This window comes from Perca fluviatilis, chromosome 19 (genome assembly GCF_010015445.1).
Source record: "Perca fluviatilis chromosome 19, GENO_Pfluv_1.0, whole genome shotgun sequence".
Classification (NCBI taxonomy): Eukaryota; Metazoa; Chordata; class Actinopteri; order Perciformes; family Percidae; genus Perca; species Perca fluviatilis.
Window position 1 is genome coordinate 33,094,074 of NC_053130.1, and position 55,706 is coordinate 33,149,779.

Consider the following 55,706-nt stretch of genomic DNA (forward strand, 5'->3'; position numbering starts at 1 on the left):
TTGATTTCCCTACAGTTCCTCAACCAAGAATGCATTTTCTAACAAACCACTTAGGCCTATATAAATGTGCTTGAAGGGTTTTGTAATGGGTTATTATTTATTCATATTATTTATATTTTCATGTTTAGATTTTGTTCATGGAAAATTGTGTTTTCCTTTGTTTACAAGGAAATGCTCCTTCTGACTGAGCAATAAAACCTTATGGAATGGATTGAACAATGACATCAAACCATAATATCATTCAGTTCATATCATATCATTCAGTTCAAAAATAGATTTAAGAAATCAATACCTGACCAATACAGAAAAGAACAGACTGAAACACAGGAATGGAATTGTAATGTAGCCTAAAGGTACTGTTGTATATTGTTGTAAGTTATTGTAAGACCTGAAAGATTGCATGCTGTATTTGCATATCTATTTGTTTTGTAATATGATATTGTGAAGTAGGGGCAGGACCTAATAAGCTGTATGCTTCCGCCAACTCCTTCTCGACCTAATCCTTTTTTATTATTATTATTATTATTATTATTATTTGTTTGGTCAATTCTGATTCTTTGTGTTTTATTTTTGTGGTTTTTATTTTCTTTTCTTTTGCAACATTGTTGATTGTTCGAGATGAATTAAAAAAATGAAATGAATAATAAAGACTGTACAGTGCAGTTAAAAAGTGGACCTTGAGGTTTTATTTGAACCATTTCTTGCAAATATATTTTTTAAGGGAATTCCGAAAATAATAAGGAAATTCTACGAAAATAAGTTAATTGCATCGCTTCATGTAGTCACTGATACAATTTTTTCTTCCAAAGTGTATTTGTAGTTTGTTCTATTGTTTTATTTTTAAAGGCTATTTCTTACAAACAGGGGTCTAAATTACAAGCAAAACACGGCAGACAGCTGATGAAGAGCAGATGAAGTGCGTGACTGAGAGCTCTGACATCTTCAAGTCAATTATTTTCAAGCCCTCCCGCACCTCCAAATGCCCCGACCAGGCCACTGAGCCGCATTCACATTCATAGCCGTGTTTTAACGCAGCGGGCCCAGGGAGGGCGAGTGTGTCTGCTATATGCGCGACAAAAAAAGGGGGCCACGTTGTTGAATAGACGGGTTAAGTCAATCCATCAAAGTGACTCGTAATTGAGAGGAGAATCTTTAAACCATATGGCCTTTGAAACGCGCTCCTCTGGCCGCCTTTGTGTCCTGAGAGCCGCCGGGCGGTGCGGCGGGGAGGAACGCTTGTCTCCATATTGTGCGCTGCCGGAGAGTGGCCTCCTGGGGAACACACACACACGCACACTCACACACACACACACACACACACACCTCCAGATTGTGTTTCTCATAGAAAATACACGCTGGAGGTCAGGAGCCAAGTTGCTGTTGTTGTTGCGAAGGGATTTGACGAACGACGCTTTTTTTTCTGCGCCACAATCCTCCCAGAAAGCTCTAATAAGCTACTCACCGTATCAGAGCTGACCTTTAAAAAGAAAATATGATGAGACTAAAATTCCTTTCTTATATAAATATATCCCATAGAAATAATTTATAGAAATCTGCGACATGCTGGTTATTTGAAAATGTGTTTTTTGTTTTATTTATTTTTTTATTTTACATTGCCAGTACATAGTTTACATTAGCCTACAATTTGTACAGCTTCCGATTCTGAAGGCACTTCTAGGTTTCACAGAGCATTATAAATATATTAAATCGGGATTTATCACAAGTTATTGGCTAAACATTTTCTGTGTGTGATTATCATTTTCAGAACAATTAATAGGATATCAAAAAGCTGAAAACAGTCCGCCCAGGAGCTTATAAAAAAGGATTTGTAGAAGACTGCGTTCAACCATTTCAGAATCCAATCCAATAAAACGCGCGGTGAAATGTGTCGGTGTTTGTAACCAGAATAAGCACCCGCACGTCTGCGTCCTTGTCTTTTTCCTTCTCAATGTCTGAATGTAATGTTCTTCAGCAGGAAGCAGCGGGCCTATAGGCAGCGGTGTAGTCTACGTGATACGCAGGTATACGCAGTGTACCCACTAAGAAAGCTCCAGGATCTCCATCTACCCACTTTTAAATGCCCAATGACACGCAACAACATACTTTCCATAATATTTTTGATATATTTTGAATTGTCATCTGTGTTCTTTTTCTTCGCATAGGCTAAATAAAGGGATTTCCACCGTAAATTGGTGAATTAAAGCGTATCCAAATGCAACCAAAATGAAGTTGCTGACGCTCAAAACTTCCCTGGGGGAGGACACCCAGACCCCCCCACACTATGATAGGCCTCCCCTTCCCCAAAGGCAGATTCTGGTCCATATATATAGGCCAATATACAGTACAGTATACCCACTACGATACATTAGACTACACCACTGGGACTTGTTTCTGGATATTTTGCTGCATGTCTGTTCGTAAACGGATGAAATCCTCGTAAAGCCAGATGCCTGCAAACATCGCGTTATTTGGCACTTTACACGGTGTGACCCCCCCTCCCCCCCACCCTCCCCTAGTCATCCACGTCAATCTCCTCATCTTCATCCCCTGAGCAACACTTGCTGCTCAGCCGTTCTGTGTGCGGCGACGGTGCGGGTGTAGAAGGAGACATGTGCGCTCTGCTGGAGCCGAGGCTGTCGGCGGTGTCTCGGCGGGACCTGGAGGAGACTGGCTCGGCCTCGGTGCGGCCTGGTGCGGAAACAGCCCCCGCGCCTATACCGCCAGCCGCGCACTTCTCCAGCTCGGCCAGTTTGGAGAGCTTCTCGAGGGCCACAGCGCCTGCGACCTGGGCGGACTCCACGTCCGCTTTCATCTCCTCCAGGTCCCTCTTTAGCTTGGCCCGCCGGTTCTGAAACCAGGTGATGACCTGCGCGTTGGTCAGACCGAGGTGTTGGGCGATCTGGTCCCGGTCCGCCGGGCTCAGGTATTTCTGGTACAGGAAGCGCTTCTCCAGCTCGTAGATCTGGTGGTTGGTAAACGCCGTGCGGGACTTCCGCCGCTTCTTTGGGGTGTTCCTCTGGCCGAAGAGCGCCAGGCCGTCTCGGCCTGTAAGAGAAGGGTGGGGTCATAGCCTATTTCAGCCTGTGTGAAAAAATGCACTTGCGTCCATAAATATTATGAGTCACCAAAAACTTAACCACAACTCAAATTCTGCTAAGGTAGAATGACTGATGATCCATTTCCCTGCATGATAATAAGTATTCATTAAAACTAATTTTAGATTATTTAGTTTTAGATTTCTTTATTTAAAAGGGACATAAATCAACATGAGTACAGAGTCCAACATGTAAATGTGCCAGATTTAGCCATGCAGGCTCATTTTCATCTGCAGTCCCTATAGCAGGTTGATGGTTTAAAACAACAGATCAGCTACAACAATACAACAAATACACATAAAAACAAAAAATACATAAGCATAGACAAGTCAAATGACACAACCGCTGTTCCAGATCAGGACAGCTGGCAGGTTGATGGCATGAGAAAAACATAACGCAAGTAGCATACACAGTAGACATATGTAAAAGTGCATACACACACAGACACACATTAGAACGCATCAACAACACAAAGACACTACTGTAGCGATACAGACAAACACATTATTCTGGATTATGGCAGCATATTTGTTTATTCGCAATCAAATATTGATACTAAATACAATTTAAAACGCAATTTTAAATAGTGAAGGGTTTAAGATATAGCATGCTGCTCCACCAGATAATATTTCATATGTGTAAAACAAGACCCCCCCCCGTGATTTAAATTATACAGTTATTTTCGTTAGTAGGCCCTATGACTTTTTTTTTTTTTTATAAAGTCTGCTCTGCGTTTGTGAATTACCGAGGAGTTTACCTCATAGTCCTACATTCTGAGATACGTGTTCATGAAAAGAATCTTCTGTTTTTCTGAATTCATATATCGATTCAACCAGGCGTGCAATAGCCTCAGCAAGGCTAAATATACACAACACAAATCAAAGAATACACACAAACAGCTGTTATAGGCCTACACATACGGCCTGACAGAACACGTCACTTAGTTCCTTGCTGAGGCTTTTATTTTATAATGCAAATATTTTATAATTTCATATTTCATTAATTCTATCTATCTATCTATCTATCTATCTATCTATCTATCTATCTATCTATCTATCTATCTATCTATCTATCTATCTACCTCGTTGATGCAGAAAAACAGAACAGTGTTCATGAAAATGTATCTCAGAATTTCTGAGATAATTATCTCATTAATTCTGTTTTTTTTCTCTCTCTCAAGGGAATGCATTACGCTTTAAATAGGATTTAAATTGAACACTTTTATTTCAGTAATGCATTAAAGCCATAATGTTATCGGCCTATGTGTCTTTAGTGTTTAACTCAAAATGGCCTAATGAAGCGAATGTTACGCTATTAGATCAAGTGGTTAGGCTGCGGTTACTGTGCGTTTATTTAACACAAAACAAGCTGCAAAATTATTCTGGAATCACTAATAAAAAAGAAAAAGAAACAGGCTACAAAATGTATCTCCTTTAAGCACGCGGCCTCCAACTTGAGTTGGAGGTTGTTTTATTTATAGCAGTTTTCAGAAATGGAAATACTGCTATATGTAATACTAGTAAAAATGAGTGGGCGTGCCTATAATTCCCATTAAAAATCAAGTCTCTTACCCTCGGCAGCCTGCAGGACGCTGACCTCCAGGCCCTTGAAGGTTTTGCTGGCCAGCTCCTCCAGCGCACAGAGCGGGGACGTTTGACTGAGCAGCGGCCGGCCGGGCAGGCTGTGACCCGCCGGGGGCAGCTTCTCTCCGGGAGAGATGGTGTGCGCCACTACGCTCAGGGAGCAGCACTTTCTCCCAGACGGCTTGTTGAGGATGTCCTCGATGCTGAAAGGCGTCAGCGGCTTGTTGGAGTTGGCCGGCGGCGGGAGCTGATCCAGCGGACTGCGCCTCCTCTCCCCCAGCACCGCCGGGCATTTGGAGTCGCCCTTAGAGTTCATCGCGGCTCGTGCTCAGCGGGTCACACCTGACTGTGGTAATTTAGAGACGAGCGACTTAGAGCGAGGGGGCAGACAAGCAGCCAGGCTGTGGTAAAGTGGAACAGAAAGATAACAGGAAAAGGGAAGGATAATCCGCTCGGGTCACAGGTGTTTCTGCAGCCGCATGTCGGCCGCCGAGCTGCAGGCTGCAGGGACACTTTGGACCTCCAGTCCCTGAACGTCTCCCAGCCACTTTTCCGGGGTGACGCACAGCGAGGCACGAGGCGAACCCATCCGGTGGATAATGGTGCACCATACACAGCAGCGATTGACCACCACAACTTATTGCTGAATGTAAGGTCTCTCTCTCTCTCTCTCTCTCTCTCTCTCTCTCTCTCTCTCTCTCTCTCTCTCTCTCTCTCTTGTAATTAGAGGGCACTACGGATGGGGAGGAGTCCAATTAGAAAGTGGAGCAGGCCCACTTAACACGTTCTCTCTAAAATTAGATAATTTGTCACAAAACAAGCAAATGTTGTCTCCGCGTGATATTATCCTCATTTGCATACACGGCGTAATTGGCACCGCGTGTTTGATCGCTGGGCGAGCTCGTGCCAATTTGGATAAAGCCGCTCTGCGTCAATCTTCAGGCCAATTACACTCAAATGATAAACTCCCATCACGCCATTCATCGAAAAAAAAAAAAAATGACTGCAAGTGGAAAATCGGAGGGCGCACTGTGTTGCGCAGAGAGACATATATCAGCACATCACTTGAGAGAGACAGGCAGAGTGACAGAGGAGGGCATCTGAGCACACCTCCCCCCCCCCACCCCCTCCAAACCACACCGAGCTATAACTCAGTAGCAAAGAGAGCAGCTCCCCACAGACACAGCACGGAGGGCCGGAGAAAAACTCAGCATGCTGATTATATTCAATTCAATTTTATTTATAGTATCAAATCATAACACGAGTTATCTCGAGGCACTTTACAGATAGAGTAGGTCTAGACCACACTCTATAATTTACAAAGCCTCACCAATTCCAGTAATTCCCCCAAGAGCAAGCATTAGCAGTGGCTGTTGCGACAGTGGCGAGAAAAACTCCCTATGATATTATATCAGGACACAAATATAATTGTGCTTTCATGAAGACATATTTAACGGTTTCACATTCTTCCTTTATAACTTTAACCCGTCAAAATATAGAGACAGGAAGCAAACACTACACACAGGAATCTTTATAGAAATGCCATATCTTAAAACAATCTTTCTCCTTAACACATTCTGAAGCAATATAAAACAACCCGTTTCTTTATACCTTGTCAGATATTGTCTTTCTCTTACATATTATTTATTACAATGTAAACAAAAGTATAAACTTTAAGGACGCAAACACAAAACCTCGAGGTTCCAGTTCTGGCTTTTTCTGGGTTGTTTTCAATAATAAACGGTTGATATAAATACACTCAATATAATAGGGTTATTCATATCTTTGCCCTAGCCTTTATGGTAGCTTATATTATTATTAATATTATCGCATTTTTTTTGGGACATGGAAAAGTGATCCTCAGTAAATTGGGTGAACAATGAAAAGGAAATTATAATAACAATCATGGTAACAATCCCCATAGAGGTTCATGCATTTGTAGCAGTAATCCAAAAGATATTATGTAGATAGATAGATAGATAGATAGATAGATAGATAGATAGATAGATAGATAGATAGATAGATAGATAGAATTTGTCTATTAGTCGCCCCACAGCTAAACCTTTAGTAGCAGGCCATAAAAAAGATGGATGATTGATCAGAGGAGTTTATGGAGGCCATCTGCAGTCACAGGCTTTTGGAGCTCTGACAAAGTCCTCGGACAGTTTTATTTCCTAATTTACTCATGCTTTGGTCATGCTGTGACATTTGATTATACGCCTTGTCTTGGATCTTTTCAGAGCGGGCCTCCCGCCTGCACTCGAGCCCGTTTTATTCTCCATCAGTGAACTCCACATCCGTGCTGATGGATGTGATGTCTTCATCTGATACCCGCTCCCAAATGGAGAAACATTCACTTTTCCACGTAGGTTTTAATTTCGTTTTTGGGATGTGTAAAGTGCCGACCCGGGACTGTGAGCTGCTCTGCTGTAAATAGGAACCCCTGTAGCTACACAGGCCCCCACTGACACTGCTAACATTAAAGAGCTGCTTAATCTATAAAAATAAATCGGCTTAGTTTTCCCATGTTTGTGACTGCAACTGTTAACTATAATAATCACAAGCGCTTAAATGATATTCAAACAGGAAGACATTTAGCTGAACTTCACACTTCATGCAATTCAAGCATACTTGTTGAAATCTCCAAGACCAAAGCAAACAACCGAAATTCAAAATCTTTAACGTTTAACCCTCCTGTTGTCCTTTAGTCAAATTTGACCCGTTTTCAAAGTTTCTGTATCAGAAATATGGGTTTCTTTTAACCAAATTGCCCCAAAAATAACATGGATGTTTCCATCCAACGCTCTTTGCGAGTAAAATGAAGGATCGGATCATTATTTTCAATGAATTAGTTTTTTTTTTTAATTAAAATTTATAGCATTTGAAAAAGAATTGAAATGGCTTCAAAACAATTTCCTGACTAAACGTTGACATATACCAGTCTGTGATTATCCACTCAACATCCTCTCATCTTAACTGTTAGTCAAACTAATTTATAATTTGTGCTTTTTTTAAACCTTTCATTTCATATTCACAGAATTGGGTGATAATTTAGACTTACATACATACAGACAAACAGACGGAGGACGAAAGAAGGGTTAACAATACGGTACACAAAAAATATGAGTAGTTACCAAGGAACAAGTAAGAATGACTCAGGAATGACCTAATAATGAGTCATTCCTGACAATAGGAGGATCTAGTAGGCTATATAATTATGAGTTTCTAGAAAACCGACCAGGAGATAATATATTAATAAATAATGAGGTAATGATTAGTTCATAAATATCTGGTAATCAGTCATACTGACCACTTTCTTCATGAGGCGTTCCTGATTAACTCTGAACCAGCCTGCTCAGGCTTGATTACTGAAACATTAGGCCTACACTGTAAAACTTTTCACCATAAATTTACAGTAATATAGTGGCAGCAGCTTTGCCAGTTATCTGCTGTTTATTTACAGTATGCATACTGTTTTAAAATTTGATGTCATTTTACTGTAAATAGACATAGTTTCTTACTGTATTATTTGAATTTACAGTAATATACTGGCTGCAGTGTAATACCTGCCTTTTGTTTTATTTTCCCAAGATGCATTGGTATTAAAGGTGCTGTAGGTAGGATTGTGAAGATCGAGGACTTAGCCAAAAAATGTGAACATCGACAACTTCTCAGTCCCTCCCCCCTTAAGGGAGAATGAATGCATGAGCAGTGATTGACATGCAGTTAGACACCCCCCCCCCTGGCCCTGATTGGTGCATCTGAACAGGGCGCTGTGGATTTTTGCAAATGGCACTACAGGCTGTAGGTGGTGCCAGAGGAGCCAGATTTTTTTTTTAAATGACCTGCTTCATGTAGTTCTACTGGAACATAGGGTCAGTTTCAGCAAATATGACAGAAAGTTAGTTTTATAAGTCTTACCTACTGCACTTTTAACAGTAAATACCTGTAATCTGTAACATTCGCAGATAGTGATGTAATATTATTTCCTCCCAGAATGCATTGCCATTTACAGTATGATCCTGTATAATGTTAAAACAGTAAGATACTGTGAGATCTTAGCTGTAAATTTACATCAAAGGTTGACAGTGTAGTTACTGTTTTTGTAGCCTGGTTGACACCAGAGCCTTCTCAGTTGTAACTGAGAGTGGGGGGTCTGGGGAAGGTTCATTGACAGTTCATTTCCAAAGGGGCATCACCAACGGACGCCGCTCAAATGCTTCTTGGCGCAATAGATAGTCCTTCAACCAATCAGACCAACGATTCGGGTGACGCTGCGCTTCGGTAGCCGTCATGTTGAATGTAAACAAAAAGCTGCTCGCCGTCGCTGGGTCGCTGCGCTATCATTGTCGCGTAAAGCCCGCCTCAGCGGTTGTGATTGGTGCCTTGATTTTGGGGACATTGGAAATGGGCTTGAATGGGCTCTTGGCCAGACTGACTTGCAGAGCAAATCTCAAATTTGCCGGAAGTCCGTCAGGTTTTACCCAGGCTACTCTTTTTGTATACCATATTGCAAAGTGATACATAATACTGAGTATTAACTAAGTAGTTCCTTATTTCTTCATCTTTATCTTATTACCTTTTGTTTACACTACTATTGCATTAGTTTTGATTTACTTTCACCAAAATAACAGCGGAAGTTTGACTTGGCAGGTAGCTTGTGAATTTCACCACCGGATCAATAAAGTCTCCTCTTTATCCACGTTAATACATCATAGATTATTCATAATATTTTGTATAATGAATATGAATATGCAAATTAACTAAAGCTATAAAAATAGAGAAGTAAAACGTACAATAGGCAAGTAGGAGAAAATTAAAATACTCAATTAAAAGTACCTTACAGTTGTATTAAAGTACGGCAGTTACTTTCCACTGTTGATAAAATGCAATGGTATTTACGTGTAGCAAGCCTAAACATTAATTCCCGACATGTTTCTATCTGTCAACAGCTCAGACACACCGCTGTCCGCGGTGAAGTACCGTCACCTGTTGGGACACAGGTGTTGTCCTGTACCGTCTCTGGTTCTGGCTCTGACCACGGGGAACAGCGGGACAGCTCGCTTCAACGCAGCATAATAACTTCTGAAAATAATGTCCATCTTGCAAATGTATCTGTCTCAGCAGTCATCTCAACCATCGAATACAGCAACAGGAAATAACCACAGCCACAGTATATGTCCCTGCCGGCTTTCCATATTGTGGATACCAGAATGGGCCGGGGACTGGCAAACACTTCCTTGTTTATACTAGCCTGGGAAGGCTAACAGCTGTGTGCTAAACCAACTAACAGCCACTTCTGCCTTTCTGTCCACGTAATTTTCCCCAAAGCTCTTAATGGAAGAGGGAAACACTGTACGCTGTCAACCAACTAACCCAGTGCCAACATGGACTTTGTTGTTGTTTTTGTTACCGGTCACTCACAGCTCGAATGTAAGCAGAGTGATGGATAGCTTCATGCTAACAAAACTAGTGGAACCTCATACCTGTCATGTTGAACAGCGATGGGAGCTATTCTGCAACATCTCAACTTCACCTTGTTGCACTTCGCTTTCATGTCGGGGAAATGTAATGTACAGTTTTGCCAATGGCCAGCTTCACCAGACTTATTTTTTCCTGGGCGCGCAAACTGACAAGCTAGCCGAAGGACTCGGGGTGGACAGCATCTGACCACCCCGGGCTTTATCCTGAGGCAGAGAGACACCGGCTCAGCAAGAAAGTGTCTTTTTCCATCTGATAGCCAACTTTATGCCCTTTTCTTTGTATGGAGACACGTACTTTCCCTGGGCGCGTAAACCAAGCCAGCAATACGCCCGAGGGGCATAGGGACATTCTAAAACGCTTAACGTGAAAAAGCTTAACGTGGTTTAATGTATCTAAACAATGATCAATCATCACCAGATTTATCATGGTTATATCTTGTCATGAACACTTAAGACTGTCAAAAAAACTAAATCGAAATCCAACGATTATAGAAGTTATCTCACGTTAATGTTTTCTTCTTCACTGGCCCTATGGCGAGGAAAAAGCTTAACGTGGTTTAATGTACCTAAACAATGATCAATGATTACCAAATTTCTCTCTCATATTACCGCTCATAACCACGGAAAACTGTCAAATAATCTAACCCAAAGTCCAATTATTATGGACGTTATCTGACATAAAGCGTTTCTGCTTCAGGGCAGCGGAGCGGCTGGGGGTTGACTTTCCACGGTTCGCATTGGCTTTATAAGTCCTAATGTGAAAAAGCTTAATGTGGTTTAATGTACCTAAACAATGATCAATCATCACCAAACTCCTCTCCTATATTGCTTATCATAACCACTTAAAACTGTCAAAATATCTAACCCAAAGTCCAAATATTATGGACTTTATCTGACACTAAGCGTTGCTGCTCCATTAAGGGTATTGTAAGGAAAAAGCTTAATGTGAAAAAAGCTTAACGTGGTTTAATGTACCTAAACAATGATCAATCATCACCAAAATCCTCTCCCTTACTGCTCATCATAACCACCATAAGTTATCTGAGATTAAGCGTTTCTGCTCCATTAAGGGTATTGTAAGGAAAAAGCAGAGTCGCCCAGAGTCGTAGGAAGTGCTGGCTCCACTTATCTAGAATGCCACTAGTGAATAGTTACTCCTCTAGTCAAAGCATACTGATGGGCCAATGAAAATGTGTATTGTTATTTAAAACTCGAATAACGGACTCTATGAACATCTTAACACACTGTCAGCAGCACAGACCTTCACTTGTACAATTCACAGCAGTGTCGAGCTTCAGTTTATTCCTATTGCATTGAGCTATTTAATCAACATTTTATAGCAGCTTATTTGATAGAATAGCCTACTATAGTATACACTTATGTAATTACAGTTAAGGCTATAGGTTACTGTATCTAATACACAGTCTATATTGAAAAAAGAAACATAAAAAACATAACGAACCTTTTACTTTTATACTCCACAAAATTCCACAATAAACCCCTGTACTGAACGTGTTGTACGGGGGTTTAATTTATAAAAAGTCATTAAAGTCATTGTCAAATTTGCAAACAAGTTCTTTTTTTTTATTTCTTTTTTTTTAAATCATATTACAATTCAGTAAAGTATTTCTGTAAAATCTTTAGAACGGTCATGGCTTTCATGCAGAAAGAGTCCGAATTTACTTTGGGTGAAATAGAGGCCATTCTGTGTAATGCTGAGAAGCACAAAGACAGTATTTTGCACGAACCGCCCATGGATCCCAAGGGGGGTGATGTGTACCTATATCGGAGTTTGAAGGGAGGTAGATCAGACATGGACTTTCGTTTTGACCAAATGTCATGGAAGCAGAAAGGGTCAAATTACCATAACATAAAAAAATATGGTGGTAGAGTGCTGAAGTGGTACTTTCACATTAGGACAGCGCAGTTTAACAAGGGTTCGTCTGAATTCCAAAAAAATGTGTACTGCCTGCTGCAGCAAGGTGAAGATATTAATTTGGCAAATTTGTATCTGATCCATTATTTTGGAGATGTGTCCATCTATGTACCAAAGAAGCATGGTAATGCAAAGTCCAATTGGGTGTTCATTCCGTCTAAAAAAAGAGGTATTTTCAGAAATCCTTCAAAATGACCATGGGCAGGCACCGTCAAGCATCTACCGATCCGCCTTGTCTTGAGCCTCCAGTGGTAATGTGGAGCAGATGCCTGTGAATAACCCACATAACCTCAAACAGGTCCAAAACACTGTTTAGCTCTTACATGTAGAATGATCTTTAAACGCAACTTTCAGCAACAAGAAATAATGACTCGCAAATTTGTGGATGAATTAAAAGTGCACCCATCAAATGTTCAACAGGCACATGGAATGTCTGGGATTGAATATGTTGTTGCATGATATTGAGTACTGGGTAAAAAAGCACGGGGGAGGAAGAGATGATGTAAAGGTACTCAAAGACCAAAGTGAGCGAATAATTGATTCGGCTGACAAAGACGAATTTGAGGCACAATGTTGCAGATTGGCGAAGGGGTGGTCCGAGGAATTTGTCAAATACTTCAACCAGCAATTGAAGGAAGATCTATTAAGCAACATGGCTTCCTTCTATACGAAACAATTTGAAGCATTCAAATCCAAAATCCCAACAAACAACATCAGTGAGAGCATAAATAAAATGATCAAATCTCAAAATCTCAAAATGAGTGGAAGGAACTTCCTGTTGATGCAATGGTTTTGTCTTTGTACTACATGCAGTCATACTTCCTCTATGAATTTCAAAGAGCCAGATGTGGGTTGGGGAACTACACTCTAACACAGGGGGCCCCTGTTGCTCTGAGGGATGTTAAGATGTCCTCATTCTTTCCTTTAGAGAGAATAGTGGAACGAGTCAAGTCCAGTGTCAAAGATGAGCAATGTAATGTTGAGAAACCTGCATCAAAACCTGCATCAAAACCTGCATCAAAACCTACCTCCTTAGCAAGAACTGTGGTCGAGATGGGCCTGGTGAGTCTGAATTCATCTTCAGGGGTGTTCATAGTTAAAAGTCCAACAAATGAGTCTGTCCATGTTGTTCAAAACACCTCCAGCGGCACAACATGCTCCTGTCCAAGTTCAGGGAAATGTTTCCACATACTTGCTGTGGAAATGGCTACTGGGCTGCATTTACCCACAAAACGTACATACAGCCTTTGATGCGGAAAAGGGGTAGAGGGAGTGAGAGCAAATCGGGCAGGAAAAAACCTAGAACGAAGGACTATGATTACTCAGTCAATCCGGCCCCAGATTCACTCCTTTCACAAATGCATGAGTCACCTGGCAAGTCCCAAAAAGGGAATGACATTGATCATTGCAATACAGACTCATCAAATCAACAGCTAGCCAGCAGCACCTATGATACTGAGCATACTGATGTAGCAAGTTTCCCTCAGACAGACACTGTACCAGCAAATACCGAGAACAATACATTTGCTCCCTGGCTACATATAAAAAAACCTGAGCCTAACTGGTCATCAGTATCTTGCAGAAGCCAGTGTCTTGCTCCAAAGATCTGGCTTGAAGGGGAGACCCAAATTGAGCAGGCCATTGCAGGCTACATTGGTCAAGTGACAAAGGTGGACTCTGTTTTATGTGTGCAAACCTACATTTACCAGATGGCGGCAGTTTCGAATTTTGGCCCAAATTTTGCAGTTCCGTGCAGCACAAAAGGCTCTGAATTTTGACACGATATTGATGCCCTTCAACACCGATGTGAAAGGTTCAGGCTTACACTGGGTTCTAGTTTCAGCAGATTTTAGGGATCGGGACATTTCCATCTACAATTCCATCCACAGCTCTGCAACTGCAAACACTGCCTGTTCAACACTTCTCAAAGTTGTGGCCTGTATTTTCACAGCTGCTGGAGAACATTTTCAGGTATCTGATTGGACTGTTACAGATGTCATAAATGTCCCACAACAAGGCAATGGATATGACTGTGGTGTTTTTACTATTCTCTATGCCTGTGCAGTCATCAGGAACGATCAATTAGGGCCAGTGGACAGCCACAAAGCCAGACTGTGGATCCAGTCTCTCGTTGAAGAGTACAAGCCAGGGAAAGACAGACGGTCAGGCCTCTCCCAAAAAAAACTCCTATGTCACAGGAGAAAGGTGCAGTCATATGATGCGGAGACGAAGGCTGTACTAGTGAGGAAGAGAGACTACAAGTCTACTTGGAAAAGGCTACAGATGGATCATGCCAACACCAAGAACTGGACCCTGTGCTACTCATCCAGATGTCCTTTTGACCTGTCTCTCTTAGTTACGCTGTTATAGTTCTAGACTGCCGGGGGACTTCCTTCCTTTGACACACTGAGCTGCTCTCTCCTCTCCCTTTCTATTACCATTTGTGTGCATCCCATCCCAGAAATGCTTGTTACTAATCCTAGCTTCTGGGGAGTTTAGTCCGTATGTTTTTTCACCCAGCGTATTTCCTTGGAGAACGTTGGCACCAAGATCCTGGTTGCAGCTGTCGCCGTGGTCCTGCTGCACTCCCTGCTAAGCTCTGCGGTGTCCTGCAATGTCATGCTGCGTCCTGCTAAACCCTGCTGCTTCCTGCTACATCCATCCATGCTCTGCTGTGCCACGCTACATCCTATAACGCCCTGCAGCGCACTGATATGACATGAACTACTACAACTACCATTTGAAGTCACTGTTCCATTATTAATGTGATTATTATTGCCACTGCTCATCACATCCCCAACCGGCACCGTCAGACACCGCCTACCAAGAGCCTGGGTCTGTCCGAGGTTTCTTCCCAAGAGGGAGTTTTTCCTCGCCACTGTCGCACTGCTTGCTCTTGAGGGAATTACTGTAATTGTTGGGGCTTTGTAAATGATAGTGTGGTCTAGACCTACTCTATCTGTAAAGTGTCTCGAGATAACTCGTGTTATGATTTGATACTATAAATAAAATTGAATTGAATTGAATGTAAGGGTGATCCAGAATACAGGGATGAGTACATTTTGTGTGTAATTTGTAGGCGGTGGTTTCATGTGAAGTGCATGACAGAAGATCGTATAGTCATTGCTTGCACTGATTACCACAAATGTGTTATGTGCTCGAAGCTGAGCTGAACCTGTGCATTTCACCTAACAAGCACACTGTGAGGGTCTTCCAGGCATTCATCACCTTTTCTTGTTTGTTGACTGAAGTCTGAGGGATAAAGCAAGAGACCGCTACAATAATAAAAAAAAAGAATAGCACTTCATATTATAGTTTACTTTTTATCTGGGTGCAACTAGACCTCAACGCCCATGCTCTTTTAGTTGTTTTCCCTTAATCCCTAAAGCCAGAGGGGCCAGAATAATTTTTTTTGGTTACAACGCAACAAGTTTTGCGTCTGGCGGCTGACATTTGAGTGACTTCCATCCTTCCACTACAACTTTGCGTCTTGCAGGATTGGTAAGCCCAGTGTAGCGTCTAGCGACTGGGTAGGGCACTTGCATCAGTGCTAGCAAGCCAATGGTTGTGTAAATGGTGTAAATAGTTTATCTATCTATCAATCTATCTAGGTTTGTCTAACAGAGGTTCGCCGTAGATATGGAATATGTCACGGAGTGTAAAGACAGTATCTTCACTCAGAGAACAAAGCTTACAATGTAACTGAACAATCTGAACACAAACATTGTGTCTTGCTCACCCAAACAAAGCCTAAGTTTAGAAATAACATACAAGCATACAATGACATACAATTTCAATAGCCTACAAGTTCGATCAAATTGTTGGTAATTGTCAATCATAAAAATCCTTCAATATGGTGAAGCATCTGATTGAACTCTCTTTCTAACATCATTCAATTAAGTTACAACTGCTATTAATGTCGTCTGTAATAATGAATGATAGCATGTTTTAGTCTTAAAAGCAGGCCCTACTGAAAGCCTATAGGTCTAAGTCTTGGAATAGTTGGTCGTTTATTAATAATGTCCACAGCACAACTGTAATAACAGTGCCTTGGGGTGATTTGAAGAAAGAGGACAGAAAATGTTTCTAAGACCATGATTAGTAATTAAATAACACTGGTTAGTGTTCCGTCATCTTGACTGTTGTCAACTTGAATGAAAATTCAAAGAAAGTGCCTACAGGAAAACGAAGGTGATAATTTACCTTTAGCCCACTATATCCTTCACAAACAAGCTATGTAGCCAGAAACAAGCTATCTAGCCAATTCTTCAATAGTAGCCTACCTGAGGTAAAACAATTCAGGGTCAGTCAGCAACACAAACTTCACTTGTCCAGTTCATTCATTTGGTGTAGCTGCATAGAATAAAGCATTGAAGTCATTGTCAATTGTTTTGTTTTTATTGATCGTTGTTTAGGTACATTAAACCACGTTAAGCTTTTTTCACGTTAAGCTTTTTCCTTACAATATCCTTAATGAAGCAGAAACGCTTAGGGCCCTATTTTAACGAAACGCAAGTATGAAGCGCAAAACGCAAGTAGCTTTGTGGGCGGATCTTGGGCGCTGTTGCTATTATACCGGCGGGATAAATGACTCTTGCGCCCGACACAAATCTAAAATGGGTTGGTCTGAAGTAGCTAGGTGTGGTTTGGGCGTAACGTGAAAATAACCAATCAGAGCGTCATCTCACATTCCCTTTAAGAGCAGGCAAGCTTGTTCCATGGCGGATTGCTATGACGGCGGATTTGCCTGGCGCACGCCAGCGGGAGCTGTCCGGGATGCGGCAAAGTAATAAATGCCCGTCTTGTTCGGGTGGCGATGTTGCTGCGGCCTCTCGGGCGCATCTCCTCAAGTCTGGAGAGGACTTGAGGAGCGTGGGCCTCCAAACACACCACCTGCTCCTGTTGTGCCCCCTCCTCCTCCCCCCACTCCATCTCTGTCAACCCGCTCCATCAGGAGCGCATCGCGCATTGCCACTTCCGGACCCTCAAGTGTCCAATCCCACCGTAGTGCAACATCATGTCTCCTTAAGTCCTCTAATATTTCCTCATTTATGTCATCAACACATCCGTGATTCATGGAAATGTTGTGTAAAACACAAGCCACAAAGAATGCTGCGTCTCTTTGAGGACTGTACTGTAAAGTGCCTCCTGATCGATCCAAACACCTGAAGCGCATTTTCAGTAATATGTTTCCTTGTATTTATGTATGGTTTGCAAAAATGGGAACTGCTGCGTCCGTGTAGATGAGAGCAGCAAAGTGTATGCGCGTTGTGCGCACGCTACATTATGGCCAAGCATGTGCCACTAAAATAGCATCTGAATAACGCGCCACTGACTTTAGACCAGGTTTTTCCTGGTCAGTGGAGGAATTGTTTTCTGAAACTGCAAAATAGCATCAGGGAACATTTTCGCTGAACCGCCCCCGGGTACATTCCCTAATTTACCGACGTGCATCTGTGGAGGGAAAAGTCCGCTGTGCGTCGGGTGCAAAAAAGGAATGATACATGCGTCGATGTACAAAGGCAATTGCACTGGGTGCAAGATAGGGCCCATCGTGTCAGATAACGTCCATAATATTTGGACTTTGGGTTAGATTTTTTGACAGTTTTAAGTGGTTATGATGAGCAATATAGGAGAGGATTTTGGTGATGATTGATCGTTGTTTAGGTACATTAAACCACGTTAAGCTTTTTCCTTACATTACCCTTAATGGAGCAGCAACGCTTAGTGTCAGATAACGTCCATGATAATTGGACTTTGGGTTAGATTATTTGACAGTTTTCCGTGGTTATGAGGGGTAATATGAAAGAGAAATATGGTGATGATTGATCATTTTTTAGGTACATTAAACCACGTTAAGCTTTTTTCCTTACAATAGGCTCTAATGAAGCAGAAACGCTTAATGTCAGATAACGTCCATAATAATTGGACTTTGGGTTAGATTATTTGACAGTTTTCTGTGGTTATGAGGAGCAATATGAGAGAGAAATTTGGTAATCATTGTTTAGGTACATTAAACCACGTTAAGCTTTTTCCTCGCCATAGGGCCAATGAAGAAGAAAACATTAACGTGAGATAACTTCTAAAATAATCGTTGGATTTCGATTTAGTTTTTTTGACAGTCTTAAGTGTTCATGACAAGATATAACCATGATAAATCTGGTGATGATTGATCGTTGTTTAGATACATTAAACCACGTTAAGCTTTTTCACGTTAAGCGTTTTAGAATGTCCCTTCAGCATACAACCACCCTGGGCTTCACCCCGAGGCAGAGAGACGCCGGTTAGGCATCGAACATGTCTGCTTATTTCCCAGAGCGCGTGAACTGACTAGGACAGCAATACGGTCCAGGAAGGAAAACAGGAAAGTGTCTTTTTCGTCGTAGACTTTACGCCTGCTCAGCACGAGACCCCACACGGCGCGTCAGCTCACAAGGATGCAAGCAATACGCCGGTAAAGGGAGACACACGGGAGGACAAGCAGCCGCTGCAACCGGACCCCCGGACACAGTCCAAACTGTTGTCACGTAGGCTACTTTGTTTGCAACACGTGAATAACAATCCATGGAGGCTCCTAACTTAACAGGTAAGCAGACTCACTGTTGCAACCCACACGTTCTGTTTTTCTCTATGAGATTGTCTGCACACAGGTAACCATACTCCTCAGGTGGAGATCAAACAATCAGTGATTCCACGCCAGCACAGGTGCTTTATAGGAAATAGCATAGGGCGTGGCCGGGCAAGCCGGTGTGTCTTAAAGAAGTATCCACATACCTGACCTCAGGGGGATCATCCCCGTACATATGGAATATGTAACGGTGGAGAGATACGATAGAGAACACCATATAAAAGCCCAGTATGACGTCATACCAAGCTGAGAGGGGGATTTTACAGGGATTTCTTTTACATCGATTTAACTTATTATTTGAAGCTTTGGCCATTTTTAATACGAACATCCGGCATTGTAACATAACATATGACGAAAATAAGGGAAATAGGGAAAAGCATAATAGATCTCCTTTAAAACAAGTAAGGACATTAGTTTGTTAGTGGTTAGAAAAAATAAACCTGTGTTATCACATTCTTAAGTAAATTTGATTGTCCTGCCCTTACACATACTGTACAAGTACAGTAAAACTCATTTTCTACTCTCTTACTCTATTGTGTTTTATATTATAAGTTTTGGGATTTTATTATTTTTATTGAGCCCAAAGCATTTCACTGCACATTCTGTATGATTGTGTATGTGACAAATACATTTGAATTCAATAGTCTCCTGTGCTGACGGGTGAGCCACTGACAGGTGTTCAGTTCCTCTGTCGTAGGTAGTGTTGGGACATAACAGGCAAAAATGTGGCCTCCTCTAACAAAGGAAGGCCTGCAGCCAGGCCAAAACCTTAACAATAGTTGCCTGGATGTAAGGACATAAGCCTTTAAACAAAGAAACAGATACCAAAACTGTGTAGGTCTCACCTGAGTGTTACTTTAGGTTTGAGTTCAGATCTGGACTTCCCATTGGACGAGACTCATGGGACCCAGACATCACCCAGGTAGTCTATATCCTTCGCGTTCCACTTCCAGGATTGCTCCGGTGCTGCAGGAAATTCCGGCGGATGCATGCATTTTCCGTTTCCTTCTGCTTTCTTTGTGTTGGAATTTAACCTCCGGTGGATTTCTGAGGATTATGGTTGACTGCTCCTCAGATCTCTGCAGGGTAAATCCAGACAGCTAGCTAGACTATCCGTCCAATCTGAGTTTTCTCTTGCACGACTATTTTGCAGCGGCTCTATGCAGAGGTAAGCACCGCCCATGATGATTCTGATTGGTTTAAAGAAATGCCATTAAACCAGAGCACGCTTTCCTCCCGTCCCCGAATGCTATGTGGAGTAGCCAGACCCTCCTTCAGAGCTTTTTGGAGGAGGGTCTGGCAATGCGAGACTATCACCCAGAATAAAAGACTGACATGCTACTTCACCTTTAGCTACAGAAGCTGCTCCAGAAGATGCACACCAGTCCTACTTTTGTACTTTTAGACAAGGTTAGCCCGATCTTCACCTCACTGGACAGTAACTGACTGTCTTTGTGTTCATTGCAACTCATTTTTGGATCGTAAGAAATCGCTGTGCAATCAGCCATTTCACTGAACCTGCAGAAGGGAGAGACGGGCCGCCACTTTCTTCACGAAAGAAGAGGATAACTTTATGCATTTCTTTCACATCTACTGCAGCCATATTCACTGTGTTCACTTGGAAGGAGTCAGTTCACATGGCAAGGCACTTTAAAAGGCTAAAAGAATGTTGAAAACCTGCCCCGTTTCAGCCGCCTGGGTGCGAAATCTAGCAGTAGCATAACTCGGTGTAGGCAACACCGATTTTTTTGTCACTACTGACAGCACTACGTGCCAACAAACAACATGGCTACAGCAGGGAGAACAAGTATTTCATACACTGCCGATTTTGCAGGTTTTCCTACTTACAAAGCATGTAGAGGTCTGTAATTCTTATCATTGGTACACTTCAACTGTCAGAGACGGAATCTAAAACAAAAATCCAGAAAATCACATTGATCAGGTATGATTTTTAAATAATTAATTAGCATTTTATTGCATTACATAAGTATTTGATCACCTACCAACCAGTAAGAATTCCGGCTCTCAAAGACCTGTTAGTTTTTCTTTCAGAAGCCCTCCTGTTCTCCACTCATTACCTGTATTAACTGCACCTGTTTGAACTCGTTACCTGTATAAAAGACACCTGTCCACACACTCAATCAAACAGACTCCAACCTCTCCACAATGGCCAAGACCAGAGAGTTGTGTAAGGACATCAGGGATACAACTGTAGACCTGCACAAGGCTGGGATGGGCTACAGGACAATAGGCAAGCAGCTTGGTGAGAAGGCAACAACTGTTGGCGCAATTATTAGACAATGGAAGAAGTTCAAGATGACGGTCACGCAAGGTCCCCCTGCTCAAGCCAGAGCATGTCCAGGCCCGTCTGAAGTTTGCCAATGACCATCTGGATGATCCAGAGGAGGAATGGGAGAAGGTCATGTGGTCTGATGTGACAAAAATAGAGCTTTTTGGTCTAAACTCCACTCGCCGTGTTTGGAGGAAGAAGAAGGATGAGTACAACCCCAAGAACACCATCCCAACCGTGAAGCATGGAGGTAGAAACATCATTCTTTGGGGATGCTTTTCTACAAAGGGGACAGGACGACTGCACCGTATTGAGGGGAGGATGGATGGGGCCATGTATTGCGAGATCTTGGCCAACAACCTCCTTCCCTCAGTAAGAGCATTGAAGATGGGTCGTGGCTGGGTCTTCCAGCATGACAACGACCCGAAACACACAGCCAGGGCAACTAAGGAGTGGCTCCGTTAGAAGCATCTCAAGGTCCTGGAGTGGCCTAGCCAGTCTCCAGACGTGAACCCAACAGAAAATCTTTGGAGGGAGCTGAAAGTCCGTATTGCCCAGCGACAGCCCCGAAACCTGAAGGTTCTGGAGAAGGTCTGTATGGAGGAGTGGGCCAAAATCCCTGCTGCAGTGTGTAAAACGGAAACGTATGATCTCTGTAATTGCAAACAAAGGTTTCTGTACCAAATATTAAGTTCTGCTTTTCTGATGTATCAAATACTAATGTCATGCAATAAAATGCAAATGAATTACTAAAAAATCATACAATGTGATTTTCTGGATTTTTGTTTTAGATTCCGTCTCTCACAGTTGAAGAGTGCCTATGATACAAATTACAGACTTCTACATGCTTTGTAAGTGGGAAAACCTGCAAAATCGGCCGCGTATTAAATACTTTTTCTCCCCACTGTACGTGTTGAAATCGACCGGAATTCACCTTTAAGTGCATGGGGTGCCCCGGTAGCTCACCATGTAGAGCATGCACTATGTATTAGTCGTGTATTAGTCAAAATGTATGGTCTCATTAACACAATAATAACCATCTTATAAGGACTTAAAAGGCCCATATTATTTATGAACTAATGCTTATTGCACAGACCTTAATATAAAGCGTAATATTTTATATTAGGTCCTTGTAATAAGCATTTCTGCCAAATGTTTTATAGAGATTGTCATTCAGGATGTGGATTTAGGACATTAGGATACAATACATACCTTGTTGTCTGTGCACTTTAATTCATGGTTATTACAGTTTATGTTCCTTAGCTCCTTATGAACCTAGAGTAAAGGTGAATTTACCCAAATAGGGGTTTCATTAGTGTTTAGGGTGGGTCACATCACATTAGTGAAATGCAAATGTCCATTGTTCCGTTGTGTTCAATTCTAGTACCTTACCTGTACTACCAGTAGAGTACAAAATGTCTGTTGTGATGTTATTTACAGCTACAGGTGAAGTAGCAATGGTTTCAGGTATTATTGAGTCAATTGAGTCTTTACATTACATTAGTGAAATGTCAATCATTCAGTTTTTCTTAACCAAAAAGTTTCAATTTCACATTGCAGTACTCAATTTCTGTTATGACCTCTTAAATAAATACATTCATTCTACAAAGCTTTTTTGTGTGTTCTTGCTTGGATTTAAATGTTTTTCACTTTACTTAAATCAACCAATGACCACATAAAGTGAAATATAACCTGCTTGTAAGGTATTATATCTATTGAAGTCAGAAAAGGAAGCAGTAAAGATGATTTCCAACTTCTGGTGCAGACCTGGCCACTTCTGGTATAAGTTTGAATACATATATTTTGTGAGATAAACGGATACAGATGTTGGCTTTGCGCTATGCTCCATGTGTACAGTTGGCTAAATGAGTTGATCAGAAACAACGGACAGATAGAGCAAAATTTCATCGTGATTCTGTATGTTGTAACAAAAAACGAATGTCAGAATAATTTCAATAATGCTATAATCGCAGGTTGATTAAAAGTCAAGCTGTTAGAAAGTCTTGCTCCAGACTGCATCTCGTTCTACCAGACTGCTGTCTTCACTGACTGTGGGCCGTGACTAAAGTGATTTATTCATCACTGATGACTGATGTGTTCATTACAAGTGAGCAGTGCCACCCAACCTTGCCTTTCCTACCCCCCCATGTCCAGCTGCAGACTGGAACAAATCGCCACTTTGATGAGAAAAAAACTTCTTTCTCCAATTTCAATGTTCAGTTTTTTCACTTCTTGACTTGTATGGCTGGATCTGAAAGGCGAGGAGATGTTTTTTTATGTCCTGTATAAGAACCTAGGCTGGGCCCCATGAAACTCATAAAACAACCAGTGGAGGACTTCAAAATGTCCTGTTTTCATTTTTCATTTAAAGAAAGAAAGTAATTTATTGAATTTCAAGTCCCGAAAATCTGTTATTTCTCTACTTATAATTGTAAATAGAATGAAATATTATTTTATCAGTTGGTGTGCAGCACTAAACAGAAGGTTTTTGCCTCTATGTGCATTTATGACAAATCGTTTTTATAGTGGAACCCATATCATGACACTTTCAAGATGGAGTACTAGAAAACAGTAAATTTGGGGTGCAATTGTTTTATTTCATCTTACTGTTAATCTGTCTGACCAAAGGTGATATATACAGTCACCACAACTAAATGAATAACTGCCATTTATTAGTTTATTTAACAGGGACCATGCTGAGAAACATAGTTACATAAAGAGAGGCAGTGTATACAGAGCATCTAACTAAAGATCATTTCCTGGGTAAGAAGGGTACGTTCATAAAATGTAACATATTGTTTTGGATCATTTTAAGTACAGGAGTTCGTATTGCTTTACAGATGTTCCTGTATTATTTTCTTGTCACAGATACTTTGTACTTTGTGTTAAATTATTCAAATGTTAACAGGTAATCTTCTGGATTCAGTAAATCAAACACAAAACTTTGACTTTTTATCTATGGTAATAAATCTGGTGTTCCATAAAATGGTGTTGTGTGGAGAACAATTGTGGGTACACATCATTTTGTTAAAATGTAGTACTTGTCAGATAGCTTTATAGGAATTTTTGGCATTTGAGTAGAAATTCACTACCTCCAACTTTGTAAAAAATGTTGTTAGGAATGTGGTACCAAATATTCTTTTAACCATTTCATCCTGAGAGCAGCAATTACTGATTCAAATTCCATATATTTTAATCCCCCATTATCATAATACCTGACTAGTTGTGATTTGCAAAGGTAGTGAGTCTTATTCTTCCAAATAAACTTAAAAGTTATGGAGTTAGATGACTTTATTAATTTGGAAGAGGTAAAAAAAAGAGTGACATGGATAAAAAAGTCTGGAGAAGCCTTCCGCTTTAGACAGAAGAATTCGGCCCAGTATAGAGAGGTCTTGTGTAAGCCAGTAATTCAATAATTTCTGTACCGTTTTAATACTGGGACTAATATTTAAAGCAACACCAGGTAACTTTTCCCGCTTTGGTCCCCCTACAGGTTGGAAGCGGAATAGTCCATTACATTACATTGTCCAGTTCATTCGAGCTGCAGATCCGCTACCCGATCTGGCAAACTTGCATAATGTAATGTAATGGACAATTCCGCTTCCAACCTGTAGGGGTGCCCGAAGCAGGAAAAGTTACCTAGTGCTGCTTTAAATCAGTTCTATTAGCCATATTCTCTGTTATTACTAGACCAATATATTTCACTTCCTCTTTAAAGGTGCTGTAGGTAGAATTGTGAAGATCCAGGACTTTTGAACATCAACAACTTCTCAGTCCCTCCCCCCTTTCCGCTAAAGCCCGAACGGTCTCCTAAGCCCCTCCCCCCACAAGGGAGAGCTGTGCACGATGAATTACCTTCTTCGTGTAGTTCTACTGGAACATAGGGTCAGTCAGCAAATATGACAGAAAGTTAGTTTTATGAGGCTTACTTACTGCAGCTTTAACTGGGATATTGGCTATACCCCCTGAGGGTCCCGGACCCCCTGTTGAAGATCCCTGGTCTAAACTTTTCCACAAAACATCGAATTACACATACTTTTGAGTTTGGTCCGAGTTTGGTAATTGAAAGGAATGGGACATTTAGGTGAATCAAGAACAAACTGAAGTTATTACTGATGTAATTATAGCATTACTAATGAAATATTAAAATATCCTTTAATTAAAATAACTATTTTTTATAATGCAACATTTTAATTATTTTTTACAATAATTTGCATTATTATTACTTCTGAAAATTGTATTATTTCATAAGTTGACCATGTGGTTTAGCAAGATATTAAAGACTTTCTCAGCCGGAGTATTGAAGATCTCACTCCAAGAGCAGAGAAAAAATCTGTGTTTGAACTGTACCGTTGCCTTCGGAGGAGCCCACTTTCTTTCGCTTGCGACTTACAATGACTTACAAAGATACATAACAGCTACAAGTGTATGCACTATACAGGATGTACCCTATTATACTTCATCGACAGGAATATATAGGTCAAACTGCAAACAGCCACAAATAGTCTATAAACAAAGCATCAGGCTGTCTTTGAGATTTCACATGAACAACGGTTAAAGTTAATCAGGCTACCGAAGAATACCATAATTCCTCCGTTCAATTAGACCTTAGCGACGCACCCCAAGCTTCCATCCTTAACCAACAGCCATGTATATATGGGCTCTTTCAGTCTCTCCACTGCTGGCTGTTCCAATTTAACGGGAGAGAGAGGAGCGAGAGGGGTAAGGATCATCTTCAGCCAGAGAGGACATTATTTCTTCAGCTTCTTCTTGCGTTGTCACCCCGGTGGGAGGTGTGCTAACAGGACTTGCAACAGGTGAATTAGTCATGCTATTAATGTCATCGCTACACAATTTCTTAACCAAAATGAATTAACCTGCCTTGTTTTCTTTTTGCCATGGCTATATGATGCTTACTGCAGAATGGATTTCAAGGACTTTGCGCGCCGATTAGTGGCCTCCAATGTTTATATATTTTCTGCGAATCTTTGAGTTAACATGTAGCCTACTAAACATGAGTTGAATTTGCACCGCAGCGCCTCCACATTTGGTGTGGTGGTGAAGTGCAGTCATGCTGCGTTCATGAGCGTAGGGTAGGCTCAGGTCTACGTCCGTAGTAGCCTATATTTTAATTTAACGTCTTTAATGGTAAGAGATCGCACAGGGATGGATAATGAGCGTTGATTAAGATTAAATTACAATGCCACATATGGCAGACACCTTCAGATATGAGAGACCCCCTCAGATTTTTGACTTTGGTGCTTTCATGGGAGTTCGACTCCCTCTGGCTCCCACGTAATTCGAACACTGGAAAAAATGATGCCAAATCAGTTCTGACACGGAGCATAAAAAAATGACGCCAACGGTACCGACCAAGCACGTTGAAAAATGACGCCAAAGGTGTACCCAGAGCATCAAATATCGCCACGGATGCGATTACATTGTGTCATGGTCAGTGTTGGGTGTAATACGTTACAAAGTATACAAGTATACAACAAAAGTAACGTGTTACAGTAACATAACTACTTTTTTCGGGAAAAAGTAAAGTAACGCTTTACTACTGAAAATTTGGTAATGAAACGTAGTTCCTTTTTCAATTCGTTGCAACGTTACTTTTCCCAGGAACAGATTTGACAGCGACACTGCCTTCTGAGCTGCGCGCTCACAAGCTCCCCACGTGGACGTGACAGAGGCTGGTAGTAGCGGAGCAATGCTGCAACCAACGCTAGCTAACTTTTGAGAGCGTTTTTAGCTTCGTGGCTTTTTACTGGACGGCGCTCTAAGCGGAGAGCTATGTGACACACAGAGATGGGAAGTAACAAAGTACAAATACTTCGTTACTGTACTTAAGTAGATTTTTCGGATATTTCTACTTTACTTTACTATTTTGTTTTGTGGCGACTTTTTACTTTCTACTCCTTACATTTTTAAAATTGGCTCGTTACTTTAGTTTTGTACAAGAGGTCGTAATGTCGGAGAATAGCGCGGACACACGCCTCACACCGTGAGCGGGCGCGTGCGCCACACAGAAAAAAGTGAGAAAAAAGAAAGAGAGACTGCTGTCCGGAGGATAATCATTTGAGATGGTGTGTGTGCGTCCTTGAGAACTGTAAGTCGTATAACTTATGTTGTCAGTTCATGTAAGCCTGTTGTTGTATTGGTCTATAGTTCCTGCACAGTTAAAGTAGGTTAGCTAGTGATTTAGTTGTTTGTGTTCTTCACCTGTTAGCTAGGTTTCACGTTGCTTGTAAAGCATCAAAAGAGAGAAGTTGTCTCTGTCCGAAGTTTGAAACCAGCATCAGCTTTAAATACGGTCCTAATCTAGTCCTCACTAGCAAGTTTCAAATAATTTCACTGGAGTTACCGTTATTATTTTTCACGTGATCAATACCGAATTCAATCTAATTGGATGGGAATATACTGTAGGCTATGTTGCATGTAACGCACCACTACAAGACGACTCGACAGATTCGGCCGCATTCTGCATTCATTTGCGGCAAATAATTGCAACATGATGGCGGTAACGTTAGCACTAGTAGTATGGACGGCGACATGATTGAAAATGAAGAAAACCGAGATCCCAGAGATTAGGCAGACAAGCAGCAAGACATTCCCAATCATCCCTGGCCTTATCTGAGAGAGATGTTTGAGATAGGCTAGGAGGCGTCAAGTATGACTCCTGGCCAATGTGCTGTGTAACTCTAAAAGTATGGGGAACTTCTTAATTAATCTATGTTTAGTAATTCATATTGTATTTTTTTTTTTTTTTCTATATTTGAGCACACACACGTACATGTAGATTCCTTTAAATGTTAAGGGGAAGATTAAAAAAAGAGAAACTGGATCTGTGAATTCTCACAGAATCACAATTGAATTCATATCTTGCTACTCAGTCAGAATCTTATTAAGCTGGAGTCCCAGTCTCTGTCACAATAATCATATATGTGATATTTGGCAGACATCCATTTAAAATGTAGACAATGGCATATATATATATATATAAAGAGCCTGGTTTTTATGTCCACTGAAGTTTCTCATCTTACACTCTACTAACGTGTGTGGTCCAGGTAGCTTTGCATAAAAAGTGGTTGTCATTCGCAAGGCTACTTTTACTTTTATACTTTAAGTACATTTCAAAGCCTGTACTTTGTTACTTTTACTTAAGTAAAGAAGTTAAATCAGTACTTCTACTTTTACCAGAGTATTTTTTAACACAAGTATCTGTACTTCTACTTAAGTACGGGAAGTGAGTACTTTTGCCATCTCTGGTGACACATGCCACTACATTGCTGAGGACTGGCGGTTAAATCGGCTGGCCTACAAACAGAGCACGCCAGGCAAACACAAAGCTGACAACCTCACAGATGGATGCGGTGGAGATGGGCTCATACATAGACTAGGCTACACGCAGCAGACCGCTGTGGACTTGTGTCGGTTGCACGGACATGCAAGGACTTCCAGAAAAGAGGCTGCATGTGTCTATGACAATGCACGGACCATCGTGACTGCGCGACTAGTACTACAAGTAGATATGTACATTACACATTAACTGTGTAACGCTGATGACCTGCCGATGTGCATTCAACCCGCGCTGGACTCGTTCATAATGAATCAGCCGTAACTCTGTGAGTAGAAAATCTGAAATGTAGCCTAGTTCAGACACTTCACTGATAAACCATAGATTGGCTTTATGGTCAAAGATAGCTTTTGTATAATTAACTTCAGTCTCTGCCAGAGACACTTGCTTTTAAAAGTAACGTAAAAGTAACGAGTAAAGTAAAAAGTTACTTTCCATAGGGGGTAACTAAGTAAAGTAAAGGATTACTTTTTTAAGAAGTAACGAGCAAACACTACTTTTTAAAAGTAACTTCCCCAACACTGGTCATGGTTGCAATTTTCTGTTAAAGTGTTTCCTGTTTTATTGTGTTAATTTATTCCCCTTTTCCTTGTTGTTTACTCTCTTGTGTTCTCTGTTGCGTTTTACCCTGTTTTCTTCCTTGTGTATGTTTCATGCTTCCATTTCCTATTTTATTTTGTAGTCTGTTTTTCTCCGTTGTCATGTCTTGTTTTACTTCCTGTCTTGTGTTGTCCCGCCTTTGTGATTGTCTGCCCCATCCTGATGTGTTTCACCTGTTCCTGAGCCCTCGTGTCACCTGTCCCTTGTTTCACCTCATTACCTTGTGTATTTAGTCTGTGTTGTCTTTGTCTGTTGTCAGATCATTGTGTGTGTGTGTGTGTGTGTGTGTGTGTGTGTGTGTGTGTGTGTGTGTGTGTGTGTGTGTGTGTGTGTGTGTGTGTGTGTGTGTGTGTGTGTGTGTGTATAAGTCTACCCTTTTGGTTCGGTGTGCCAGTTTATTTTTGGATACCTGGTCTTTTGATTCCTCCATGGTTTTGGTACCATTTTTGCCTGCTTTCTTCAGGACTCCTTTTGTTTGATCACTTCTTTATTTGATTAAATCCTCAAGCTCACCACTGCCTTGTTGTCTCTGCATTTTTGGTTCGGCCATTTCCCTAATTGTAACACATTGGAATTAGTTGAAAGCAGCCTGTGTCTGACTGAGATGTTAAAGGACACTTTTTGCATCAGGAACTAACAGCAAAGGCACCTGACCAAGCATCAGTTTTTGACCCACTGGGAGTAGGGTGACCAGATGAAAATGGGTAAAATTCGGGATGAGGCACGGGGGACATGAATTTCAAAACTTCGCACCAAAATGATTCATTATTTTTATTGGCTGCCTGCACGTGCACTTTCTCTGGCCTCATGGCTGCAACTTGCGCTCTCTTCATCTACTCTATAACATCAAAAGGGGACACAAAGGTTGTATTTTTTGTAATTATATTATTTTATACTATTATAGTATTTCACCCCAGACTGTGGTGTCCCTCAGTTGTGATGCCACCCTGTTGTCTCCTGATGGGGATGGGGGCTTTAATTTTGGAGACGAGGAGGACTTTCGGGAACGTTTTGGAAGTGGGTCGCAGGCAGAGTGCCCTGGACCATCTGCCAGACCGGGAGCTGGCTGCAGGACGACTCAACCACCATGAACAGTTTTTAATGTTCTATCAGACTAGAACTACTCGAGAGTCTGCTCTTGAGACTTTGCTCTAATTTTCGGGACAATTAGGGCAGGATTCGGGATTCGGGATAACTGCTTGGCTTTCGGGACTGTCCCGAATTTTTCGGGACGTCTGGTCACCCTAGCTGGGAGTGAGACTGTGTTGCAGAATCTCTACAAGGCAGGTGAAGAGTGCAAAAATACACCAGGTTGAAATAAACTGGAATCATCATTTAATGTCAATAAGAGATCTCAAAAGGATGCTTTATTTTCTCTGAAAAGTAGTTTAGCGGTCATCAATAGCAACAAATATTGTTACTGCTTGAGCAGCATGCCATTTGTCAGCGAGAACTGTACAGGAAAATCAATATTTAATTACAGGCATGGTGTTTAGCAGCATCAGACAAAAACAGAGCCTCTTTTAATGGCGACAGTCTCAGCTAATCGCAGTGGTTTGACAGGAAACTCAGATCACCAATTAGCTGCTCACCTCTGGACTAATGCAAAATAAAATACTACAATAGGGAAAATAAATACAGATTACAGTGAAGCTGGACTGTATTGACAGCATTCCTCTGTAATCGGTGTGTGTGTGTGTGTAACTACAATGGACCTTTTTCACAGCAGACATGTTGACTTGTCATAGTAGGAAAAGCACAGCTGAAATTGATAACCTTAACGATGGCTCAATTCCATCAAGTGTCCCAGTAAGATATTTCAGTGAGTCAGCATGCACAATACCAGGACCTCTCCTAAGTGGAATGCAGCCATCATTAATAGTTTTGGATACACCTGTGCTTTTCCTGCTATGACATGTCAAAATGTCTGCTGTGAAAAAGGTCTATTGTCCAATGAAATAATGGCCATGCATCATACAGATATCTTTCAAAGATTTATTCTCTCTTTCTTTCTCTCTCTCTCTCTCTCTCTCTCTCGCTCCCTTGTTGTCTCTCTCTGTCTCTCATAACCATGTACAAGACATATCAATAAACCTTATACACACATTTAAAACAGATGAAATGTTTTCCTTGGCATCTATGTTGATTCTGACCCATAATGCAATGGTTATAGCCTTAACTTAACTCTGGTAATGTGACCCATTACACTCTACATCGATCTATAAATCGGGAAATCTCTGTGTCCCCACACATGCGCAGTACAGCAGCTGGGGCATTTCAAAATAAAACATCCCGGTGGACCGACACACACACACACACACACACACACACACACACACACACACACACACACACACACACACACACACATTGTTTTGTTACAGGCAGATGTGCACATATATAAACAAATGACAAAAAAAGACACATTCACTAGCCGTTTGGTAAAACCGCTAAATGTTTAATTAAAGTAAAAAGAGTGGCATTATCAGCGGATGTTTTGAGTAGAATCTGAATCTGCAAGGTTCTCTGTCAGGTAAATGTAGTAGCACAATGTTTTCCTTTGAAGTACAAGTACACAGTAAGGAAGTAGTATCCAGTTAGTTGCATATTAAGTGCTTTGGGGTCCTTCTGTAAGGGATTTCAGGGTACAATGGTTCTGAAGGAAGCTACAAGCAGCAATACAGGAGGCCAAGCAATGAAAGGGCACTGCACTAGTTGAAATAAAACCTTACATGAAGAGCATTACATTTTGAACCACACATTATTTCAAGGTGGTATATTTTATGCAAATATTTTGTGTGTGTGTGTGTGTGTGTGTGTGTGTGTGTGTGTGTGTGTGTGTTCGTCTGTGTGACTTAAACAGTTGCACTGGAATGAGACTGCAGTCAGCTCAGATCTGGAGGTCTCACTTAACTAAATGATATGCGTTAGTGGGCGTTGTAGTGCCTAAGTTCTCTTGGAGTGAATTAGTGCAGGTTGACTGACTGTCAATGAGCGGTTACAGCTGGGAAAAGACACAGTTTGTCACTCAATTATGATATCATTTAAATGCCCCAATGAATAAAAGAGTGTACTAAAATAATGCTGCAGTCAGAGTGAGAGAGAGAAGGAAGGGGTATAGGTTACGCAGGGACGGGTATAACATTCAGCTCATCAATTGTTTCCTAATAATAAATAGTGTTCACGAGTTCCGCATCTCGAGTCCCAGTTGAATCTGAAATCTTTTGAAGACGAGTCTCAAGTCAAGTCTGAAGTCACTCTGTGTGCGAGAGTGACTTGGGTCTGAGTCTCAAACTCGAGTCCCCATCTCTGGCGGGAACGGAGCATTGGAGTTCAGTGAGCCAATACTGCTAGCCACCTCAGAAACAGTTTTGTCAGGATTTAATTGAAAAAAGATACTGGCCATCCAGTCCTTAATGGCAGACAGAAACCCCTGCAAAGGTTTAAAAGATAAATACAATTGAATATCATCTGCGAAGCAGGGATACGAAATACCTTTAAATGTACTGATAATGTTTCCAAGAGGAAGGAGAATAAAATTGGTCCCAGAACAGAGCCCTGGGACACCCAATATGATAAGGCAGCAAATTCAGACATACATGGCCCACAGCCATTAACACAACAAGGTCACAACTGCTTTGTGAAAGGCAAAGTGATTGACACAATGGTATCTGGGCAGGCAGGCTTGAATCACTCAAGAACACTGGCTCTGATTGCCCTCACTGGGAATGTGTTCCCAGTGAGGGCAATCAGAGCAATCACACCTCAGCTCAATTAGACCTCAGCTCCACCCAGCAATAGCCTGGCTCCGCCCTCCTACGTACTTCCACTCAATTTTAATTTTCCTTCAGTACACCGTCTGGGTTTGCGGTATATTCTTGGGTTTTCTCCGGTCAAATCTTAACCGGTCCAGTCAGCGAACAGAGGGCGTGGCTGAGAACGATGACGTTGAGGATGTGCGCTAGTTTGAGTTGTAGTTCCGTAATGGCGACGGAGAAAGATGCGAGCAAAGCCATTCAGATCACTGTGGTAATAATGTAAAATATCCAGAAGTTAAAGCCCGAGCAAGAACAATCTTTGCTGAGTTGTGTTGGTGGCCATGATGTCGTGGCCCTCCTCCCACGGGGTTCGGGAACAGTTTGATTTTCCAGCTCGCTCCGTTAGTGGTGAAAGAGTTGGCTAAGGCTAACGCTAGCGATGCTAAGCCGACGTCACGACCAAATGTTAGCGATTGGTTATTACAGATCCAGAGTGGCTCTGGGCAGATCCAATAGTTTTAAACTTCAACAGAGTACCCGCCTTCAAGGAAGTTAACACTTGTCAATGGAGAGTGGCCAGACTCTCTGGACCAATGAAATTAGTCTGGTAGGACCAGACTAACCCAGCAAAGGACGCGCAAGACAAACAAGCACACACAGTACCAAGGCAATATATATCAAGTAATTAATTAAACTAAAAATACTCCTGCCAAAAAGTCTGGTAACATGATAATTGCGAATAGAATAGTGGTAGTTTGTAGTGACTGACTGTGAAATATAGTAGTACTGTGAAATATAATAGTACTTCCTGAAGGTCAATAATTCCAATAAGGCAGTTTTGTGTTTGTGTTCACAGAGAGATACACTGCAGGTTTTCACACACACACACACACACACACACACACACACACACACACACACACACACACACACACACACACACACACACACACACACACACACACACATACGTGCACACACAGTTTGTGTATGTGTGTGCATGCAGCCTGCCAGGTCTCAGCAATGGGAGCCTGCTGCAGCTGTAATCCAATTACAAGAGCATAAGCGATTTGTTAGACACGTCCCATAATGTAGCAGTTTCCCAATAAGCTGAGCCTGTAATAACTGCAGTGAGCCGGGGCATATATGTGACAGGTTTGGGGAATACATGTATGTGTGTAATTTACAGTCTGCTACTTCTGAGTCATATTCTCTGGTCTGGTAAAATCCCCGCAGTTTATCAGTATTTTATTTTTATACAGTTTAGTGTAAATTCCATTAAATTAACAAGGAATACTGTGACTTTACTGATGTAGGAAAGTCATACATTTAGGTTGTACAAGGAATAGGCAATGCAGATGATTTACATTTTTAATATCACCAAGTGTGTTATGCAGTTATTGGAATTGGAATTGGAAATTGATTTATTTGAAACAGGGACAGTGCACAAATAAACATTAAACTTGTTAAACAAGAGAATATGTCTTGGGCCAGGTTATAGCAACAATTGCTAATTTCCACCTGTAGTCCCTGGGCAGGTATGACAAATTTAAAACAAAACAAAACAATTTACAATTTGAAATAGAAATATCACAAAACTATATATAAATGACATGATGTGCATAGTAATTAAGAACAAACAGTTTAGTAAAAACAGGGGTGCCATCAACCCACTCACTCTCTCTTTCTCTCCCCTCCCAGCACACACACTGAAAGAGTTCAGCAGCAGCTTAGGCACATTAGAGTACATGCAACTCCAGATATTCATTCATACAAGGATACACACACACACACACACACACACACACACACACACACACACACACACACACACACACACACACACACACACACACACACACACACATTTAAACTCAGATACACACACACACACACACACACACACACACACACACACACACACACACACACACAGACACACACATTTAAACTCAGATACACACACACACACACACACACACACATAAATACAGTATCTTATAGATGTGAGCAAAGTTGTTTACTCAACAACCAACTATTTGTTAGGCATGAGAAGGTGTGGGAATTTGTACATCTTTGTATATCTTTCGGATTCACTTAGGGTTTTCTGAAATCACAAAGCTGACTCACGTTTAACTGGCGTATTTTACAATGGTAACAGATGCTACACAGCAAACCTGCTCTGGAACAGGTACTGTTGAGAGGATCCTATTAAAAATGGTGAGTCCATTTTATTTTTTAGTAGTTTGCAGTTTCCCAGTAGTGTTCCTTATGAATTCAAATCCAAACATTAACATTTTGGTCGAAGTAAGTATGTTTTGTATGTATGTAAGTATGACTTCTTTGCTGGCTGGTAAAGAAGTCTGCCACCTGAGGCATCCAGAGCACACCATCTGTATTTAAGCAGGCCGATGGCACGCTCCACGACCGAGCGCGCACGAGAATGGACCTCGTTGTAGCGCATTTCCTCTGCACTCTGGGGTAATGGGGTAGGGAGCCAGCGTTTGAGGGGGTAGCCACTGTCACCTACAGGTTATAATTAATACATAATTATAGTCAACATCAGGACAAATTGTTACAATTTCTACATGTTAACTCACCAAGAAGCCAGCCATCACGTCCTGCACCTGTCCCCTACACTTCTATTTGTCAGGATAAAGGAACCATGTGTTGAGCCAGGCCAGCGTGCCACAATGTTTGTGAGTGTTAGAGTCACATATGACTTGCACATTAATAGAATGCACATGCTTTCAATTAGCATAAACAAATTCGTTTTCATATGGAGCCCTTATAGCAATAGGAGTGCAGTCAATTGCGCCGATTACATCCGGGAAACCAGACATTGCTGCAAATTGCATTTTAATTTCGGCCTGTTGCGCAGTGTAAGGAAACCTGATGTATCTTCTACCTATATTAAATATACCTTCCAAAACGGCAGGCATTATAGCACTCAGGGACGGCTGCAATATACCAGACCTATAGGATGAGATTTAACAGAATTAGATTATATCGAGACAAGTCTTTGTGATTAAATTGAAGATTATATATAATTATATAAACACTTACCTGTCTGCCAATTCCCGCTGGAAACAGCCAGTTGCCAGGAACCCCAGAGTGGTGAGGACCTGGATTTGGACCGGGATGGCATGTTACGGCATTTTGCCTTCTTTAGTACTGGACCCAATTCAGTACATAGATCCAAGAGCACAGCTGTAGGGAATCTAAATTGTCACCACAGTATTTATATGTTTACAACAATTAGTGATTGTTAACACCTTGCCAAAATCACAGCATCAATTAGTGGTATCCCCCACCCAGAGATACAATTTGAAAGGCAAACACGTTTCTTTATAAAGCTTTTGTTATGAACATGAAAATATTTAGAACGAATTTTGATTTTAGATTTGAGTTGGATTTTTCAAGCAGTTTATGGAACAATTGTCACTCAGTACAAGCCCAAATAGCAATGCTGGATGCAATCTTCATGATAACGTGGAAGATATAGAGTGAAAAAAACGTATGTGAGGCATCAATACTTATATTTGTACTTACTAAATATTACGAGTAATCGTTCTTCCCACATTTACTTTGTGCAATCTGACTTCAGTTCACCACCTCACCATCTTTATTTATTTATATATATAAAAAAAAAAAATGTTAACCTTTATCCAGGTAAGTCGATTGAGAACAAATTCTCATTTGCAACGACGACCTGTCACATTCACACAGTTACGCATTCATAACGGGAAGCTGCCCAGTACAACCCCAGTCTGATCTGCTGGCCACTGAGCAGCTCCACTGGAGCTGTTGGGGTTAAGGGTCTTGCTCAAGGTCACCTCAGTGGTGGTAATGAGGGAGGGACTTGCGACAAGCGCTGCTCTTTCACTTTCCTCACCCAGATATTTTTTATCCTGTCGGTCTGGGGATTGAACCGACGACCTCCTGGTCACAAGCTCTTCTTTAACCTTTAGGCCACCACTGTCCCCTGCTTCGCCAATTCCCATTGTCTCCAAAATGTGCGTTCGCATGGGTCAGAGTTTGCGTGAAGGACCACACATTCAAGTTTATTTTTTATAAATCATGAACTTTGCGTGGGAAGTGGCGTACGCACATTTACAGCCCCGTTTTGTGTGTACGCCATGTTTATAAATGAGACCCCTGGTGTTTTTCACTTGATTGATGGCCGGGTCTACTGTCTGCATTGCACTCCACTTTGGACTGATAGGTCGTTGAGTCTCTCAGCTCGAATACAAGCCTCACCTTCTCCTGTTTATAGCCCAAGCTGATGGATTTCAGTGGAAACTTTAGGGAGGTTCTCCCAAACAGCGCTGTATTAGAAAGACATCGGGGAAGGACCAGTCATTTGTGGATGTAGTTGTTGGCTTTTGTGTCCATCTTCAGACCTGTTGTTGTGGTGATGTAACACAACTTTAGGGGCCACATCAGCCGTTGGTATAAGGTAAACTGGTAACACCAGACCTTAAATTTCCCAGGTAGAAAGCTTTGCTCGATCTTGCTCATACCCTCCAAAAGCTGGGATGTGACAAAGGCAGCCATGTGCTTGTCTGACAAGTCGGCCATATACAGTAAAACCTTCCAAGGCTTCACACAGGTTGGTTCACTAATAGCGGGATTTTCTCACCATTGACTGATTGAGAAAAATATGTTGTCATTCCAGACTCCTTTCTTGATCGAGAGGCTGCGGGACTTGGCTGGTTTTATTTTCATCCAGGCCCATGTTAGCAGCTCCTCAAACCTTTTCAGGACTCTGGCGGTGCATGCTGCAGTCTGGAGGAGGGTGGTGACGTCATCCATGTAGCCCCATAGGGCCGGGAGTCGTTGACCTGACTGCGATCTGACTCCAGGGACCATATGTCTTCCACAAATTGTCCGGGGCCTTGCTCAAGAGCACCTTGGCAGTGCCCAGGAGGTGAACTGGCATCTCTCCAGCTACCAATCCACACTCCGTACTTTGGTCCGTACGGTCCCAACTCCCTACAGACTGAGGGTGGTCATCCTGCTCCACTCTGGTGGGATTGATAGGGTTTTCCAAGCAACGCCCATCAGCTTCAATAAAAGCTTTAGGAGCCTGGGGCAGTTGTTGTAAACACTATAGGGTACACTGTTTGGTCCAGGTGGTGATGCAGCTCTCACTCACTCTACCACCTGCTTGACCTTAGACCATTTGGGGGGAGTGATGTCAAACAGCAAGGAAGGCTCGGGTGGTTGAGGTACATGCCCTGTTGATCCAAGGGTGCTCTCCTTTTGGTTGTCACGAGCTGGTCTTTGATGTATTCCCACAGCTCCTGCTCGGTGGTCTGCAGTGTCCGGGGCTTCTTCTCTTCCAGCAGGCATTGGGCGTACTTGAAGGGGTCCCACACCTGCTCGCCTCAGGTATGTGTCTTGCTTTGATCTGGTTCTTCAAGCCCTCCTTTTCCTGGTCCTTGGCTTTCCTCCATGATTTCCGCAAGAGGCGCCGCTCCTTTACTAGCTGGAGGATCTCCCTTTCCTGTCTTCTGCGCTGTTTGATATAAACAGTTATTTTACCTCGCAGAATACAGGAGTCTTCCACAGTAATAACGTTATATTGCTTAGCTTCTGTGCAGTTATTTCCAAACTTAACACAGCTAATGTTGACTTAGCTAGTGCTGGCATTCACATTATTCATAGCCTTAAAGTGATGGTTCGGAGTAATTTCACCCTAGACTGCTTTGCACCTTGACCTCGAGCCAAACAACCCCCCATAAGCTTTTTGCCCTTGTTATAACGTTAACGTATAACGTTGGTCGAGTTAGCGTTATCAGCTGGTTAGCTTAGTGCAGGCGCTAATGGATCCATGTTTGTATCTCGTAAAGTACCCCACTAATAATGCCCGGAATGATACCAAACGTCTACAGTAGTACAAATAGTTTCTGTACTTATAAAACGAGGCAGTAGAAAGTTTGTAACTACACCAGAAGTATATTTAAATAACACTTGCCTGATGGATACTCGTCTTGGCTGCTACCGCGCGAGATCCTGCACAGAGCACATCTATTGCTTTTAAACCGCAGACGGGATATATCCAACTGTGTGGCATCTTGTCCTATCGTCTCACGCTGCAGTAGCTGCTTCTGCTCTTCACTTGCTTCTTGGATCTTCTTCTCCAGTAGTCTTTTCGGGCAATAGATGTTGTGCTCTGTGCGTGATCTCGCGCGATAGGGATTCAAGATAGCATTCCTTTTTTTGTGCTACTGAGGTCTGGTAAGCTCACTTTGTTCTTGCTCCACAATAAAATAGATGAAGTTGCATCATACCAGTTGTTGTTTTGGGTTTGTTTCTTTGTTTTCACCAAAATTTATCCTGGGTTGTTGATTATTGTTAATTTTAGTAATTGTTCTCCATGTTCAGTTAACTGGTTTGCAAGTAAATGACCAACATTGATTATGCTTATGACATGATATCAGACCTCATACAAACGTTACTTTAGAACTCTATTAGGATGTAATGTGGAAATCAAAAGTGAACCTTCAAAGGACGTCTAAAAACACAGTTGTAGACACCTATAACTAGTAAGAATATCACTATTGAATATAAATAGATAATCCAATTTTTTTTAAGAAAATTTTTTAGGCATTTTTAGACCTTTATTTTCACAGGACAGATGAAGACATGAAAGGGGAGAGGGGGAATGACATGCAGCCAAGGGTTGCAGGTCGGAGTCAAACCCGCAACCGCCCCGTCGAGGAGTAAACCTCTATATATGTGCGCCCGCTCTACCAAGTGAGCTAACCCGGGCCACCATTTTTGTTTTTCATACTCACTAAAAACTGAAAAAAATGGAATGGAAAATTCCAACCATATAAACATGCTTAGGTAATATTTCTGACACTTATTTAGAGCCTTAGCCTTATGCTTCATATTTGGACACTTTTCAACTGTTTCTATAGTTTCTTACTCTACCCTGGTTGTGTGGTTGTATTAAATATGTTTTTAACTTGTGACTATCACTTTTTGCTGCCACGTAACCTTATTCCCCGTGGATATCACCATTTAATTTCTGCCCAGATTATGATTATGGCGGATATGATTTTGTGTGTGCCTCTGTCACGTGAACATGCTCATTACTGGACAGGAAACCAAGAGTCAAATGAGCCAGTTGATAACCAGATTGTGACACTGGTTGTCCAAAATCATCAATCTCTGGCTCATTGAAGCCAGGTAACTCAAGGAGAGCCAGACTGAGCTGAACATTATTGTTTATGTCATGGTATTGCAATAATTATTGTTTCAGAGAGGAAAACTTCTGTGTTCATGGAGCATTTGACAAAACAAGCAAAATGGAAAATGATTTAAATGTATCCTTTAAATTCACATTTTATTGTATCTGTTTGAAGCAATGTATGGAAATCTTGTGTACAGAAGGCCAGTGTGCTGTCTTAGGCTGGAGGCTGTTCTCTAATGAACAGACAGCAGCTCCCAGCACTACCAGTAGAGTGGGGACTGCCGTCCATATGGTCAAGGGTGGAGGAGAGCAGGGTGGGGTTAATGAAGAAATGGATGGTGGAAGGTTGGTTGATGGTGCAAGACACTCACAAAGACACACACCTTTGTTTCCTTATGTGACTATTGCTGCACCTGATGCATGATTCAGAGCCACATGCTGCAACACAGACATGGGCAAGTACAACCCAGTCTTACTGCAGTTCGTGGAATGTTCACGTAATTTCTATTGATTCGTGTACACGGACACGTTTATCTCCTTTTTTTCGTGATGGTCAGCACGTTTTTTTTACAACCTGAGATCACAGCATTCCTTGAAAAAGGTTGTGGGTGGGCTTACGTTTCCATGACACGCGGGACAACAACGGGACGGTTGGGTTTAGTTAAAGAAGAATGGGACGGTTGGGTTTAGGAAACGTGACACGCGGGACACGATCCCCAGTCTCCTGGGTGAAAGTCCTGTGCTTCCCATTCAAATACTGTAGTTTAAAAAAACATGCTGACCATGACGAAAAAAGGAGATGAACGTGTCCGTGTACACGAATCAATAGATTAAATTACGTGAACATTTCACAAACTGCCGTGAGACTGGACTGGCAAGTTATAGTGCTATCACCTACATGCACAAGGGGCTGCAGGAGCTATTGCATTTTAACCAGCGTCTGAAATATGGGGTTCTCATTTGTATTTTTATTATTAATTATTATTGCATTTATCTATACTGTGAAAATTGCTTATTTACAGTTTTTCTTGATTGCGTTGACCTGCTTAAAGAAACTGGGATCTACTTGGTTTTCATCATCACTGTCTCAGCAGAGCAGAAGACACCTCTTGCAAATGTGTTAACCCTTTCTCATTGGATTGACACATTTCCCCCACCCTTTTGCAGAACAGTTAACACGGATGTCATTCAAGCAGTCCAAACTCCATTGTTTTAGCTATGGTAACCAAACAGTAACCATCTGTTCCTAACTATTAGAAACTACCTACATCAGTATGACATCACTGAAGCACCTGTTTGACACTCCTTCACACAAATCTTCAATTAGCAATCAGTGTGCAGGGTTAGGCCATGTGTCCCCATAGATCGATCTGCTGGGTTAGGCCATGTGGCCACATCGTCAAGACAGAAGAGACTGAGTATCAATAGTGGCTATTTCTTATACTATACAGTAATAGATTTTATTTTTATTTTCTTAATTTCTTATATAGATTTCATTTTGGTTTACATGTATTTTGTGTAATATTTACAGTATTTCAGTTTTCAGCCACAGTTTGAAAATAACAATCAATGGAATCAATAAAATTTGCATCAAAGCATTTCTGATTCTGGATCCAATTCTTTGCAAATTTGACAACAAATGGCTCTGGCATGAAAGCTCCTTACAGTAATAGGCTACAATAGAGATAGATAGATAGAGATACTTTATTTATCTCGAAGGAAATTAAGGTGTCCAATAGCTTATACACAACATACATCCACATAGGCACACAGACATATGACATATGACATCTAAGCACATATACTACATAAATACAAAGAAAGATATCAATAGTGTGCCCTTACAATAAAGCTTGGTTGTAGCATGTTTAAATGAGCGGTGTGGAAAAAATGCAGAAAGGTGCAATGGTATCATAGTGCCAGATAGCGTCAGTGCAAATTCTATATCTATTCAAGTACAACAGGCAACACAATATATCAAAAATAGAATAATCATTACTTAACTATACATAGACACTAGTAAAAGATTTGAAGAAAAGTTTAAGTTACGTAAAGTTGAAAACTGTCCATACACAACAGAAGGACAGCATGGTGTATTGACCATACATGCAAGCTAGCAAAACATGACAAGCAATGGTGCACTGATTCACACTGAGTGCTGTATTTTGTATTTTGTTGTTCACTGTCTAATGGTTGATTGGAAGAGCTCATACAATTGTTTGCAAGTTGTGTTGTTTGAAGGCAAAATTTGCTTTTGTGGCATATTTGAAATGTTTTGGCATGGTTAGTCTTTTGCAAACAAAATGTGTCATTTTGACCATGAGTGCCACTGTTTCGGCCTGTGTGTTAAAGCTGCAGTAGGTAAGATTGTGAAGCTCCAAGACTTTGCCAACAAATTTGAACATCGACAACTTCTCAGTCCCTCCCCCCTTTCTGCTGCAGCCCAAACCGTCTCCTAAGCCCCTCCCACACAAGGGAGTTTGACAGAACTGCCGGCATGTCAGACATTATTTTCAATAACTAAACACTAACACAATGTTTACTCACCAACAGTAAAACAACGCTAACTAGCAGGCTAGCGTTGGCCATTTCAGCATCATATCTTATCTGTGCTAACGTTACAATTATCCTCACCAATGTAGCTTTGTGGACTTTTGACTACTAATAACCAAGTGAAAGATAAATCATTCATGGTAATTATGTTACTTGTCGAGAAGAAATGTGGCTACATCTGCATCGTTCTTCAGATCTTTAAAATCCCCGAGCTCACGCCACCTCTGAAAAGCCACTCCAATATTCACCTGCGTTCACCTTCCTGCAGCTGGTGCGCGGGGAGGGGGGAGGGAAGAAGCCTATTATATGCGTGTGCGTGCATGAGCAGTGATTGACAGGCAGATAGACCCCCCCTGTGGCCCTGATTGGAGAAAATCAACATGGAGCGGTGGAATTTTGCCACTCGCACTACAGGCTGTAGGTGGTGCCAGAGGAGCTGGATTTTTTTTATAATACATAATTCATGTAGTTCTACTGGAACATAGGGTCAGTTTCAGCAAATATGACAGAAAGTTTTATAATATCTACCTACTGCATCTTTAACTGTTTTGAAAAATGTGGATTTTGAGTTGACTGCTGCGTGAAAGCAATCAAGAAAAAATGTAATCATAATAACATGTTATTGTCAAAGTTTTGTTCTTTTCAAAATAACAATGAAAAGTATTTCATTAAAGATTTTCATCAAATCAGAGCCCGTGTTAGTAATGTTTATGGTTGACAATAGCTATTCAGTGTATTTATTTTGTGTTCTTATTCATTGTTGATGGCAGAGTATGTCATTCCTGCACTGGATATGCAGTACTTGCAGTAGGAAGAGTCCAATTTATTGGGCCTCCACTGTGGCGCTTTCACACAACAACAACAACAACAACAGTATTTTCTGCAAGTTTATAAAGTGCTGCCATATTGCTACACAACCACAGGAAAGTAGCCATATATTTTATTATAGATATAATATGTCTGTTCCTTTTCAGGAAATGAAAAAAGGCTAATGTGTTCTGAAAAGCTATTTACCTTTCGATAAAGTCAGATGAAATGGCCTCGCCACTGTTTAAATATTTGTAAAACCCACAGACAGACGTAATAGGGTGACCAATAGCATTGAGTGAGGAAAAAAATCTAAATGACGAAATATAGAGATACAAGGTTTCTCTGCCTGACAGCGACGATGTGCTTTTCAATGGTTGAGCCCAAAAATGTACAGCTACCCCTAGCAGCACAATAAAGGGTAACTTTTTTTTTTTCCTGTTTGTGTGTCTAAGTGACTGATCATGTTTAACAATCTTTAAAATGGGTCCAGTATTAAGCAAGACCACTGCAGTTGGCAGAGGCAAAACAATGCTACGACGTTGATTGAATTGCTCTCCTTCAATTTACATACACAAAAGTGCTCGTTTTGCCACTGACATGCTTAGATTATTATTTTAAGTGTCTGACAACATTATTGACAAGATCTCTACAAAGGTCGACCTTTTCATGAAAGAGAAAGATCCTTTTTGTTTAACATGAAACATACCTGAAATCGCTATCGCAATAACCCCACCAGACTCCATTTAAATAAACAGTAACTTTATCATCGAATAACACACTTTATTAAAAGGTGACAGAAACCAAAGTAAAACTATTAATAGCCTGTCTTGGTTCCTCTTTCCACTGTTCCAAAAATCACCACACTGGTTTGGTTGAAGTAAACCCTAAATTCACCCATTTACATGTGAAAATATGCTGTCTCTATACACACTTAAATTATTGTTTATTTAAATGGAGTCTGGTGAGTTTGGCAATGGTGATTTTGGAGCTGTTTCTGTTAAACATGAAGGATTTTACTCTTTAACTAAAAGGTCTATCTCTTTAGGGATTCTTTCCATAATGTGGTCCGGCACTTATGAACTTATTGAATTAATAATAATGTGAATCTGTCAATGGCAAAATCAACACTTTTAGTGGACAGAAATGACGATGCACATTTGCCCTATAGGATTACATTGCAACTTGGTCCACGGCTGCCGGTTCCAGCGTTCTCTGACTGCTTCCTCGTCAATTTTTTGGAGGCTATGTTTGGTCCAGCGACTCGGGCCATATTCACTGGGAGCTCCCAGGCCAGCAGAGTCGGCTAAACCACTAGCATGATGGCGATATATATACTGTATTCCCTGTCATCAAACTGGCCTTAAAACATTCAATTGCACCTTAATGACAATTCCATATGGTTCCACTTTACTTGAGGTCAATGGAATTATCCATGACACCGTTATAAAAGCATTTGGCAGTGTAATCAAACTTTGTGACATGTTTATGAAAAGTCTAAATTGTTTCACTTTACTTGAAGCCAGGACAATTATTCATATCACAATTATAATGTTGATATTCAATTCAATTTTATTTATTTTGTATCAACTCAAAACAGAAGTTATCTGAAGACACTGAGGGCCAGATGTACGTACATTTGCGAATGTAGCGCTATCAGCGCCATGGCTAACCCGCAGAAAGCCCACGCTGTGATACTTCAGCTCACGTCGTATTTACCAAACCTGCAGTTCATCGCCGAAAAGGTAACAGCTTGATGCGTGTTATTTCGGCATTAGTGGTGGAGAAATGTATGTATTGACTAGTGCGCTGCAGCAAAGCGTTAAGTACTGGTGCTATGATACGGCTGAGTGCAGACTGCGATGGGACCACTACTGATGCTAGGACTGTTTGAAATGATCCTGATGCCAATATTTATAATGTAGCGAGGAGTTTAACAACTGCTGGAATGGAATGTGAACGCTGAGTCAGAGATATGATGTCATCTTTGATTTTTTTCCAGTAACTGTAATATTGCATGGCTGCTTAATCTGAAACACTTCATGATTTCATGTTCACTCAACTGAAAAAGTGTGATCCTTGTTGCAGAAATCTTTTCAGCTCGTCTCCTTGGCCAATCTTCGTCTTGCTCGGATTACTGCCGCCATTTCACCAGGAGGCATATGCCAGGAAAACAGAGGCGCACTTTCACCGGTGGTTTTTGTACATACCACAGAATAAATAATTAGACGCACTTTAAGCTTCTCCTCCCATCTCTTTATGGGAAACTCACACTTTCCCCTTCACCCTCCCATGAATGCATATGCAAGCATAATTTACCATTTTCAGTTCCCGCGACAGGCAGTCTGCGCTTTTACCTCAGTGTGGCCTGTTTGTACGTACCTCGCCATGCTTTTACGCACACAAAAGCGTTATTACATCTGGCCCTGAGATCAACTCATTACAGAAGTTATGGGGTGGGGGGAGATAGTGAAATACCTAACTACAACAAATACAGAAATATACATAATACATAGAGGTTAATGTCAAGTTGTCAGAACACACTGTAGCCTACTTATACGAAAAAAAAGTCGAATTGAATGCACTTTTTATTTACTCAAAAGGCTCAAGACACAAGAAGTGCTGACAAATGGCAGTCTTAACTATTTTATCATCCCATCCAAATCATCAGCCAGTTTTTCCACAGCTTCTACACGCATATTTAACAGAATGAGGGCTAGAGATCATCTAACAGGATCAGATGTGGCCTGTCCAAAACCCAGCAGAAGGTGATTTATCAATGTATTCATCAAGCACTGTGCGTCGATGGGTTCATTACCATCAAATTAGTGCTAGGAGTCATGGTGAAGCCTCGAAATGATGTGGAAAGACAGCACTGATGAGATTAATGATAAATACATTAGCCAGTGCTAGCGTAGTGCCAGGGTGATTGATCGTGTTGGCATTAGCTACATGCTAGCATGTAACATTGCTAAGGTGATCGATGGGTGTGTTAGCAACATTAGCAAAAAAGCTGATCTTCATAAAGTGATGACACTTATTTTTCTTTAGAAGTGAAATATAAAGCCTTTTGTCTAATTAAGAAATGTTTGGTAAAACACAAGGAAGTTTTTTCTTGTCGGATTAAAAGGGATCAATCCCGATAAGAGCTGTCAAAGCAGCATTTAACCTCTTTAGCTGTGCAGCTGTGTATGGAGAAAATGGAGGGTAAAAGTGGGGACAAAGCTAGATTTCACAGTCCAAAGGGTTTCACTGCCATGGCGGTTCATTGCTGTCATGGGGGGAGAGAAAAATGAAACCGTAACAAAGGCTCTCTGCTTCACATAGTGAGAGAAGCTGCCCCAGGCCTCGTTCATCTGCCACCAAGACGGATCCAGAGAAAGCAAGAGATGGAGGGGGAGAACGCCAACAGAGACAGAGGGATGTACACGGATGCAGATGAAGGGAATTGTTGGCCTTGGATTAGGGAACAGAAAATATTAAAATAAAATTTGATCTTTCATGGCTATATTATGCCGCTATTTTACCTTTGTTAGAGAAAAAGCATGACAAGTCTAAGGAGGAGTTTAGGAGAAGTTTTGAAGCCGGTAACAGATGCTTTAGTCGTAAGTGGTAAAGTTTAGTGTTGCTGCAAATAGTGTGCACGGTAATTATAGTTGAGGTCTAGTGAAATCACAGGAGCAGCAGGAGGGTGATAGCCTCTCTGCCCTCATCTCTTCTATTTCCCAGCCAGTGCTGATATACCTCACCACACAGGCACACAGGCGAGAAATTAAGAGCAGGGAGATGCTGATAGCTCTTGCTAATGTTAAAGGCCAAGAGGTTCCGGACAACACACGCACATGCCCTTTGCACATACTACTAGTAGTGGTATATTCTTGCAACAATGCAGTGCATATGGATTTAAGAGCTCTTTTAGGAGCTTATTTCTTCATAAATCTCAATGTGTCACACAGGAAAGCTGCAGACAAAATGACCAACTGGTCGCCAGTTACAGCACTTACAGCTTGTACGGGAAGATGCGGAGTGGAAGTGTGGGCCAGTTAGCAAAGAGGATGTCATCAGCGTAATGGCCAGTCATTGTGACACTCTGTCTCTGGCCCATTGGCTTCTGTGGTCAGATTCAATTTCAGCCAAAGACTGTGGGCTGCTCTGCCATTAGCCGACAGCTACATCTCGCTGCAGACTTTGGGGGTCTGGCCAAATTTTAAGGCCAATTGACTTTTAATATGAATCACGCTGGGATGCCAAGGACTCATCCCATTGCTGGAAATTAACACCCTGGAGCACACACACACTTTTACAAATGGGCATGTGATGCACATAGACACACGCATACTGACACAAACAGTTATTAATGGCTTGACTGAGTACTGTGATTGTTTTCCTTGCAACTAGACAGCCATCATGCAGTGCTGCCTATGACACTTGTGGTGTAGTTTACAGTAGAGTCAGGCCTTTCCATTTAGGGCTGTCTGCCCTGTACACTGCATGGCTCTAGCCTCTGGCTTCACCCTCCTGCTCTTTTTTTTTTAATGGCCTTTCTTCCAATGCCTCCTTGTCAGAATTATGAACCTTTTGATTCCATCTCTTCATCTCACAAGCCAGTTCTTGTTCTCTCGTCTTGCTAACACGCAAACACAGCGCTCTACAGCTGTAGTACAGCCATGAAAGCAGCAAACAAACGAACGGGATCAACGGAGATAGATTCTATCAAAAATCCTTGGCATGTCTCTAGCAGTTGCATGACTGGGGGCCCTTTTCAGAAAGCAGGTTTAGTGAAAACTCTGAGTTTGTTAACCTTGAGATGGAGGAAACCCTGGGTTTTACGTTTGTTATCTGCATGAAAAAAAAAAACAGGGTTGGTTTCTTTACTCTGTTTGGTAACGTTATTTTGCAAACTGCAGTTTTCTTAAAGGTGCTGTAGATAGGATTGCGAAGATCCAGGACTTAGCCAAAAAATTTGACCATCGACAACTTCTCAGTCCCTCCCCCCTTTCCGCTAAAGCCCCAACGGTCTCCTAAGTCCCTCCCTCCACAAGGGAGAATTAATGTGTGTGCATGAGCAGTGATTGACACGCTCCCCTGTTACACACCTCCCCTGGCCCTGATTGGTGCATCTAAACAGGGCGCTGTGGATTTTTGCAAATCGCACTACAGGCTGTAGGTGGTGCCAGAGGAGCCAGATTGTTTTTTTAATGACCTGCTTCATGTAGTTCTACTGGAACATAGGGTCAGTTTCAGCAAATATGACAGAAAGTTAGTTTTATAAGTCTTACCTACTGCACCTTTAACAACATTGGTGATGTGGAGCATATTAGTAAAGCCACTGTATGCAGATGGCGCCAATGACGTTAGATTAAACAAAAAACATAGGGGCGCCCTGCTAGCTCACCTGGTGGAGCGTGTGACCAATGTGCCAGACTTGGTCTTTGCAGCGGGTTTGGTTCCGATCTGCAGCCCTTTGCTGCATGTCTAACCCCTCTCTCTCCCCCCTTTCCTGTCTACAGCTGTCTTATCGATTAAAGCCAAAATGCCCCTCCAAAAAAAAATCCATAAACAACCCATGGGGGAGTGCAAATTATGACAGAATGTGCTTAATGTAGCTACCTAACATTAAAAGGAAAACTTTGCCGATTTCAACTGGCTTTGACCCGTTACAATGTGGGCGGCAAATGAGCGATGTTAACGTTAACTAACCTAAGGGAAACTCTGACGATCAACTGTTGCGAATGACGCTCATTAGCCGCTGTTAACAGTAGCCTACCATGAACAGAAATGTTAAGACCCATTTACTTACTCCTGAATTTGTTTTGCCTCTTCTTCATTCATTTGTATTCCAGCTTCAATTAGTTTCTCGATCAGTTCCTCCATTGACAAGCTTGACAGAGAAGGAAACTTAGAGCGTCATGCAGGCAGCATACAATGTCAAGCTCAGAATCATAATGAGAAATGACCCACAGCCGTACACTCTATCGTATGAAATTTTAACACTGACCCATGCTGGTCTTTCAAAGTAACAGAACAAACCATATCATTATCCTACGATATTTTACTAGTATTCCATTATAATTTGGATTAAAAAAAATGCAATATAACCACTTAATTGTTTTAGATTATTTAAACAGATAACGTTATTCTATTTAGCACTTATCTATTAAGCACTAACGCTTTAGGCTACTTACATATAACGCTTTGTAACTTTGTTTTGAAAAGTGCATTAAAAATGTATTAAGTTTATCATTATTATTATTAAGATCACCGATTGCTGCATCATTATTCCCTTTGCTTGCCAGCAATGATTTTGTACCTTTAAAACAAGCAAAGGTCCACAGTTGTCACCTTAAGGAGAATTGCAGTACCTTACAGGGTACTCTTCTAACAAATGTACCTTTGGGTACAGACATGAGACCCCTATTTCTCTGACATGCACACAACAGCTGTATTGACTGTGATCGAACATGAGACTTCATTTATACATGTGTGTGAATCTACGGGCCTTTCCCAATTCCCAAATGTGTACCTCCTTAACTCCTCGACTCCTTGATCCTCCGGCTTGTGACCCGAAAATCCTTCTCAGCGCGCCATCTTGAAGGACATCCCAATTACTCAAATGCACATCGAGGAGCGAGGATCAAGGAGTGAGAAGGCTCCCCGGAGGAGCTATAATCGAGGATACACCGATGCATCCCCTGCGGAAATCTTTTCACCCATTGCATGTAAACAAAGAGGCGTGACAGAAAGAGAGAGAGGAAAAGAGGGGGGGAGAGAGAGATAATATAGTTATATCTGCGGGCCGTGGATCGGCATATAAATTAACATTCTGATTAATAGCAGGTGGGTGAAATAACACATAATTGTCGAGGAAAATATGAATGTTCTCTAAAATGCGAACATAGCAGAGCTGCTGTCAGACTGACAGCTTCATTTGTAAGTGCATCCCCAGAGAGACACTCGAGAAACAGCAGCTTTGATTAATTGATTTCAAAAGCTAAAGGTCTATTAGTTGTTTCCTCTGTCAAGTTCACGACTACAGTTAGTTTTGCTGCTTAAATGTCCGACGATAGCTGCAGTGACATCTCTGATTATTTAATAATCGTTATAGAATACACTCTTAAACTTAATGCAACACATCATTTAGGAAGCAAATTAGCCCACGGGGAGTGAAGAGGGGCAGTGAAGTGTCCAAATCAGAGAAAAGTATTCATTCAGGTGGGCGGAGGGTGGATTTTTAAGTCTTTTTAAGCAGATTTGGATAAAGAGTCAATCCACGCATTAATAATAGATAGATAGTTTGTGTGTACATACAGCTTTTTACGATCGCTGTGACAATCTTTTCAGTACTTTTAAAAACTTTCCTAAACTCTTAAGGCACCAACACATCTACAACACACAATTGGCAAAACAGTTAATTGCATGCTCAAAATCACACATTGAAAACTAAACTCTAACACTAATTTTCAAAATACAACAATTCACTAACACAATACACGATGTCTACCAAAACAATGCAATCATGTCTCAAAATCAAATAATTGTTCCAAAACACTAACACATGTTCTCTTCCAACAGGCACATTTAGTCAATCATAGCACAATGTCATACAAAACACTAACATCAGATGGAATTGCAGAAACTGCATTATTTTATGTGTCAGGTCTGTTCTTATACAATAGACAATAGTATATGTTATCGGTCATAGATTGTGTTTTGCACTGCAGTTTCTCTTGAAGCCTCTCTACATTTTAGTTTTGTTGGGTTTAGTAAATGCATGCATTTTGTTTCTTTTGCTGCAGAAATTCAATACAAAAAATGAATGAGCCATCTCAGAGTAGCTGTATAGAATGTACGGTTTAATAATACTGTTAATAATATACAGTCTATGGTCGGTGCAAAATAGGAACGATACATGCGTCGGTGTACAAAGGCAACTGCGCTGAGTGCAAGATAGGGCCCAGAGAGTAAAAACACTAGCATCAAACACCAATACAGAAATTACAAACCTTTTCATCTTTACAGTTTGAACAATTTGAGTGACTTGACACTACTCAATAGTTTATTTAAGGAAAATATATAGATCGTATAATATACAATTTTTTACGTAAGGTAAACAAGAAGGGTAGCATGGTGGCCCAATGGTTAGCACTGTGGCCTCACAGCAAGAAGGTTCTAGGTTCAGGTCGTTCCGGGCCTTTCTGTGTGGAGTTTGCATGTTCTCCCCATGTTTGCGTGGGTTTCCTCCAGGTGCTCCGGTTTCCCCCACCATCAAAAACATGTACTAGGTTCTTCAGTCAGTGCCCTTGATCAAGGCGCTGTGATTGGCTGCCCACTGCTCCCTTGAGGGATGGGTTATATGCAGAGAATGAATTTCGCTACATGTATGTGTATGTGACAATAAAGTACCTTTACTTTAAGAAGGAATGAAAATCAGCAGTTTTCTTCAATATAGTATTTTGTCTCTAGTAATTTATGGAATTACTGGGGTAAAAAACTAAAGGTACATAACAGTACCAAAGACTAGTGTGACTAATCCTGCCTCTCCGTACTGGGAATTGGTAAAGGGCTTATGTGTATGTGTGTGTGCCAGGTGCTCAATGGTGTTTTAAGCCCCCAACGTTGACTTCAAGGCAGCACTGCAACCGTCGACTTCAAGGCACCTAACCCTAACCCTAACCATTGCCTAATCCTAGTGCCTGTAATAGTGCCAGCAGGATGTTAATGTTGTATTTTTTATCATGCTTTCTGTTGGTGTGCTTTAGATTCAGAGTATTTTCATTGAACAGTGCTGAGTAGAAAAAAAGAATGTCACCTGTGGAGCTCAGTTTGGGAATTAATACTCAATCCCTTTATAATCCATACATGGGCTGATATTAGATACCCCTCAGTGGGCGCTTTCATCTAAAAGCTTGTAGAGCATCATGAGTACATGCTGAACATGGTTCTGGTCCTCTGGCCTGCTGGGAAATTAGTACCAGCCTGTATCCCTAAAAGACCTGACTGACTTTCAATATGAATATATCAATATGAAAGCCCAACCATAGCCTATTTCTGATTACCGGATTGTGTGGCTTTTTAGTCAAATCAAGTATCTATGTTATCCTCTCCAATTATGATAAGCCAGTATAACCTTTACAGAGTTGACTGTGCACCTGGAAATAGTCATGACATGCATTTAGGTTACTAGATTGGCATACACAATGAAGAGACACAGCATGGAATAAGCTCTCAAGTCTCACTTTTATTAGAAAAAACAAAGGGATTTAAAAGACATTCTAGTCCAGGGCCTTTTTGTCTGTTAAGGTGGTCTCTGTGTCAGATTAGGTTAATATAGCCATAGATTCATGCCCTGACTTAGACCATTCATGTAAAGTAAATTTGTGCACTAACAGACACATTAGTGGCTAATTAATGTCAATGTATTAACTCATCCCTGACAGTGTCCCCATCCCATGTGTGTTACTGACTGACATGTGAACTAAATATCTTGGCAGAAAGACTTGCGTGTCGTCCGTGTGTGGCCTTCTCCCGATTTCTTCACATTCCCATGTTGCTGTTGAGAGGCCAAGCTGCGTAGGAATGGTCACAGTTGGAGGCACTGGAATCTCCAGCCAACAACTTTTAATCCCAGCTCGTAAAGTGGAGTGACAGCAGAGATATGTTTGGACGTGAATGAGGCCAACCAAATGGCCTGAGGTCTATGTGTTGACAAAGCAGTTGGCTCATTTGAACTTCGAGCCTTTGTGACACCAGCAACGAGAGAAGCATCTTTTGTGTGTGTTGAAAGAAGTTTGAGCCAAATGCTGATGGACTTAATTGACTGTAATGATGCTATGTTATTGATGACAGCAGTTGCACAGTAGTAAAAGTACGTGTTAGACATGTGGAAAGAGGTGTAAATAGACCAGTAAGTGAGCTATGACCTACAGTAGGTGATTATGACACCTCCATTAACATAAAGAAAAATAAGTTCTGTTTTCAAAAAATGAATTAGGAAAACTGAGCCATGAAGGTTACAGTGCCACGCTGACTCCTACAAGTAAACACTGAAAAGATTGTCTCCATTCCTCCAACTTTCTCAGAACCCAGAGCTTTTCCTTTGCGTGCGCAGTGAAAATGTTTTTTTCCGACCTCTCTCGGCTGTTAAGCGCTAAGCTGAACCATCAATGCCAAACTCCTGCACCTGTTCCAGGGACACAAGATCGGATAAACTTTCCCTGCCTTGCAGCGACTCGAGCTCTCCGGAAGCACGGATCGCTGTAGCTATTGTAATGTGACAGTATCTGCGTGGTATGCACAAAGGGTTAACACCAGGCCAGGTGTCAGATCATGTTAAAGTCCAAATGTCAACTTCTGAAGCATCCAATTGCTTGTGAACAAAACACCAAAACAAACTTGTTCTGAGATGATAACTACAGTTACAAAGACTGGCTACCATGTACTGTTTAGACTTCATGCAGGAAACAGAAAGGTTTTGTCTTTAGTTGCGGTGTTGGGCAGAGAGCTCTGCTACCAGGTTACAGTCTCTCTCGCTCTGTGTGTTTTAATATAACAGTGCAGCAGATTTTAAACCTGCTTTTTTTATCTTAAGTGGCAATCATTAAAGGACAATTCCACCGCAAAATGAGCCTAGGGTAGTTTATTAAAAAGATAGTCCTTTTATAAAAAGACAGTACCGTTCAGGCGCTGTCTTTATAATCTATCTTTTTAATAAACTGTCTGTACACTTACAAAGTTCTCAATGCTTCAGTTTACATGTAGGGACCCTCATTATACTACTGTGGAAGTGTGGTGATATTTTGAGCCTTGTTAGTGGTGTAGAAATAGAGATTTCTTTTTACTTTACCGTGCCCCGACGACTAGCGTTACAAGCTAATTAGCGGTTAGCGCTAAAACTGGTTCCATTCGATTAGCATGAAAACATATCCCAGAGAACGTTCGACTCTGTACCCATGTGTTATTAACCCCTAGGGTTCATTTTGCGCCAAAATTATCCTTTAAGATTTCAGTCCTGGTTGATTTAGAATTTATATTTGATTGAAACCAATGGAATTGCTGAGAGTTTAGCAGTCTGGAGCATAGAAATAGATGGAATCGTATTCTATTCCTCCTCAAGACTCCAGTTTTGTTGATATATGAGCTTCAAGTTTTCAGAATTGTGTGCCCAGGAGAAAATATTTCATCAGTGGGCAATAGGCTTAATCACCAATGTGTTACCTCTTTCTTTCACGGTCATGTTCTGCAGCCAGGGGCCTCCAGATTTTCTGTTTGTGTAACTTTATTTGAGATATGTGACAGTATTTGTTTCTTTTCTTTTTTTAAGTTGGGGTTTTCTGTTCATTTATTGTGTGAGTTTTCTGTGCTTGTCTGTACCTTATGTCCCTCTAAAATTAGGCCCTATGTTCCCACAGTTCCCACATTTCTAAGATTGTTTTCCATAATTATTGATTGTTGTATTTGCTTATTTCCCATAAATAAAGATTCAGATAAATAAACAGTTGCAGCACGTAAAGTGGTAACATGGTAACAAGGTATGGCATATATTATGTAGACTTAACCGCTTTGTTCATGTAACTGAACAAGTTTGAGCAAATGTTAGTATAGTTGAAGTGGGAGAGCTAAACCACGCAGCATCTTATAAAGTAAACAAACATTGGTCATAAACAAAAAAAGTCAAAGCTTAATAAGTGGTGTGGGTTCATTTTTTTGTCCAGAGCTTTAAGAGCTTAATCAAAGGCTCAGCCTGGCCTAGTATACTGCGAAATAAATCGATTTAACTGAATACTACTGATGAACGCATACTGCATTCGTCTGTAGTATGTAGTAGGCGATTTCGAAAACGGCCCTTCTCCTCTGTCATGTCTTCTTTTACTTCCTGCCTTGTGTATTTTCCCGCCTTTGTGATTATCGGCCCCGCCCTGATATGTTTCACCTGGTCATCAGCCCTCATGTCACCTGTCTCTCGTTACTACCCTCGTTACCTTCTGTATTTAGTCTGTGTGCTTCCTTTGTTTTCAGATCGTTGTCATTCCCTGCGTCTCTCTGTCCTCGTGGTTTTGCTGTTCCGAGTCTTCAGTTTTCTGAGTGGTTTTGGGATTTTGTGTTGGGTATGCCTGCCTGCCTGCCTCAGGACACTTTTAGTTGTAAACCTTTTTCGTTAAAGTTACTTACTATATGCACAGACGGATTACGGCATGGGCAAAGTGGGCACGCTACAGGGGGGGCCCTAACGATCTGATGAATTGAAATTTTACTATCCTTGTGCGATGCCAAGAATGAATTCACGGTATGATCAGAGCCACCGCTTGTCAACAGGCAAACCAGGCAACTGCTTGGGGGGGGCCTTGTCATTCCCTAGAAGCACGATAACCAAACTTTTGAATTGACGTAACATTAAAGTCAAACTAAAATGAAG

General features: G+C 41.4%; 1 protein-coding gene across 4 annotated transcripts; it reads right to left on the reverse strand.

The window, feature by feature from the left end:
- Positions 1–2,512: 2,512 nt before the first annotated feature.
- lbx1a (ladybird homeobox 1a) lies at positions 2,513–20,618 on the reverse strand. Of its 4 annotated transcripts, none has more exons than XM_039784211.1 (3): positions 20,574–20,618; positions 4,667–5,024; positions 2,513–3,045 (listed from the first exon to the last, which is right to left on the reverse strand). In XM_039784211.1, the coding sequence occupies exons 2-3, from the start codon at positions 4,992–4,994 to the stop codon at positions 2,513–2,515; spliced, it is 861 nt and encodes a 286-aa protein (XP_039640145.1). In that variant the 5' UTR covers positions 4,995–5,024; positions 20,574–20,618. The 4 variants fall into 4 exon arrangements, with proteins under 4 accessions (XP_039640145.1, XP_039640142.1, XP_039640143.1 ...); XM_039784208.1 differs by having other exon boundaries at positions 4,667–5,079; positions 20,574–20,591; XM_039784209.1 differs by lacking the exon at positions 20,574–20,618 and adding an exon at positions 19,571–19,618.
- Positions 20,619–55,706: the final 35,088 nt, after the last annotated feature.

What these genes read in the sequence shown, in the direction of transcription:
- lbx1a (XM_039784211.1), bottom strand. Translation starts at nt 4,994, where the DNA reads ATGAACTCTAAGGGCGACTCCAAATGCCCGGCGGTGCTGGGGGAGAGG. An exon ending in CGTCCTGCAGGCTGCCGAGG is followed by an intron (nt 3,046 to 4,666) that starts GTAAGAGACTTG and finishes CTTCTCTTACAG; the next exon opens with GCCGAGACGGCCTGGCGCTC.